Source organism: Humulus lupulus, chromosome 7 (genome assembly GCF_963169125.1).
Source record: "Humulus lupulus chromosome 7, drHumLupu1.1, whole genome shotgun sequence".
Classification (NCBI taxonomy): domain Eukaryota; kingdom Viridiplantae; phylum Streptophyta; class Magnoliopsida; order Rosales; family Cannabaceae; genus Humulus; species Humulus lupulus.
This window is the reverse complement of record NC_084799.1, coordinates 22,943,232-23,015,320: the sequence shown is the minus strand read 5'-3', so window position 1 is coordinate 23,015,320 and position 72,089 is coordinate 22,943,232. Positions and strand designations below refer to the sequence as shown.

Below are 72,089 nucleotides of genomic sequence, written 5' to 3'. Positions count from 1 at the left end.
CTCTGACTGAGAATAAACCAGAATATCATCGATGAAGACGATCACAAACTGGTCCAAATAATCCTTGAACACTCTATTCATTAAATCCAGAAAAGCATCTGGGGAATTAGTCAATCCAAAAGACATGACTGAGAACTCATAATGTCCATATCTAGTGTGAAAAAGCAGTCTTCAGTATATCTCCCTTCTTGACCCTCAGCTAATGATAACCAGATCGAAGGTCTATCTTTGAGAATACCCTTTTACCTTGCAACTGATCAACCAGATCATCTATCCTTGGCAGAGGATACTTGTTCTTAATTGTTAACTTATTCAGTTCCTTGTAATCAATACACATCCTCAGAGAACCATCTTTCTTCTTCACAAACAAAACTGGTGCACCCCAAGGTGAGAAACTAAGTCTGATAAAACATAAATCTAGCAGCTCCTGTAGCTGTACTTTCAATTCTTTTAACTCTGCTGGGGCCTTTCTGTAAGGTGCTCTAGACACTGGCTCCATCCTTGGTTCCAGTTCTATCACAAATTCAATCTCTTTGTGTGGTGGCAACCCTGGTAGATCTTATGGAAACACATTCAGAAATTCACATACTAATCTGGTCTCCTCTGGTCCCACTAGCATGGCCTGAGTTGTATCAATCATACTGGCTAAGAATCCTATGCAACCTTCTTGCAATAGATCTCTAGCCCTCAAAACAGATATCATAGGTATACGAGGTCCATGCACATTGCCAACAAATACAAAAAGTCCTCACCTTTAGGTTCAAAGGTTACCATGTTCCGTCTACAATCTATGGTTACCCCATACTTCACCAACCAATCCATACCCAGAATCATGTCAAAGTCAATCATCACCAACTCTATCGAACCAACTGACAACTCTCTACCCTCTACTGTCATTGGCAGTGATCTGACCCATCTCCTGGATACTACCAACTCCCCAGAGGGTAATAAGGTCTCGAACCCCACCGCATAATAATCACATGGTCTACACAGTCTATCAATAATTATACTAGCAACAAAGGAATTGAGTGGTGTCAACCACACTGGCTAAGAATCCAATGCAACCTCCCTGCAGTAATTATCTAGCCCTTAAAACAGAAATCATAGGTATGCGAGGTCCATGCACAGTACCAACAAACACAAAAGGATCCTTACCTTCAGGCTGAAAGGTGACCATCTTCCTTCTACAATCAATGGTTGCCTCATACTTTACCAACCAATCCATACCCAATATCATGTCGAAGTCATTCATAACCAACTCTATCAAATCCACTGAAAACTCTCTGCCCTCCACTGTCACTGGCAAAGATCTGACCCATCTCCTGGATACCACTAACTTCCCAGTGGGTAATAAAGTTCCAAACCCCACAGCATAAAAATCGCAGGGTCTACACAGTCTATCAATAATTTTACTAGCAACAAAAGAACGTGTAGCACCAAAATCAATCAAAACATTATAAGGGGTTCCAGCACTAAGAATCTGACGTGTAACAACTGAGGGAGAAGCCTCAGCTTCTGCTTGTGTCAATGTGAACAATCGAGCTGGGGCCGAGCTGTCCACTTTCTTGGGTTCTTCTCTTCTTGCCTTAGGGAAGTCTTTCTTAAAATGATCTACTGCTCCACACAAATAGCAGGCCTTTGCCCTACACTCTCTCAAATGACACCTCTTACATCTAGGGCATTCAGGACGAGTCTTTCAGGCTTCACTACCACCTTGACGACCCATTGAAATACCACGGGGCCGCCTATCAGGACCTGGAACTGGGAAGGTGTCAGGAACCTTCCTCTTCTGATCATTGGGGCCTCCACTCCTACTTGAACCCACAAAAGGAGAACCTATCCTCCTAAACTTTTTTCTAGTTTCATTATCTCCCCAGATCGTATTCTCTGCACTCTTAGCTATGAGTGGCTTCTCAACCACCTGTGCATAGGTAGAAACCCCAACCACAGTGGTAATGCGAACATCACAGGCTAATCTAGGCTATAGCCCCTGGAGAAATCTCTCCCTCTTGGTCCCATAGTAGGCACCAGCTCCATGGAAAATTTTGCCAATCGATCAAACTTCAGGGCATACTCAGTCACTGACAAACTCCCATGAAGCAACTTGATGAACTCTTCAGCTTTTGCCGCCCTGATGGCATCATTATAATATTTCTCGTTGAACAGAGTCTGAAACTCTTCCCAACTTAGGGCATTGATGTTTCTGGTCTGGGTTATAACCTCCCACCAAATTCGGGCATCCTCCCGAAACATATACGTGACACAAGCCACCCTCTCATTACCAGTCACCCTCATGAAATCCAGGATGGTGGTAATCATGCTCATCCACTGCTCTTCTTTGGCAGGATTTGCACTGCCTTCAAACACTGGAGGTTGCTGCTTTCTGAACCTTTCATAGAGAGGCTCCCATTTATTACCAACCTCAAGCAGCTGCTGGCACCGATGCAGGAGGAGCCTCAGATGCACTGGCCACTACAGGAGCTTGCTGTTGTCATAGGAGGCAGAGTTCTTCTCCCTGCCTCAACACTGTAGCCTGCAGATCATTAAATAACTGCTGCCAGTTTGCAGGAGCTGGCTGTGGAATCTGTCCCTGGTCATTCTCTTGACCCTGATTATTATTATTTTGGCCTTGATCACTCTGGCCAGCTGATGTATCTGTCTGTCCAGGATTCATTCTTATCAACTTATACCTTGCTGAAACAATAGTCAATACGGCCAGTCAAGTAGTGATAACTAAACCTCTTGCCGCCTTACGGTCCAAGAACAAGCAGATAATTATCATATTCCATAGTCATACAAATATACAAATAGATACATGATTATAGCATTTAGCACTTAGCATGTATCACATAATAATTCACAATCAACAATACTAATAAGTATGTTACAACAATTTCAGTACTATTTAGCACACGGTTGCTAAAGATGCAGTATTCAGAGCACAGGTTTAACATGGTGTCTCATGTAAACAGGTAAATCATTTATAATATATTTAAGCAGTTATACATATAACTACATAAATAGTTACCAAACCATCAGTCGAGCTTGTCTTCAGTGGTGAGTGTACATGCCCAGCCAGTCTATAGGAACCCTAACCTTGGCACGCTCTGATACCAAGTTGTAATGCCCTGATTACCCCAAGACCGTTACGATGAACGTTGAACCGTGAATTTAACTCGCTACCCGAGTTCTTTGGTTAAAAACGTGCTTCTAGGTGTTGTTAACAGGTTAAGGTGGAAAACCAATCAAAAGAAATGATATATTTTATTTAAAACATAAAACTATTCATGGGCCCATAAAAACGTTTACAAGTTATTTACAATGCAAAATGGTCATTACAGTATAAAATTTACAACCTGCATATCTAAGCGACAAAAATAGGGTAAACCCCCTAGTTCCCCTGAGATCTCCTTGGCCGTGGTGGTCAAGCGGCCGCATATGTACACATCACCACCTAAGCTCTCCACTCAAGGCTGGGTGAGCTTTTCCTTCCCTTTACCTGCACCACATAGCAACCATGAGCCAAAGCCCAACAAGAAAACACAATAATGCATATAAATATTATCAAATGATTAACATTATAATCACACAGAGCTTAAAGCTTTGAACAGATGAGTGAATATCACTTTGTGGTTATGTTAACCATGAAAGAGCTTATAGCTCTAATCAGATGAGTGATTTAACACTTTAGGTTCTGGTAAACCATACTGAGTGACCGACAAGCAAGTCACTAGCTTAAACAAATGTGAGACTGATGGGTAAGTCTCTAGCTTAACAGATGAGTGACTGATGGGTAAGTCACTAGCTTAGATAGATGAGTGTATGATGGGTAAGTCTCATGGGGCTCGGCACCAATAGCCATGTGACTATACAGTCACTGAGCTCGCTGGCCCTGGCTCTAAATGGCTAGCCTTTGGCTAGAAAAACGCTTATAATATTCATCAAACTTGAGGTCGGTCCGGCATCAATGCTCATTCAAGTCATTCAATGCAGATGTCGATTAGATCTAATCTTTTATCAGCTTGCGTTAAACACGCTAAGTTCGTCCTTGACTTTTTAGTCAATACCGGGTGACCAGTGCTCAGTACTACTGCGAACTTGACAAGTAGGTCACAGCTACACAGCTAATACTGACACCATTGCCAATTCTGACTAGTTAGTCAGAGCCACGCACAAGTAAGCAATGCTACTAGGCATATATCATATGTCAAATATCCAAAAGTAGAGCATTCAGCAGGCTTACTTAACAGTTGCTAGCATAATTATGATCATGCATAAACACAGAGACTCAAGCTCTGATCAATCTCATATTCAATATTCATGGCATGCTCTAATCACATGTTTCTTGTGCATCACATGCATCACATTTAAACATCCAACATGCATCAAGAATAACCATGCATGTCACATATGGGGTGCAGTTTTCTTACCTCTGGTTCAAGCGAGAATTAGTATAAGAATGACCCTTGAGAGCGATCGACATTTTGATTCTTTAGCGGTTACCTAATCATAACTAATTATAACCTCCATTAATGAAAATCAACAATAATAGGATCTTGACCCAAACCCCACTCTCCGGACCCCGAAATGTACCCACGCAGTGAGTAGATTCAATCCCAGGCCTTAAGGATTGAAACCCCGAGTCAAAAACCCTTAAAAATGCCCAAAATAGGAATCTGATGGAACAAGGTAGCGCCCCAATGCTACCCCACTAGCACCCCAGAGCTCTACTCAGAGCCCAAAACTGCTCAAGCCTCCCTAGGAAGCGCTGTAGCGCCCTCTTGTGGGCGCTATAGCACTACACCCAGCCTGAAATGCCCCTGAACCTTTCTCCTTCGACTCCTTCATTTCCAACTTGATTCCAATGCTTCCAAACATCAAATTAAGTGACAAATGAACCCAAAAAACCACCCCCACATGTCCTAGGTGTCACGGGCTGACATTTTGACAGCGGAAATGCCCGTGCGACACCTTGACTCCTCTGAGCCAAGGTCAGCCTTCCAACCATTTGAATAACAATGGGCACATTTTTCACGCGACCGTGTGCCTCTGCACACTTCTGTCTCTCGAACAACTCTCGCTGAGTCATGCTCTCAAGCATCTATGAGTGCAACCATGCATCAAGGAAATATAGCCAAGGCACTCACACTGTCCATAGGTTCTCACTATGGCAAGGCAAATCCTAACACCGATGCTCACCCAGACATTCGCAGACCAAGGTAGCATATGTGGCCAAGAGCCAACACCAAGCTGACGTGCCAACACCTCTCATCATGCCCCATTCGATACTATCTGATTAGCTCATGTCACAGACCAAGGACTTCCATACACCCATGGTCCAATCCTCAAGGCACTATGCCTTCACGCATGTTGACAGGCCCTTGAAACTAGCTGCCAGACTAGTAGCACACACTGGACCTCTGTCCTACTCAATCATAGTGCACCATTCCAATGCTTGTATGCTAACAATTCCCATGAATGACTTCCCGTGCCATCTCGTGTCGAGACTCGTGGCCATGGTGCACCACGATGTCTCTCGAAGGTTCGGGCCACGTTCCATGCAAGCGGCATCCCGGCAAGCCAAGGGAACTGTGCCCCTAAACCTCTGGCAGCACACTTCGACGCACTACCGGGATGGCCCGGTAATGTCCATGAGTACTCATTCTCATGGAGACATATGAGTCCCTTCGTGGTCCTCATATGCCCGCCCTACTAGTCCTCCCAACTAGTAGTAGCTCACTTGACGCACCTGCGCCAGGGGGTGGTGGAGAGCTGACACCAGGTGCTCCCCCTACAAAGAGCCTTCTGAGCTTTTAGCCTTCTACCAGAAACATATATGATTTTTGCTTGGGAGACATATTTGGCTTCCATCTCGCCAATTCTCCGAATCTCCCAAATCTGATCATACCATTGCATTCATTGACCCTTCAATATGGAACCTACCAAGTCTCATCCATTTTCAGGCAATATTGAAGATATTTGCGAAAATACCACTGCCATACAAACTAAGCATCGGCATGCTCACCAGCCTGCACCCTCACGTGCGCATCTGACCGAGCATCATCCTAGCTTGTAACATGCCCTCAAGGCCATCATGTTACACTCTCCCCTACTTCAATTGTCGATGCCCTCATCGATAGACCGCTGGCCAGTCTTCTTCCTACCTTGACTCCTAAGCTCACTCCATGCTTCTTCCGAATCTTGAGTATGCACTAGTCCCTCTACAACTGTAGAATCACTGACTTGGTGATGATCTCCCACATCCACCCCTGGACCCGATCAAAGACCTTATTCCCCCGTCGCTATTCAGAATTCTCCCATGAAGTAGTGCCTCTGCACTCGAATACTCCTTGCACACATGAACTCCTCCGAGTCCATCACCACATCCCACCAATCAACCAAGCAGACCTTGCAACACTAACCCCCAAGCCAGCACATCATCTGATTGTTTCTTTCTCACCAATTTTCCAATGCCTACTTCTATTGACAAGGAAGAAATTAAGGTGCACCCCTCAGGGTGAGGTTCGCAAACCAACCGATTCGAACGACACCTACAAAACATCCTTCTGTTGAAGGCATGTTTCTCTTCATCGCGGCACTCGTGCCAACTATAGCCTTTATGCAGTATCTAGTGCACCCTTGCACACAAACTTCACGAAGTAGTCTCTCAGACTTTTGGTCCTCCGGCCTTACTGCATACCCATGGCTTGATGCAAAATGGTCATTCCTAACCATAAGCATAACTGCTCCTCTGAGCTTCTATAATGTGGTCAATGATCTGAAATCATTCAAAACCATTGCACTGCCTTCTGGCTCGTGCTCATGCTGACTCTCAGCATCGTGCCTCAAGTTCTGCCACCAAATCAACCTTGCCTAACTCTAGACGGACTGTTGAATCTTGACCAACTTGACTGCATTCTACCTCACCCTTGAGGTCTGAAGTTGTCCCAATCCGCTATCTCCCTTCGTCATATGTTCTCTGAATCATTCGACTTGTGTTCTCATAAACACGTGTCCCCATAAAACACTAAGCATGTCCCATAACATGCTACAAAACCTACCCAATCTTGGTCTCAGCCGAAGCCCATGCATATTGTCTATCTGTAGCTTTACTTGGTCACCAGACCTACTCGCATCAGTCATGCATGTCTTCACACTGTACAACCCATCTGTTGTTGTGTTTCCCCCTTAGATTCACACACCAAAACTGAACAAGTACCCTGACCCTTCGAAAATATGAATTAGTGGGCTCCTCCACTTCAACTTGGGAATAACTTCTCTTTTTAAGGAGAACCTCTCAAGGTATAGCTCACAAGCTAACTGCTTTCTCACATGAGGTTCCTCATTCAATTTATCACTTTTGAAGATGATGTTGAACTAATGCCTCGGCCATTCTGAATCTTCGCCCCTCAACATCTCTATGTTTCCTTAGTACCTAAGTCCTACTAACTGTCACCTTAGGCAAACGTTGCACTGATGTTACCTTAGTACTTGAGTCCTGACGAATTTCACCCTAGGTAACTGGCTCTGTCTTTGTCTCTGAGTCTCCTTGACTTTACATTCTGAACAACTAACGATCTCCATGATAACTTATCTCGATGCTTTTGTAATGGAACATTGGTCTGCTATTTGGATGTTTAAACCGTGAAGGTATCTTCCCCACTTCAACTGTTGGCGTCCTCGACAGCTTGCCCACACGCAAGAACGTCTGACCACCCTAACTCTACATGCACAGAACAACTCTAGAAGTGCACCCCGCAGGATGTGACTCTTGACTCAACTACTTCGTGTAGCACCACTGTCGATTCCCTTATGCGTGCACTGTCCACATAGCTATCCATCTGCTTTATACTAGCATCTCGCCCCTCCGAGTAGCTTCTCTAGGCTTCTATGGTCACTAAGTCCCAATAGTAAGGCCCTCCGGCCCACATTTAAACTCAAGCCCCATAGAAGCCTCCCTAAGCCTTCTTGTAGTACTAAGTTTCCTTGACGCGACCCTCCAGCACTCTAGAAACTCTAGTACTATTCTGACCACTGCGCGCGGTCTACTCGGTCCTACTAGCCTTTGGTGCATATATTCCACAACCATGCATCTCCTACAATGCCTTGGTGTTGCTCACACAAGCTAACATCTCTGTGAGCCAACACGTCCTACTCAATTGTCTCGACGCCTCCCTTCTTGGGCGAAACAAGATAACATGCAAACACCTCCAAGTACGACTGCCCTGTGACAACCGACGCTACTGCCACCTTGGTCTCCATGTGATGCCATTTGGCACACAAGTAGAAACTGCAGCATTTCATGTTCATCTTTATCTAGTTCCCCAAAGCTATCCACTCTTGACCTCTGTCGTGACTAATAAGCGTATGACGGCCACCATCATGCTTCCACACTCTTGTGTATAAGTTCCTTTTTCAACAACAGCGCTCCGTGCGGCTTACACTGTCACTCAGGCAAACCTGAACTAGTGAACCAAGCATACAACCTTGACCTCTCGATCACACCTTGTCTCATGTCAACGAGTTCCAACTCTAATTCAGCACCTCTCCACAATTTTCTATGGATGTTGTCATTCTAGCACCTATGAACTTTCTTATTCGAAGCAACCATAACTTGTCCCCTCTCTAGGATGTCCAGTATTCCCACAAAGAAGAGCAACCAAGTCTCATTCTGTCTCAGCCTACTGATCCTTTCTAGGTGACTAAAAGGCTCAACGACATCTGTCCAAGCATCCAGACCTTTCTGGTCCTTCTGCACGCCTACATCCCCTTTAGGATGGGCCAACCAGGTTCATCCCTCACTTGAGATGAACCTGGCTCTGATACCAACTGTCACGGGCAGACATTTTGACAGCAGAAATGCCTGTGCGGCACCTTGACTCCTCTGAGCCAAGGTCAGCCTTCCAACCATTTGAATCACAATGGGCACATTTTTCGCGCGACCGTGTGCCTCTACACACTTCCGTCTCTCGAACAACTCTCACTGAGTCATGCTCTCAAGCATCTATGAGTGCAACCATGCATCAAGGCTATCTAGCCAAGGCACTCACACTGTCCATAGGTTCTCACTATGGGAAGGAAAATCCCAACACCGATGCTCACCCAGAAATTCGCAGGCAAAGGTAGCATGTGTGGCTAAGAGCCAACACCAAGCTGACGTGCCAACACCTCTCATCATGCCCCATTCGATACTATCCGATTAGCTCACGTCACAGACCAAGGACTTCCATACACCCATGGTCCAATCCTTAAGGCACCATGCCTTCACGCATGTTGGCAAGCCCTTGAGACTAGCTGCCAGACTAGTAGCACACATTGGACCTCTGTCCTACTCAAGCATAGTGCACCCTTCCAATGCTTGTATGCTAACAAGTCCCACGAATGACTTCCCTTGCCATCTCGTGTCGAGACTCATGGCCATAGCGCACCACGATGTCTTTCAAAGTTTCGGGCCACGTTCCATGCAAGCGGCATCCCGGCAAGCCAAGGGAACCATACCCCTAAACCTCTGGCAGCACACTTCGACGCACTACCGAGACAACCCGGTAATGTCCATGAGTACTCCTACTCATGGAGACATATGATTCCCCTCGTGGTCCTCATATGCCCGCCCTACTAGTCCTCCCAACTAGTAGTAGCTCACTTGACGCACATGCGCTATGGGGTGGTGGAGAGCTGACACCAGGTGCTCCCCCTACAAAGAGCCTTCTGAGCTTTTAGCCTTCTACTAGGAACATATATGATTTTTGCTTGGGAGACATATTTTGCTTCCAGCTTGCCAATTCTTCGAATCTCCCAAATTTGATCATACCATTGCATTCATTGACCCTTCAATATGAAACCTACCAAGTCCCATCCATTTCCGGGCAATATTGAAGATATTTGCGAAAATGCCACTGCCGTACAAACTAGGCATCAGCATGCTCACCAGCCTGCACCCTCGCGTGCGCATCTAACCGAGCGTCAACCTAGCTTATAACATGCCCTCAAGGCCGGCATGTTACACTAGGCATCACAACCCCAAGAACCCTAGCCAAAAACTCCATTCAAATCCATTCAACCTACTTAGAAATCCCAGCTGAAAACCAACACAAAAACATAGCAAACCAATGATTTAATGGCTAGAATCTTACCTCAAGCTCAGATTATGATGCTCTTAATTGGTGGAACACACTCCCAAGCCCTCAAGACTTACTTCCCAAGCTTGAATCCTCAAGTTAGGCTCAAAAATCCGAAGAGAAAATGAAGAGAAATGGTGTACGAGAAAGGTATTTTCTCTTCTCTGTTTTCTTCAAACTTCCATAGCCTTCATGGCTTAAATCAATCCTAGGGGTGAAAAGACTAAAATACCACTAGGTCAAATAAAGGTTTCTAAAGACTCCCAAGGACAAAACCATCATTTCCCGCCTATTTCGTTAATCATAATTAACACTCTCCAATTCCCGTTATTCTCGATACTCTCAAATATCAATAATTCATATCTTGTTACCCTTTAATTCCCAGCAATGCTCTAATCATTAAAATCACCTCGAGACTCACCCTAAGCCCCGAACTTAATCCTGTTATGACTAAACCGCTAATTTGCACTCAAGATCGTCTCATGCCGAATGGCTCGAACAAATCCACATTATAATGTGGCCTCAACAATAGATCACCGACATGCATACAAATATACAATTACGCCCTCAACGGGCCAAATTACCAAAACACACATGTAATGAAATGTGGACCCACATGCATGCATTTAACATCATATTATAATATAATTCACATAAACATGCATATAATCATTTAATGGCATAATAAAACAATTATGGTCCTCCCGGCTTACTAATCCAACCATTAAACCGCATTAGGGATTTTAGGGCATTACAATGAACCCGATAAGGGGGGAGGCCTTGAAGGCAGAGGTTGACATGCTTCTCGTGAATGGCTTCATCCAAGAAACACAATATCCTAAGTGGTTGTCAAACCTAGTGCTGGTGCCAAAGCCTAACGACACTTGGAGAATGTGTATCGACTTCTCTGACCTAAACAAGGCATGCCCAAAAGATTTCTTTCCTTTTTGATAGATCGATCAGATGGTCGACGCTACCTCTAAGCATGAGCTCCTATCATTTAGGAGCGCGTATTCAGGGTACAACCAATTATCCATGCATGTTGCGGATCAAGAACACACCAGCTTCCGAACAGACAATAAGGTGATGTATTTTGGTCTCAAGAACACTGGTACCATGTACCAAAGGCTGGTGAAAAAGATGTTCAATGACACCGAAACATGGAGGTATAAGTGGACGACATGCTGGTGAAATCCAGAACAGTCCCCGACCACGTGAAAGATTTGGTAGAAGCATTAGTCATCCACAAGTTCGGGATGAAGTTGAATCCCCAGAAGTGCATTTTTGGGTTAGCCTCCAAGAATTTCTTGGGACTTATTGCAAGCACCTGAGGAATAGAGGCAAATCCCAAGATCAAAGCCTTGATCGAGATTCCATCCCCCAGAAAGCACAAGGATATGCAAAGCTAAACTAGTTGGATAGTAGCTCTCAGTCTCTTTGTCTCCAAGGCAACTAATAAATGCATTCCCTTCTTTAACACCCTTCGAGGAGGCCAGAGGTTTGAATGGATGGAGGAGTGCGAACAAGCATTCCAATATTTGAAGGGTCACATGGTGAATCCTCTGATATTGTCGAAGCCCATAGACGGAGGAAGGTTGTGTCCAACACCTCGTCTATTATGTAAGTAAGAGACTAATCAGAGGGAGTCTAGATATCCAATGATGGAGAAGCTAACTTTTTGCCTGATGATGGCTTCTCGGAAGCTCAGGCCCTACTTCTAGGCACATCCTATCGAGGTCTTTACCAACCATCCTTTGAGGCAAGTCTTCCAGAAGCCAGAGTCCTCCGGGAGACTTCTTAAGTGGGCGGACAAATTGAGCCAGTTCGACATCACCTACCATCCAAGGACTGCCATAAAATGGCAAGCATTGGCAGACTTCATTATCGAGTGCACAGAAACACATAAGACACCTGAGGATGCCCAGGTTGCGTGCCCATATAGAGGTTGTTTGGAGATGAGACCTCCAATGAGAATGGAGCTAGGGCAAGCCTTATCTTGGTGTCCCCTGAGGGGCATAGGGTTCATAGTGCCTTAAGGTTTGGCTTTGATGCCTCAAACAAAAAATTCTAGTATGAGGCTTTAATTTCTGATCTTAGAGTTGCCATATAACTCAAAGTTAAAAGCCTCAAGATATACATCGATTCTCAGCTTGTCGTGAACCAAGTCCTTGGAGAGTACCAGGAACGAGGAACCAAGATGGCCACTTATCTAGCCAAGACCTAGGAAATGCTACACAGCTTCAAAAGATTCACCATTTGACAAGTGCTACGGGAGAAAAATTCAAACATTGATGCCCTGGCCAAGCTTACTACCACCAAAGACACAAAGTTTCTCAATGTGGTACCGATTGATTACTTGTCTTCTCTGAACATCACAGCTCCCAAGGAAGTAGAGGTGGTCCAGCCCCAAGACAGTTGGATTGGACTCATTGTGAAGTATCTTGTCTCCGGAGAGTTACCGCAGGACAAAAAAATGGCTCGGAAGTTACTTTACCAGGCATCTCGGTACGTAATCATGGACAACAAGTTGTACATGCGAGGATATTCATTTCCACTACTCTGATGTGTGTTAGAGCAGGAAGCCAGACTCATCCTCTGTGAAGTACATGATGGATTTTATGGTGACCGCACTAAGGGGCAGAGCCTCACAAAGAAAATTATGAGACAAGGGTACTTTTGGCCTACGATGAATGACAATTTGATAGATTATGTCAAGAAATGCAACAAATGCTAGGTTTATGCCAACATCCCTCGAGTCCTCCAAAAGAGCTCACTCAGATGACAAGTCCTTGGCCCTTTGCCGTTTGGCCCACGTAAAAGGAAGGATTAAAGTACGCTATAGTGGCAGTCGACTACTTCACGAATTGGGTCGAGGTCGTACCTCTCACTACAACCAACTCCAAGACGGCGCTGGACTTTGTCATCAAAATCATCGTTTGCCATTACGGGCTCCCGAGGAAGATATTCTCCAACAACGGCCTGCAATTTGACAGTGAATTATTTACTTAATTTTGTGAAAGGCATGGGTTCATGAAGAGTTTCTCCTCTGTAGCTCATCCTCAGGAAAATGGACAAGTGGAAGCGGTCAACTAGACGCTTAAAGCCACTTTGAAGAAAAGGCTGGAGCAGGAGAAATGCACTTAGCCCGAGAAGCTGCCTAAGGCATTGTGGAGCTACCGCACCACTGCTAGGATCTCCATTGGCCATTCACCATTCTCCATGGCCTACGGGTATTGAATCCACTCTCCTAAATGAGGCAACAATCTCCACGCACTGAAGAGATACTTACGACCACGAATCATGCTTTACTTCAGGAGTCACTGGACCTTGTTAAGGAGCTCTGAGAAGCTTCACAGCTATGTGTAGTGTCCTACCAATAGAAGGTGGCCATATACATTAATTCCAAAGTAAAAGACAGAAAATTTGAGGTCGGGGACTTGGTGTTGCGAAGAGTTTTCATGGCAACCCGAGATCCAAGGGCTGGAGTGTTGGGCTCTAACTGGTATTGCCCATACCAAGTCGAGAGCATCGTGTGTCTCGGGATATAAAAACTAGCCCAACTGAACAGGGAGCTAGTGCCCCACGCCTGGAATGAGGAACATATCCGCCGGTATTACCAGTGGGGCGCAATTTTATTTTCTAAATTTTGTAATTATTTGTAGCCTCCGGGCACATTAATGAAAATTGTGTGTACAAAATGGGAGAGATGAAATTAAGAGAAATTGCTAGTATTTTTAATTTTTATTTATTTATGTTTCTCTACCCGAGTACCCGCTCGCTGGCCTGGACAAGTGAACGAAGACTAGTCTCCGATCACTTGGGGGGCATAGAGAGCATGACCTAGGGAACTAAGCTTATTATGAGCGGAGTAAGCCTAGTGCCATAAAAACCTAAGTAGTCTAAGGGCAAAGAACTCAACTTGTCTCCCAAGGAATGTGTGCCCGCAGAGCAGTACAAGTTCTCGACTTCTAGAAAGGACGTATAACCCGAGTCGCCTATACTCGGGTCCAAGCCTTAAGCCTAAGCCTTAAGCCTTAACTTAAGCAGTCTCGAGTAGCCAATGCACGAAGGCAAGTCCAAAGTTACCATAACTTTAGCAAAAAGACCCAAGTCTTCTAGAATGAGCACACAAACTAATGAACTCAATGTGACTTCTCGAGGAACAGGTGCCTTTGAAACAGCACTAAGTTCCCAACATCCTAAGTGTAATGTCCCAAATTACCTAATAAGGCTTAGGGGCTTGATTAGGGGGCCAGGATGGAAAATTATGGAAACTATGTGTTTATGTGATACATATGTGTATCGTTGCATGATTATGTGAATTATTTTATGATATGACTTGATATGCATGTGTTAGGTGTATTAAATATGAATGTGGGTCTGTTTCTTATTAAAAGGGCAATTTTCGTAATTTGGCCCGTTATGGGTATATTTGGCATATATGTGATATATGTGTGAGACCACATTATTATGTGGATATATTTGGGTTACTCGGCACGAAGTGATCCTAGAGAGCAAGTTAGCGGGAAAGTCGCAAAGGGATTAATACTTGACTCGGGGTGAGTCAAGGGGTATTTTGGGTATTTAGTACATTACTGGGATATTAGGTAATGGGAATGATTATTTGATGATATATTGGGAGTTAGTGAGATCAGGAAGAAATTCTGGGTTTTTTGACTATTTTACCGTCAGGGGCGTTTTTGGGTCCCCAAGCCTTGGGTTTTACTTAAGGTTACTTAAGTTCGAAGTAACCTATCAAAAACAAAAAAATACGTTCAAACACTTTTCTCTCTCTCCCATTATCCTTTTCACAGCTCGTTGCATTTCCGAAGGAAGCTCGAGTTCTAGGGCTCAGATTCAAGCAAGGTTAAAGTCAAAACGATTCTAGGGAAGATTAGAAGCTTGATAGCCGGAGGATTTAGCGGGAAACGAAATAATTGGAGGTAAATTAAGCATTAAATTTCCGAGTTTCTGTTTTCTTAAGTTTTGAATTGGATCTTTACGGTTTAGTGAGTTTTAATCCAAAGGAAAGTCAGGATTTGATGCTTGTGATGTAGCATTGATGTTGTGTGGTTGATTGTTGAGTTTGGTATGGATTTGGGGAGAGTTTTGAGTGCATTTCTGGCTGATAAAATTGAGTTTGCGAGGTCGCACCACGGCCCTGTTCTTGGGCGCCGCAGCTCTCAAGAATTCAGATGTCAGGTCGGTTTCAGGAAGCAAGGTCGTGCCGCGGCCCGTGTCCAGTGTATTTGGGGGGCTGGGCTCTCTGGTTGGGAGAGCCACAACTCTTAGCGTGGGGCGCTGCGGACTTAATAGGGTGAATCAGGGCACAAATGGAATATTTTGGCCAATGGAGGTTTTGAGCGCAGGAACTCAAACCTTAGGGCTCGGGATCGATCCTACTACCCAGTTTAGTATAATTCAATGTCCCAGGGACTAGGACTTGGTCCGGAAGCCTGTGTTTGCTCTTTTTTGATGGGATTCTATACTTGGTTGTGGCTAGGTTATCGTTAGGGGCTCAGGATCAGGACCGTGCTCGAGGGTCGTTCTTATTTTACATTCCAGTCGAATCTGAGGTAAGAAAACTGTACTCATTATGTAATGTACATGATTAGGGCTTGACCTGAATATTGAATATAGTCTTGGTTAGGAGTTGGCTCATGTAATGCGCATGGTTATGATTATGTCTGTGAATGATTGATTAAGCACGTTGAATGCTCTATAACTGAATATTTATTATGTGATAAATGCATGTTAGCATTATGTAACTAAGAAAAGCATTGACTTATTAGTCAAGGTTGGCAATAGCGTTGAGCGCTGGTCGAAAAGCATTGACTTATTAGTCAAGATCGACAATAGCGTCGAGCGCTGGTCAAAAAGCATTGACTTATGAGTCAAGGTTGACAATAGCGCGTTGAGCGCTGGTCATATTGGTTAGGCCTAATCAGGAGTGCATAATACGCTTGTCTGACCCAATGGTAGTGGAAAATACAGCGTCAGGTACGCTGGACCAGCTCTAAGGCTGGTTATACAGAGGATAGGGCAATGGGCCCCGGGGTGACTTATTAGTCCCATATCCTAGGCACTGGGCCTCAGACTGACTTATGAGTCAATTAATTATGGAAACCGACCTTGTATGATACTGTAGTCATTTATATGAATGTATGCATGCATGAGTAGGGTTATTACCACTGGGCATGCTTATTATGTTTGGGTAATGTATTGATAACTGCTTATGAGCATGTATAAGTTTTCTTGCTGGGCCTTGGCTAACAGGTGCTATGTGGTACAGGTAAAGAGAAAGGAAAGTTAGACCAGCCATGAGTTCGAGAGCTTAGGTGACGACGTGTATATATGCGGCCGCTTGACCACCACGGCCAAGATCTCTCAGAGGAACTAGGGTTAAACACTATTTTTTCCACTTAGGTCGAGGGGTTGTAACTTTGGAGTTGTAATGACCCTTTTGGAACTGTAAACATCTTGTAAACGTTTATTATGGGATCCCATGTATAGTTTAATGTTATAATGAAATAGCCATTCCTTTTTACCAAAAATTTAACCCTAGACCATTAATCACATTTAGATGCATGTTTATGGCCTAATGACTCATTTAGCGAGTTAAGCACTATTTAAAAAACACAATGTAGCGGTCTTGGCTAACCAAGGTGTTACACTAAGTTGTTTGGTCTTCCAAGTTTCGAGTCTCCAAGACTCAGGCACAAGCATCAAGTTTCCCAAACTTGGTAATGACCTAAAGTTATTTCCTGAGTACTAAGTGCCTGTGAAACAACACTAAGCGTTAGGAAGCCAAAAACTTATGGAATGTGCAAGACCTGAGTCGCCTAGACTCAAGCATAAGTCCCAAGTTGTGCCAACTAGGGCACCCAAGACCTGAGTCTTGTGAGACTAAGGCCCATGTAGGCGAACAAAACAAGGTTAAACAAATCAATCTTTTTTGTGATATCGCGTTACGATTAAAAGTTGGAAGGATAATCTTCTAAACTCTTATGTCCAATTTGCAGTATTACTAAACGTTGTTTAAAAATGTGTTAAGTGAAAAAGCAAAGAAGGCAAGTAAATAGAGGAAACAAAAGCCATTATACAAAATTATATATACACATTTGTGCTCGGGGGCTCACAAATTAAATTTTTTATAAACCAGAAAAAAGGGAGAGATGGCACGCAAGCCTAAAAGAAAACAAAATTAAAAAGAGGTGGCTTAGATCTCACAAGGGGGGGGGGGGGGGGGGGGGGACCTCATCGATAACATTTATGATGGGATCAGCCTCAGGTATTTGGCCTGCCTCTGTGGCAGCCCGAGCAGCAGCGGTGGCAGCGTCATCTGCACGAAGGCGCTCTTCAAGGAGTAACCTTATGCTGAGGTCCTCAGTAAAGGCTAAATCCATCTCCTTTTTGTTCATCCATGCAACATGAAAGGTGTCTCGGTGAGTACATCGACCTCTTTGTTGAGCTTGGTGACCACCTCATTGAGCTCATCAAACATGCGTCTTAGGTATTCTGCCTTGGATGCAACCACTTGTGCTCTCTCCACCGCTTGCAAGGCTTCCACTTGGGCCCTAGCGGCCTCATCCATGGAATTGGAGGCTTTTCCCAAAGCCTTGACAACCTACCTCCGAGCAGCCTTGGTGTCCTTCAATGCCTTAGCCGCAACCTTCGACAGCTTCACAATGGCTAATTATCTCCTCGGGAAGCTTAGATGTAGTGTCATCTGCAGCTTGAAGGAGGCGCTCATCCCTTGCAGATTATCCACCGCCAACAAAGCAGTGTAGCTCCCAAGCTTCCCTATGAAGAGGGACTCTAGCTTAGCCCGACCAATGGGAAGTTGGGGAGATTGGCTTCGGGAATGCTTCTCTTAGCGAAGATACTTTGCCAGTACTTTAAAGTCTACACCCCCTTCCTCCAAGCGAGTATTGAAGTACTCCACCACCGCCGTGTATCTTTCTAGCTCTTCCCCCTTGTAATGCTCGGGGAAGATCACCAGGCGAGGAGACTTAGTCGGAGGGCTGCTTGGCACCCCGAGAGATGGCTGGTTCATCTCCACTCCAAACGTCCCTTCTCTTGGGGTGGGAGATCCACCACTGAGGTCAATCACTGGCGGACCCACCACCATTGGGACTTGTTCTCTGACCACGGGACCCGGAGCAGGAACCGTGGGAACAACCACCAGAGTGCGTGGGACTCTGCCGAGGCTGCAGAAGCCGCTGCCGGAGCAGCTACCGAAGTTGTGGGCACCACCGCTGGTGCAGTAAGGACATGAATCTGGGCTAGTCCCTGCATCCTTTGTGTTTTGATGCAAATGGAGTCGTCCAAGCCCATTTGATCTTCAAAAGGAAAAAATAGTTAGTGTCTGTAAAACCATATGAAAGATAAGTATTAACAGGCACAAAACTAAAAAGATATGTTAAGAGCACATGACCTCCTCAGGATTCCCACCACTAAATGGCTCCTCCAAGTGAAGATAGAGTGGGAAAATTCTCTCATTATCCTACCCATCTCTTAGGTAGTGTTCGTTTCATATTGGAAAAACCACCTCGAGTGGAAAGACGTCACGTCATCCAATGGCACGAAGCCTCTTGGGGGAAACTTTCTCTTCGGATGGTAGAGGTAAACATCAATCAAGTCTTGATAGTCTTGGAACTCCTCTGTGGTCCAGTGGTGGTCAAATGTGAGCCCACACCAGAGAAGTGACGGAGAAGCCCACACGTGCTCGGGACTTACCCCATCTCCTACTTGTCTAGCATTATACCCCATGATTGGGGATTTACCTTGATCAATGGACAAAAACCTTATCCATGTTTGGAGCTCATCTTCAAGCTCCTGGTCATCCCAAGTTTCTTCAGTATCTCGGACAGCTTGAGAATTTTTTAAATGCTCCTCCTGCATCCACTGATTATACTGGAAGTGGGCCAGTCCATCTATATACTTTATGTGGTGAGATGCTGTTTCTCGAGATTTCTTGGAGTTCCAGAATTGGATCAAGTCGACATTGCCGATGGTTTAGCCCTTTTGAAGAAGTCCGACAGCCCACAAATTTGCCTATGTCACTAGGAAGCTAAGCTCAATCTCCTCCTTCGGAAGGCTCTTCATCTCTTGTAAGTAGTTATCGTATGTTTCGGCGTATAATGTTCAGCAAAAATGACCTAACAAGACAAAATTCCTAAGTACAGATTGATAATTGGTGCAGGAGGACAAATCAAAAGAAAACAAAGATACTTACCAACCCTGGAGAACTTGAGGAGAAGGTTGGGTTTGTCCGCGTTGGGAAACCATTCATGAAGAATTAATGGTCTTTGTATTCTCGCGCTTGGCTCTCATTGTGGCAGGGAGCCTTGTACACAAAGTTTGTGTAACGCCCCAAATTTGCTAATAAGGCTTAGTGCCTTGATTATTGGGCCAAGAAGGCATAATTGGATGTTTATGTGTTAATATAATATAATTGTGATTATATGTATAAATCATATGAGTTATATCATGATATGATTGTTTATGCATGTTTAAGTGTATTAAATGTGCTTATAAGCCTATTTCTATTAAAAATACATTTTCGTAATTTTGACCCATTGAGGGTATATCTAGAATTATATGTTCTTTGTGAGTGGGACCCCATTATTATTTGGATATATTTGAGATGTGTGGCACGAGGCGATCTTAGTGATCAATTTGACGGAAAAGTTACATTGGGGATTAATACTCGGCTCGGGGTGAGACAAAGGGTATTTTAGTAATTTGGTGAATTACCGAGGGGTATTGTAGTATGAGTAATAACTGAGGGAAATATTAGTGTTTGGAAGATTAGTGGGATTAATTGGGAATTTTAAATGAAATTTAAGGTTTAGCGAGAAATTGGTGTAAATGACCTTTTTGCCCTTGGGGGCCTAAATGAGAGATTTTTTTTAGGTAGGGACATTATGGTCTTTTCCCTAGCCTTGTAATATTTTAATCACTTAGAAGCTCTCATAAGGGAATTAGATAAACTCACGTTCTCTCCCTTTTTCTTTCTTTCTCTCACCATACTTTGCTCCAAGAAGAAGAAAATTGAAGAATTGATCCTAGAGGCAACCCTTAGTGGAATTGAAGCTTTTAGAGAGGGACTTAAGCTTGTTCTTAAGGATTTGAAACTACTAAGCTTGGGAATTCAGCTGGGGGATTCGTTTCCTGAGAGGTAAAAATTCTAAACTTGTAGTTTTTGGGTTAGTTTTGATGTCCTTAATCAATTGTGGTTATTTGAGGTTTCTAGAGGATTACGGGTGGTGTTGTGGTGTGTTTAAGTTGTTAGAGGTGCTATTATGGTAAAAAACTGATGAGATTATGTTTTGGGATTGGTTTTGTGAGTTTTGGGTCGATTTGCGATTTCTAGAATCGCTGAAATTTCTTGGTTTGCGGGGTTGTGCTGCGGCGCTGTTCTTGGAGTGTCGTGGCCCTCATGAACTCAGAGGCGGTGGGGGTTCCTCTGAACCGCCTTGGCACCACGACACGTTACCTGTGCTTTTGAGGTTTGAGGCTCTCTGCCTAGAGGTGCGTCGCAGCCCTTCAGGGGTGAGTCGCAGCTCTAATTGGGGAAAGTGGCCAAATGAGGTTTTGAGTTGCAGGGACTCAAACCTAAGGGCTCGGGAAGGATTCTACTACCCGGTTTAGTAGAATTCGAGGTCCTGAAGGCTAGGACTCAATCTTGAAGCTCTTAATTGGTTTAGTTCTTGATGGATATCCATTAATATGTTGTGACTAAGGGTATCACAAGGCTAGGAGGAAAGGATCGTGCTCGTTGTCGCTTTACCTTATCACCCAGGACTTGAGGTAAGAAAACTGACACATGCACCGAGTGTAAAGCTTGAGCCCTTGATTATCGAACATGGGTATGACATGTTGTGAATTTGTTTAGAGTAAATGTTTGCTCTATATTAACATTTTTTGTGATAAATGTGGGTGAAAATTGATTGTTGTTTGTAATTGATTAGTCGGGAGACCGTATCAGCCTTGAGGTCGTTATCGGCACTACATGCGTAATGTAGGTCGCTGTGGTGGAGCCAGGCCGTAGTAGTGGGACCATTACATGGATGTGATGTGCATCTATTCGGCATGAGTCGTTATACTTGTTGAATTATCCACATATATATGCTTATGATTTATAAAGCATGTATTTGATAGGGATGCTTATCTTCATATCTGTCTTACTTGATTAAGTTTTCTTGTTGGGTCTTGGCTCACGGGTGCTTTGTGGTGCAGGTAAGGGCAAATGATAATTGACCAGCCATGATTTTGAGAGCTCTAGGGGTGGCGCATACATACTCGGCCTGCTCGGCCACCATGGTTGAGATACTTTTGAGGAACATGGGATATCAACTTGATTTTTTCACTTAGGTCGGCTAATTCTATAATTATGATAAATTTGTATTATTGATTTAAGAACTTTGGAATCCCATATATTTACTCAAACACTTTTTAAATGAGAAGTTTGAGTTTATTGACCAAAAATTTTAGTACCTATACCATAGTTTAGTTTTAATTACACTTGTGAGTTCAAATGACTCGCTTACCGAGTTAAGCACTATTTCAAACACACGGTGTAACGGTCCTGGATTAGTAGTGCATTACAGTTTGGGTTAGTGTACTTCATCAGGGTATAGTACTCGTCACCATTTTTCTTCCTCGAGCAGGCTCGAAAACTATACACATACAAAATTTTGACTGGAAAGGCACGAGCCAGTTCATCATTGGGTATAGGATGTACAAGCCTGCAACAACCCGATACCCGTTCGGGGACAGTTGGAACAAGGAAATTCCCACGAAATTCAAGAAGTCCACAAAATATTGGTGCAGGGGCAGCGCTACCCCTACTTGGAGGTGAGACTGGCTCTAGGTCCCGAGGTTGTTCACGCTCCGATGTGCTCGCTTCGCATTCCTGGGCAGGCGAATAAGGATGTCCCTGCCAATCCCATAGTGGGTTATGATTTGGTCCAAGGCTTCACAGAGCTTCAGCTTGCTCGAAAGCTACTCCACCTCAAATCCATTAGCCTCATAACGATGGGGGCGTTGATGGGGCCCTTGTTCACGTCCTCCTCCTAGGCACCTCGAAGGGTTGACCTCTCCACCGCTGGAGGCTCTTCCCTTATCACTATTGCCTAGTTCTACTCCGAGGCTCCGAGGCTGGTGTTCTACTCCCCTCCAGCTTACGCTCACCTTCACCGGCCATTGTTAACATCTCCTGGTCAAATGCGTAAAATCCTTGTTGGTGAAGTTGATGGAGCTCCTCAGACATCTAAAACAAAACCAAGCAGTTAGCATTTTGACCGAAAGGAAGTGGGCCAAAACACAAGAACCCCTATGACAACTGCTCGGGGAGTGGAGGAGAAAAGAAATTCTAAGGGACAAGGGTGTCCTCGGAACCCTAGATTGGCTCTCGGAGAACACCACTAGAACTCAAGAACCTCACCGGAATCTGGAAATTTTCCAAATTCTGATCGAATGCCCAAAATGCAAAAAAATGCCAAAGAGCCTAAATGGTCCATTTCGGTCTGTTTTGACACTAGCATGGTGTTAGAAATACATATTATAGGATCTTTGTTTATTTTCATGCAATTTACATATTATCAACAAACATGCAAATTCCTAGAACATGCTCCTATGAAATTGATACAAAACAGAGTAAAGTGTAGAAACTTACATGAACGCATCGGAACTGGAACAAATCCTTCTCTCTAACCCTTGATTCCTTCTGTAGCAAAGTATTATCAAGAGATTGAACTAGATCAGCAACACAGTCTTCCTCACCAAGCCTTTGATCAACCTAGAACTAGTGTGGGCTGGTTCTCAGCACATGAAGTAGAGATTTAGAAGAGAAGAAGAGAGTAAGTGGCCAAGAAAGGATTAGACTGTCTAGGTTTTTACTTACCCAATGAATCAACTAAGACTCACTTCTGAAAACCCTAAATATCATATTCTTTAAATAGGAAACATAACGGGCTTTATTTAAACTTAAATTCAAATTTAAATTAATAAACAAAAAATAAAATCCTTGGGCTCCCACAATTGGACTTTGGCTCAATCTCTTTGTTTTGAATTTAAATCCCAATTGGACCTAAATCAAAACCTTTTTTATTTATTTATCTTTTAATTAATTAATTAAATCCTTATTCAAATTGACTAATTATAATTTGAAACTTGATTTAATATTATTTATTTATATTGACACCAATTTATCAATTATAATAAATTTGCCCAAATATTATCTTTTATTCTCTAAATCTCATATCTCTATAAAATTTTCTAAAATTGACCTAGTCAACTTTAAAAATCCTAATTGATAATTACATCGATTAATTGAGACATTCTAGATGATTTACTCAAAAGTGGTGTGGGGACCATGGATCCATGAAATCAAGCTCTAATAAGTTACCGTCAATTTATTTACAAATAATTTAACTACCTTATTAATTTCTCATGACTCAAAAATAGACTCAGAATTGAACTCTTGAATTCATAGAATGTATTTTCCAAATCATAAATATGTTATCCATTGTTATAACCATTACAGTCAATCAATCATCTATCGATGACTTACTAACGAGCTGGGTGCAAATTACCGTCTTACCCCACATCAGTATTTTAAGCTTAACTCCCACTAAGTTCCTTATAAATGATATTTTCGTGAACTTAATCACAGAAATGAGATCTCAATCATTTAACCTTTTGAATAAAACAATTAAGGAAATCATATTTTCACTTCTCATACAAAAGTTATAGATTTCATATCTATGAATAATACTCCCGCTCAATTACACTAGTAAATCTCCAAGATGTAAGTATGGGCTAGACCGTAGGGTAAGCTGGTAACAAATAAGTCAAAAGATTTAAATAATATAATTAGCAGAATATTATCACTCAGAATCAAGATCAACTTAACCTATGGTCAACGTTGTGACATTGATTAGATTCAATAACAACGATACTTATTTATTTATCAATAATCAACATCGGTCCTATTCCGATGTATCCAAATACATCCGATCATATCTACTTGGTTAATGCATTGGAAAAGACATCACACCCTGAATGTGTAAGTAGATCATATCGTAGATTTCCCAATCAGTGAAAATCCAATGCACTAATCTAATCTTAGGACTCATTCTTTTGAACATATAATTATAACTATAATCCACTATGACTTAGTCACTATAATTGTAACTATTTATATGTTCAGGATTTTATAAATGTTTGTATTATTCCAATAATCATGTAATAAACACAAGCAAGCAACACGGTTGTCAAACTAAATGATTTCTACTAATTTTATTGACAATATAAAATCGCATTACATGTCCGACATGATTTTATAAGGGCATAAAACCCAACACATGGACCTATGAGGACAGCAAAAGAGGTCAAAATGACCTCTAAATCCTAAAATCCTAAGAGCCTAAAAGAAACCCACAAAACCTCAAAGAACATCCAAATAGGAAAGATAAAGTAAAAAACTTACCCGAGATGAATCATCAGTAGGTGTTGTATCGTGTACGAAGGTACTTTGTGCAATTAACCCAGAATAACTCGATTCTCTCCAACCTTCTAGGGTCACAGAATTTCTGGGTTTTAGGGTTTGTTCTTGACGAGAGTTTTTTAAAGCTCTAGTTTGCGAGAATTTCAAATGATAGTGTGAATGGAAAAAAGAGGCAAATTTCAACTTTTATACTCGAAAACTTGGAGTAGAAGCTATTCCTCCTCAACCGTTGATCACCTACGGAGTAGGCACTTGAGCATGATCCAACTGTCACAAATATCAAGGCGCGGATCGTGATCATAGCATGGGAAAATGACGCCTATAGTACAGAGCGAAATGGCGTCTTAGGTACGGATTAGACTTCTTGGGCACAGAAAAGACTCCTCATTAAATGACAACGAATGATGGGCTCAACAATAAGAATTCAACACGTGGAATTGTCTTTTTGTAGGTGGCATGCCTCGAAAAGCCCAAACGTCTCCTCCCAAACACGTCCTTCAAAATTACTCCTCTCAGTTTAAGTCTCCACTATCCGAGGACGAGTGAGGACTTAGGGGGAAAATGTTGTCCGTGTTTTCTCTAAGTGACATGTGGCAGTCATTAAGGAGTAATTGAGCTTCGCGGAAGGTAATGAAGCCCTTTGAGTTCTCCTAGAGCTCCTCGAAAGGAAGGTCTTACCCATGTTAATCGTGCATCGCCTTTGGAGAAGTATGTCCTCGAGGAGGACTATGTCCCGAGGACTATGATTACGATGTCCTCCAAGTCCTTTTCCATTCAAGTCGTCCGAGGCTGCGAGGACCATCCTCGGGGCTTGAAATGTAGTGCCAGGTGTCAAGCACAGTGACCCTGGACCACAAACAACTATCTGACATGTTACTGTTACCCAAATTGTAGTGTCGAGTCTGTACAGGCGACAAGTAGGATGTCTCACGACATCGCCTGACATTAGAAAACGTGCAGCTACCCCCTAACACTGTCAAGGATGTGCTACTACAAAAAGTTGTGGGTTGTAACCTCGTAAATGTGCCCCGTGCAATACGTCTGGGCCCACCATATCCTTAACTATGAGAATGTGTATTTATTAGTTGTTAAGACCCCATAAAGGGAGAATGTTTGTATGAAATCCTCATTAAGGGAATTAATTGTCCTCATCCATCTATAAATAGGACTAGGGCATACTTTGTAAATGATCATTGATTGATTCCAGACTATTGTATTCAGAGCATTGCTAAAACGTTGTCTGACCTCCATAGAAGCTTGAAACCCTCAAGTTTCATAAATCCTAATACAAGTGACTCGTGGACTAGGGTTGGTTAATAACCTGAATCACCTAAAATTCATGTGTTCTTCTTGCATTTTCTTTAAGTTTTTATTTAATTAGTTGATCGATAAAAGGACAGTCAACAATATTTGTTACAGTTTTCTTTTTAAAATATCTTATGTACTTTTTTTATTTTTACATTTACTATTACATATTCTGTATATATTTTGTATATGATTAATATATATTTAATATAATAAAAAATGTATTTCGAAATGAAAGTCACTAATTATTTTTTAAAAATTCAAAATATTATTTATTGAAAAAAAACGTTAAAAGATGGTAAAATTATATAAAAGTTAGGTATTTTTTAAAATCCTAAAAAAACGAGAGTTGCTCTGAGAAACAGATTCTAAAGGCGAATTTTTAAAAAAAATATAGCTTTTATACCATTACTATATAAAAAATATGGGAATTATACGTTTTTTTAATTTGTATGGAAAAATTTATTAAAAAAAATAAAAGTATTGGAAACCCAATTAGTAGCTAAATAAAATATGGAAATACTACATTTTTTATCATAATTATGTTTTCATTGATTTTGAAGATTATTTTATTTTATTTTTTTCAATTTTTTATTTTTTCCTTTATTTTTTAATTATTTTTTCAGTTATTCTTTCTTTCTTTTTTTCATTACTTATTTTTCTTCCATTTTTGCCTTTTTCTTTTTTTTTTTTCTATCAATTTTTACCTTCATCTTTTTTTTGCTTTCTATTTTTCTATTCTTCTCCTTATTCTTATTCTTCTTTTCATTTTTATTTATTTATCTACTTTTTTTCTTTCATTTGTATTGTTTTATTTTTTTTTTTGTTCATATTTTTTCAGTTTTCTTTCTTTTTTTTTTCTTCATTTTTTCCTTCTATGTTTTCTTCATTTTTGCATTTATTATTTCTCCTTCCATTTTTTTTTCTTTTTTCACACATATGAGCTTTTTTTTTCTTTCCTTTTTTCTTTTTTCATTTTTTTCTACCAATTTTTTCGTTCATATTTTTTTTCTTTCCATTTTTCCATTATTTTTTCTTCTTTTCATTTTTTTTCCTTCATCATTTCGTTTGTTTTGTTTTTTTTTTCATATTTTTTTAGTTTTCTTTCCTAATATTTTTTCCTTCTTTTTTCTTCATTTTTTGTACTTATTCTTCTCTCATTCCATTTTTTTCCTTTTTTTTCACACATATCATAACATTACATAATTATTTTACTATTTTTTTATTTATTATCTTTTATTATTGTAATTTTTTTATAGTTTTTTCCACTATATGTAAACAAATTCAAATCAAATTTTTCAGCATTTTCTTTTTATTGTAACCCTTATAGGAACACCAAAATTTGGAAAGAAAACTAATAAAAATATGAAAACGTGAATGGGTAATCACTTACCCCGATGAGAACATTCAAATTTAGAAAAAAATATATATATATGAGGAAGATGGGAGAGAGGGAAAGGGGGTGGGTCTGATTTTTTTTTTCTATCTTCAGATATGTGGTAACTAGTTACCTTCCCGCTCTTTGTGTGTATATTTCTGGGAGTAACTGGTTACCTTCACGTTCTGATGTGTGTGTATTTTTGGGTTCTTTATGGTAACTGATTACCTATGTTACTAAAATCAAAGTTACTTCTTCTTCCTTTTTTAATGAAGTGTTCTTCCTCTTTTTCCTTCAAATTTGATGTTTCGTTTCATATTTAATATGAGTAACTCGTCACCCCTCTTATGGCAGAAAGTTACTCCTTCCAGGATAACTGGTTATCCCTCCTGGTACATGTTATTTAGCCTAGCCCTAGGATTTTTTTTTTACATAACTGTCAAAGATCAATAAAGTAACTAGTTACCTTACCCAGAATTTGAAAAAAGAAACAAACAATCTTTAAAAAAAGGAAAAAAATGTTTATAATAAATAAAAATAATTTTAAACACAATTCATATTACAAAAAAAAAAAAAAATTTGCAAAACAACCAAAGAAATATTTAATATAAATTATTAATATAAAAAAACAAATAAGCTAAAAAAAATAATAATCAAATTACAAACATACCCTTCCAAATTAATAAAAATTGATTAAAAGTAAAACTATAGCATAAACCAACTTTTATACAAAAATATGGGAAAATAAATCCATAAAAGTGAAAATTCTTAAAAAAAAAAAAAAGTCATTGATTAACTTTTTTTGAAAGAAAAAAAAGTCATATTTTTGCACAATATTAAAATCTCATATAAAATATAATTTCGTATTCTAAACACTCTTTCAGCCCAATACACTCCCAATCAAGGTCCATCACCCCATGCTTAGAATAGTTCAGGCCCAACATAGCCCACCTGCCCCCTTGAGTTTTTTCATATTTGAAAATTTAGCCTCTGAATTTAATTTTTTTGCAATTAAGTCTTTGAGTTTCAAAATTAGTAGTAATCAAGTTTTTCTAGTTTTTTTAATATAAAATTCTAAGTTTTATATGAATAATTTGACATTTTTTATATATTATACACCTCTAAATATTTTTACACGTCATAAATATAAAAAATCATTCAAAATTAAGAATTTTATGAAAAAATTAAATAACAAAGACTTACTTGCTCCAATTTATAGAACTCGAGAACTTGATTGCCAAAAAAAATTCTCTTGGATTAAATTGCCAAACAAAGTGAAACTTAGGGGCATTTATGCTAAAACCCCTTCTTCAAAAATTAGTGTGTGTGTACCATGAGTTCAAGAATTGAGGTAGCGAGGCTTGCCAATAATTATTAGGGCATGAAATAAAGATCATTGAAAACACAAATGGTAACCCAATGAGATAAGAGACAGAAACCAAGAGTCCAGTTAAAGATTAACAAATCTAAATATCACCAAAAGAATTAAGTAATTGGATTAACAAAAGCTTCTACATATCCCCAGCCATCATCAAAATCAGGCCCCACCCAATAACCAGATATTATGATCATTTGGGTACATGAATCTACATTCAAATGACAAGATACTAATTCCAAATGACGTCTAAAGAGTGTCAAAGGATGATGCCTAAGACTCCAATTCATAGATGATATCCCTTCGATTATGCTGCTGAAGGTAGAATCAGAACGTTTTGTGGCTGCAAATGCAATTCACAATGTCAGATAAGGGTAATATAAGGTTGCTTGAGAGTTCAATGTTAACAATGCACAATGGATTGTATGTTATACATGTAGTTGGGAGAAACTTCATTTTGCTAACTTTGCAATATAAGGTAACATTTACAGGAGATAAGAAAGAAAATATGTTATGCTAATTCCCCTTTGTGAGACTTTTTATGATAGGAGTTTTCAGTTTTGACATTTTCCTTCATGTCAACTTACATGTTTGGAAGACATTCATGAACCATGAAGAAAGCTAACTTAAGAGCACTCCATAGCTCAATCTAGAACTTTAGCCAATTAGGAAGTTCAACTTAAACCTTAACCTGATGTAATTAGTCATGTGAGTGGATCACTTAGATGCACTAAACTATGTATATGTTCCTAGCTATACAAATAGCTAATCTAGAGGAGAATTTATAAAGAGAAAAAATGAAAATTCAAGACTAAACTATTTGATTAAAGTTTGGTCTATTAATAATTAGTCTATCAGCTCAGCTGAATGTGTCAACCTTTTGCCAATAAAACATCAGTACTGTTTTCAAAAGTCCGGTGTTCGATCTCTTCCAGAGAACTAAAGGTTAATTTACACTTCAACTTGTCTCTCTGTTCTTTCTTCTATCATTATACCAAAGGAACCTGCATACGTCAGTTAAGTGTGCTACTTAAGGCCACATGTCAGCAAGAAAGTTTAAAACACAAAATCCAAAAACCAAACTTCATAATGTTATGAAAGTTCAAAGAAAATTAAACTTGACACTTGAAATTTCAAGTAAACATTTAACATGTACAAGTGACAAGAGTAAAACTAGTAAGTGAGCATGAGAATTGAAGAAAAAAAGGCTTCTCGTTTTTTACCAGAAAAGAAAATTGAAGAAGAAACTAAAAACCTGTTCCATAAGTTGGTTGGCCTAAAACTCTAACTCTGCTCAGAACTGAATTCTTTGAATGTATCTCCTGTAATCAAGTCCAAACAAACTGTAAACAGAGAGTATACATTACAGTTATTACACACACTGCTTAGTCCAAAAAATTATATAAATAGCAAGACATAACCTTTTAGCATATAAAATGTGTAACCCAGTTTAACTTGACAGACAAAACCATAATTATGATATCAGAAAAAGTATTTCGGGAGCAAGAAAATGCAGAAGGGTCAAATAAAACCAACCACTTTCTAGATCCCCATCGCAACCAATTCAAAACTCCATCACAAGGCATAGAAAGTTGCTTAACATTTATAGAAAAAGAATGACCAGAGAGAGAGAGAGAGAATAAAGATGTGATATTTCTGTCCTTTTATTGTCAATTAGCAAATTCTTTGTTTTGATAACATTTCCTCGGAAACCAAACAGGTCATACAGAAGATAACTGAGGGTGAAAAAGGGTTTCTTTTTCTTTTCATTTTACTATTAAGAGGAAAACTAACCTTGAAGAAAGCATTTGAAGTCGAGAAAGGAAGAAGAAAGGTGAAGGAGACTAAGCACGCCATTGAAGCTTTTGCATTTGCTTCAATTCAATCAAAGCTCACTGCTCACTCGGTACACAGAGGAAAGGTTTAGTTTTACGGTTAGCTGAAAGGATGATTCCAGGAGCCAAGTCGCGGGGACAAAGAAAAAGAACAAACTATTACGACATCGTTTTGGACAATTCCGGATTTTTTATTTATTTAAAAGATTACACACACATATTTTTATTTAGCTATTTAGTATTTTTGCCCCTAATATATATTATCATGCCTTGATTTTTTTTTCCATGCCATTAAAAATTCTCCTAAACTATTCACAATATTATAAAATGGGATTTCTGTCTAATGTAGCTAATGGCATGTTGACAACATGACTCTTTGCTGGCTGATGTGTCTTTGTCACGTTAGTGTCATATATGTATTTTTAAAAAATTAATTTAAAATTTTTTTAAATGTATTTTTTGATTAAAAATAAATTATTGTTTATAAAAAAATTAATTTTGTAAGATTTGATTTAATTTAAATTATTTTGAGTTTAATGATTTATTTTAAATTTATTAATTTTCAATTTTTAAAAAAAAAAAAATTTAAATTACACATGTGGTACTGATATGACACATCAGCAAGCTAAGAGTCATGTCGGCATGTCGTTAGCCACAATGGACGAAAGTCCCACTTTACAATATTGTGAATAGTTTTGGTAAAAATTTTAATGGCCCGAAAAAATTAGGGACACAATAATGTATAAGTCATAGTTCGGGGGACAAAAATCATAAATAACCTTTTTATTTTGTATTAATGGTGACTGTTTAAAAGCATTATAATTATAGTGAAATTCACCGCACCAAAAACTTTTCCACCCCATTAGCTATGAACTAATTGCAAAATTTAGTTTAATATTATTAGAAAATATTAGTCAAATTTTATATGAAAAAAAAAAAAGAAGTTTGTGTAATTATTTTGAAATTTCAAGGATGTTAATATTTTATGATAGTTCCTATAAAAAAACAAATCAAAATACATATCAACTTTCTATTTTGTTGGTTGCTTTTCTTTTAAGCTAGCTAATGAATTAGTTGCCAGTTGGTAATTCTTTTGGATAGACAATAAGTTGGATAGAAGAGATTCCACACTTATTTCTGATATCCTTATTATTTCAGTCTCAATGATGATTCCTATACCTTTTCGAAAAAAAAAACACATGTCAACTCAACTGCGGAATAATTGTGTTCATTCTTGTTTGGTTGGGGACTCAATTGAGTCTTTGTTCAATCTTCTCGAAATGCTAATTTTTTTTTTTTATATAATGTTCATGTCAATTCCTCAAATTTGTTCCACTACCATTATTCCAGTTTAGGTTTTTAATTTTAAATTTAGATATTAAACTACTTGGAAAAAAATAAACCACAACATTTTGGAGCTGGCGATTTCAGATATTGAAAGCAGCAAGCTGTTAAAATACATGTCGGTTTTCTAACTTGAGCAACAGTGAGTTTGAAAGTAAAGTTATCGCACTACATAGTTTGAGATTTGTCGTTTTGATATTATGCTAACGAAGTAGACCATACTGGTTCAACTAGCAAAACCAAAGAGCTGGAGAGTAAAAATAGCACAAACAAGAGATTATAATAAATAGATAACTGAATATGAGAATGATTCTCAAAACTCGGCAAAATTTCTCATGGTAAGTTAGATATGGCATGACATGTAGAGAACATATATGTAAAGATCAAAAGTAATAACAAGGTGAGAGCGAGAGATAGACAACAGAAGAGAAAAAGCACAGAACTCTCACATCTTTCATGCATAAAATAACATTTTCTTTCTTGAAAATATTTCCGGGTCAGCGGAACCACTTCTGGGTGAGATCAAGTGCCAGTTAACCTGTAATCAGATTAAAAATGTCAAAAGATAACCAAATTGTGTTTCTTTGGACTAAGACACCAAATGATGACCGCTATCCCAATACATAAGAAGTACAACATACTATTCGTTTAGAGAAGGTAAAGTTTGCTCAATTGAACTCTTCTTTGACTTGTGCTTTGATTTCTTCTCACGTTTTTTGCTACTGCAAAAAAAAAGATTCTATTAGTAGGATTAATGGCCAAAGAAAATTATGTAAGCATAAAGATTATGCGTAGACAGTACTCGTCATGTGAGCTGAGACCCCAACAAGACTTCAGTTTCCGATTGATGTGCTTCAGATCCTTCTCTGAAGGAAACTTGTATTTCTTTACCTATTTATGCACACAGCCAACAAGAAAGATTGAAACTTTTCTGTAACTAGGCATACTCTACTCTAGATATGCTTCAGTGCGTCAACCATAGAAAATCTAAAGTTTCCACCAAAGTAGTTATACCCAAGAGTCTATCGCGTTTAGAGATTCAATGAGCTCTGAAATAGTGTGTTCAGTGTTCTGACGGCTGAGAATTCTCGTTAGATATCTGCAAATTAGAAAGAAAAATCACCGACAGTCTAAATTTATTTCCCTGCTCCATCTTTCAAGCCATATGTTTTACAACTTCATATTGGAAGTTTGGCACCTTCCATAAACAGATTACAAAGAAAAATGTACAGTAGGGTTCAAACCTCTCAAAGTCTACAATTTTATGCACCCCATTTGAACTACGCAAAGCAGCCAATGCCAGCTGCGTCATGTTAAAAGAGGACAAATCAATGACAAATGGAATGACAATTAATCATCATAGGAAAGTCAGAAATTCACATGAAGTTGGTCATTATCTTACAAGGTCAAGTTCATCAAGGATTGAATTTTATTATACTCTGAATATCTCTGAGCCTTTGCACTCTCTAATTAATGCAAACAATCTCCTAGTTCCTACAATTCAAATCAATTTTAGACAGCTTCTGATGTGTAATCTAACTTGCTTTAGCCATCTTCTTAACCCTCCAATCTAATAGACTAGATTATATTGTATGTTAATCAAATGCACCATTTTAGATTTTTGGGTATTTTAATGTTGATAAAAAAGTTATAGAGTTAGGGGGAAATAGGGAGTTGGGGGAAACGACCAAAATGCTGAAAACATTTACAGATTTCTACAAACTATGATTCCTCTTAGTTCTGTTGTTATTACAATGAGAAAAAAAAAGACAATCTTTCGGAGAAGAAATTTGGAGTACACAGTATACCTGTCCAGGAGGGAATAGAAGTGGTGCATCTGTGAGCATGATCTTATCAACATCCATTTTTGCAGATTCATACAAATTCTAATAAAACAACAAAGAAAACAATTATTGGCCTATTGAAAAAAAGGCAGATAAAAAGCATTAAACATTTCAATAGTGCCTCACACAATTTTCAACACATTAGAAGTAGAACAGCTTCATGCACAAACACTCCCATGCGACAGGCAAGTAACAACTAATAAAGACATTAAAAAAGATTAAACAGCATCTATAGAAAGACTAGCGAAACATTATAAAGCATAAATGATCTAAGAAATATTCTTATCAAGTTCCCAAGAATCAGAGTGCGGTATAATCAACATAGACATATAACAGTCGAAGCAATTATAGCGCTCACCTTTAACCCTTGAAGCTGATCATCCACTGATCCACAAAATTCCTATCAAACCAAAGTAAGTGTCATCATAAAAATGCACACCGAGAAATAAATTTATGGCTCTATACTGGGATCAACTTAATTTTTGTAAATTTCCGATAAAAGGAATTAAAATTCTGAGCTATTTACAGATATTAACTAAAAGAGTGGTAAACTCACCTCCATATCATTAATGAAGCCTTCAACTGATCGATATGGTGCGTAAACAATAAGATCAAAATCCAGACTCTGCAATGCAGATGTTTATTATCTTCAATAAACAAGTAAAAAAAGTAATATAATAAGAGAAATTAATTGTGAGGCACATTCCATGCCTGATAAATTATCATCTCATTATTGAGTATCATTTGATGATCCTGTGAGATCCCCTTACCAAGCTCCTCTGCTGATACATGATTTTCTTCTATCTTACATGCTGCATATATACAGGTCAGCCTGTGCAAAAGTCAGTCATTATAAAACCAAAAATTGCATAAATGAATAAAAGGCCTACTAGTTATGCCTATCCCATATTAAGAACAGATGTCAAATAGTACATTCCACTTGGAGAAGAGATGTGAACTAGGAATTCTCATAAAAAGAATATGACCAATTTTCATGCCATGTACGGAACCTTTTGGCAATAGATCTAAGAAAGCTCTAACTTATTTTGATTCAAGTCAAATTAAATTTTTATAGCAGATTGTTTTTGCACTCGCAACAGTAAGAGTTTTGAGAAAGAAAAAAGAAAGATATACTTTAACCTTACATTATGTTTTTTGGATGATGTTGCATAACTGACCATTGCAGAAAAAACCTTTTGAAATATATGAGAGCTGTTGCCTGCAAAAAGAAAACCAATTTTATATATAAATAAATAACACAAAGCCAACCATTGTATATTTTGCATATATGCTAAACCACATACCTGAATTTTATGAGGAAAATGAAAGTTGTTACAAACTTCTTGGAGTTTATTCTCATAGAACACTCGAATAAAGTGCTCTTCTTCAATATTAAGGGGTTTTGAACGAGAATGCTTGTCTGCTGACACAAATATATATATTTATATAGTTACATACTTAAAACCAGAATAGTAAAGGAACTGAAAATATATATATTTTTTTTATTCAAAGGGAATACCATTTTCTTTAACTTGAGGCTCAGGGTAAGACAGTGATCCATCAACATCTACTTCCATTAGTGTAGCTCCATACTTCACAAAAATATTACAGTTTAGAATCAAAATGTAGCAACACTAGAAACATTTCAACGGTGTACATTTTAGATAAATGAAAAGAAGACTTTATAACCACCTGATTGTTTTACTGTTACAATACAACTAAGAAGGACCAACAAGAGTGTAACCTTACGTCCTTACCTTCTCCAAAGTTTGAATAGCTCTCTGGTTAGCAGCTTTGTATTTGTCAACCTACAACATAGAACAAATGTCGAATTACAACAGAAACTAAAATCCTATCTTTTACACCAATAAACCAAGCCAGGGGACTAAAAGCACCACTCAGATTAGGCAATTATCTTTCTTTCTTTCTTCTCGATCTTTCCCTTTTCAATTCTTATCTGTAGCAAACCACTGACGTGACCACTTACTTTAATCACTTGCCCCTTGAACAAAGCATCAATTCATATATTTAATTATTAAAGTGAAAGATTCATTAAGCTAGTTTTTACCAAAACTTGATAGCTCAAAGAAAAGATATTAATAATATAATAAAAAGCTCAAATTTTGTTTTGTTTCTTTTCCTCCTGCTACTTCATCAAAACAACAATCACAATCACAGATAACCTTCAAATTAACCTAAGCAGAAAACTGAGGATTGATAAAAACAAAAATAAAGAATAAGAAATAAAAAGGGGAAGAAATTACCAGCTCTTGGGGAGAGAAGATCCACCTGGCTCGGTGAGTCGAGGTATAGAAATCGGCCATGGCGACTCGGAAGCTCCTACGAACCAAGTCTGATACGGCTCAGAACCTTTAACAGAGAGAGAGAGAAGTTGAAGCTTAGAGAAGAGTTGTACCCAAAACAAAATAAGAAGCTTATGCGCGGAACAGGAAGGGTCTTAACCGATCAGAGCGAGAGGGTGGCGCGTGTTTTGGGGGTTTTAGAGGTTTTCTTCTCCTTGAAAGAAATAAATAATATTATAGGATAATTTTAAAAAATACAATAGATTTCATTTATTTTAAAACGATTACCATAATTTTTACAAAAATACATCTTCACATTACAATTATATTGCAGACATACTAAAATGATATTTAATTGTAGTAAAACTATCAAACTATATACCATAAAAATATAGGGATATTTACAGCATAAGTATTCAATATTTGGGTAAAATAACTGACATGGACATAATCTTTTTTTTAGTAGGTATAGTAGGGCTGAGCATAAAATCCGAAAAATTGAAAAAACCGTGTACACCGACCTACCGAACACCGAAAAAACCAAAACCGTTTAAACCGAAAACCGAAAAAACCGCCGACGGTGCAAACCGCCATTGTTCGGTCGGTTTTGAAATTTTGGGTGAACCGACTAATAAAACCGAAACCGACCGAACATAATAAAATAATATTATATAATTATTAATTATTAAAATTTTTAAAATTTGTACTTTTAATTATGGACTTTTAATTATGTTTCAAACTTTAAAATTTGTAAATGTAATTATGTTCTATATATTTATGTTTTAAAAATGCACAAAAATGAATTCCAACAATCCAAATTTTTTAACTAAAACTTTCAAAAAAAAAACAATAATCAATTCGGTTTGGTCGATTTAACCAAACCGCGGTCCAAAACGGTCGGTTTTTTTTAAACTGGTTTGGTTCGGTCGGTTTTTGGATTGCACCAATCTGGACCGAAAACCGAATTCTGGATTTTTTGTTGTGAAAAAACTGTCCAATTCTGTTGTAAAGTACCCAAACATTCTAAAACTGTAATTACATCCAATTCTGTTACTTATGGGTGTTTGTTTTGAGGGTTTGCTTAGGGAGATGGGAAAGTTGTTTGCTTCAGTAATTAAGGAGGAAAACTTTAATATTCTGTGGGACCCATAGGAATATTTGTGAGTAATCTTAATCATTTTCTCCACTTGAGTTTCACTTTACTGCAATCTCCACTCCTAGACCACATTCCAATGCTAGCTTACACCCCAAAACAAGCGGCCCCTTAGGGTTCCATTAGTGTGTTTCTAAGTACACGTGTAAGGCCGAGATTAATACAAGTTATATTTATTTTTAAAACCTTTTAATAAGTTGGTTTTTAAAACTAATTTCATAAATTAATTTTATTTATTTTTAAAATCCTAAAACTGATTTACTAATCAAAATAATAAAAAAATGTAATTAAAATAAACCAAAAATTTATCCTTAAAGCAAAATAAAATCTTTTACTTCTAAAATGTTTCAAAAGCTAAAAAAAATAAATTAATAAAACTAAAACTAAATTTAAAATCCAAACCCTAAACTAAAATCCTCCAATCTTTTTCTTCCCCTTCATCATTTGAATAAACACTGTCAAATAATTTCTAGATTCCAACAAAATCACATTTCTCATTTAACAGACAAAGCCCACATATGTTAATTCCAGTAGCATCTTTGCTGTCAAAACCCACCCAAATACAACAAGTTTCACAAACTGCCCACATTCAACAATTAAACAAACAAAAAAAGGAGGAGGAGGAGTTGCACCTCGTCCCTGTCGCACCACAGATTTGGGGTGTCGACTACAGAGAGAAGCTCCGGCAGGCGTTGGACACCTGAAATCCTTTGAAGCGACACTAGGTCGATGTCGGGGGAGGTTGGGGAGGGCACGACGGACCTGGGTAGCGAAGGACTCCGGCAAGAGAGACCGGCAAAGGCGCGGTGGACCTGGGCAGCTAAGAACATCGGCAGGGAAGGTCGAGGAGGGCACGACAATGGAAGAAGAAGAAAGAAGGGGATGAAGAACTTTTTTTCTCTTTCTAATCGGCTTTAGTTTTTAGTTTAGGGTTTTAGACCTTTAGTGGCGATAAAGCATGTTTGCTGATGATATCAAAAAAAAAATTAATTTACAAAATTATTAGCGGCGACTTTTTTTATATTAGCGGCCACAAAAAATAAACAAAAAACGAGAGAATTTCCTCGCCATAATTTTTTAGACGATTATTAGCGGCGACACATGTCGCCGCTAATAATTGCCACGTGTTTAAAAAAATATTAGCAGCGACATGTGTCGCCGCTAATAATCCCCATGATAACCCCCCTTCTCAGCCATTCTTCTTCATTTCTCCCCAGCCTCTTCTCTCAGCCGCCACTTCCCCAGCCCCCGACCCACCCGCAACGACTCCCCAGCCCCCAACCCCGTCGCCACGCCACCCACCTCCTCGAAGCCGCCCCGTCCCCCCTCTCTTTTCCACTCGCATCACGTCCCCGAAGCCACCCCGAGGAGCCCCGTCCCCCCTCTCTCTCTCGCAATGCCTCCCAGCCCCTCACCCACCCGCCACTCAGTCCCTAGCCCCCCAACCGCAGTGCCTCCCTACCCCGTCACCAAGTCGCGTGCCACCCTGGAGATAAATATATATATATTTTTTTCAATTTATATAGATACATATATATGTTTTTATAAATTATATATGGCCAACGATTCCAAACCGCTTGGCATATAAGCGGAATGGCTCCCGCTCCTCCACTTTATTATATAAATATTATGTATCAAGTAGTTGTTGTCCACACGTACATTTCTATGTACTATTCTATGTACTATCCTGACAATTGATTTATAGGGTGGATGTCCATTTTTTATTTTAATATACAATTTCAACTCATGATAACCGGTTATATTTTTTTATATCAAAAAAACTAATTGAATAGGGATATAAATGTCTTTCCATATAATAGTAGTATGTTGAAATTGTTAGTATACATACAATGTAATAGCCAATTGCACATTAGATTTAATAAAAGTTACACAGCTGTTGCTCTAGGATTCACATTTATATTTTATTTAATTTTTTTTGCTAGAACTCATGGCCTTCAACATTTGTATTAATTTTTTTGACTTGAAAGATGACTAACAACTATTTATTTAGCTTTTTATAATTTTTGAAATACATGGTTAAATAGATTTTGATTGTAAGCTTGTTATTTTAAAATTTAAAATTCTAGTTTTTTAAAATACAATGTTTAAAATCATATAGGAATTTGGGTTATTTAAAAAAAAAAAAGTTTATATTGTATGCAATATATTTACGAAACAAAGAGTGCTTAAATTTGACAAATCATTACAGGCGACCGAGGCACTCATTAGGGTGATTACACAAGATCTGGACTCGTTTCGATTCACCGAGACACGAGTTCGGGTCAGAAGTATGACGTTGGACTCGTTCGGATGCACCGAGTCACGCATTAGTGTGATTAACAGCTTTTTGGCGCTCTTTCGGGTGCACCGACTTCCATGCAAATCATTACGGGTGACTGAGGCACTCGTTAGGGTGATTACACAAGATATGGACTCGTTTTGATTCACCGAGACACGCTTTTGGGTCAGGAGTACCGAGCTAGACTCATTCGGATGCACCGAGTCACGAATTAGTGTGATTAACACCTTTTCAGCGCTCTTTCAGGTGCACCGACTTCCATGCAAATCATTACGGGTGACCGAGGCACTCGTTAGGGTGGTTACACAAGATTTGGACTCATTTCGATTCACCGAGACACGGGTGTGGGTCAGAAGTCCGGCGCTGTACTCGTTCGGATGCACCAAGTCACGCATTAGTGTGATTAACACCATTTTAGCGCTCTTTCGGGTGCATCGACTTCCATCCAAATCATTACGGTAGATCGAGGCACTCGTTAGGGTGATTACACAAGATTTGGACTCATTTCAATTGACCGAGACATGCGTTTGGGTCAGGAGTACCGAGCTAGACTTGTTCAGATGCACCGAGTCTAGCATTCGTGTGATTAACCCCATCTCGACGCTCTTTCGGGTACACCGACTTCCATGCAAATCATTACGGGTGACCGAGGCACTCGTTAGGGTGATTACACAATATTTAGATTCGTTTCGATTCACCGAGACACGGGTTCGAGTCAGAAGTCTGGCGCTGGACTCGTTCGGATGCACCGAGTCATGCATTAGTGTGATTATCACCCTTTCGGCGCTCTTTTGGGTGCACTGACTTCCATGCAAATCATTACGGGTGACCAAGGCACTCGTTAGGGTGATTACACAAGAGTTGGACTCATTTTGATTCATTGAGACACGTGTTCGAGTCAAGAGTTCGGCACTGGACTAGCTCAGATGCTAATCTCTCATAAATTGAGAACTAGTTTGGTAACCATTTAGTAATTATGTTACTAGGTGTTGACTGCGTTTTTAGCCAACGACGTGAGAACGTCAAATACGATATAGCCTTCAAGAGAATGTAAACGACAACAGACGATTTAAACAAGAAAAGTAAATAACACACAAGATTTTTATAGTGGTTCAGCCCCGATTGTCGGTAATAGCCTAATCCACTTAGAGTTGTGATTTATAGATCTGTACTCAAGATCAGATGGACTGAGCCAACTGAGTTTCTTTAGTACAGATTGCAAAAATACAAGAATTCTCTCTTATTTCAGCACTTTCTCTCTCTAGAATACCCAGACCCAAATTTCTCTCTCTAGAAAGAAGAAGCAGAAGAACCCCTTCTCTAATCCCATAAGCTCTCTATTTATAAGCTTAGGGTCATACATACGGTATCCCTTAGGACCGGGATATTTTATTATATTTATTACATTTAAATTACAAAGAAACATTCAAAATTCAAAATGTAACAAACCCCCCATTTGTGGGAAGAATGAGAGATTCCCGCATATCTTGTTGAAGTTGTTCCTGGGAATCTTGACTTAGTCTCCTCTAGCTAGTTGATCCACCTCCTACTGACCACTCATGCAAGTGTTGGTCGGACGTGCATGGTGGTAGGACATGTTTTTGTGGGTCGAACGTGCATGGTGGTAGGACATGCACTTCTCTCCTCTAACATGGCACTCTCCTCTAGCATGCCATGTTTCTCCTTGAACCAATCTCCTTGGCTTCTCACCTCGGATAGGTCCGAGGCAACCTCCTTGGCATCTCACCCCGGATAGGTCCGAGGCAACCTCCTTCTCATCCTTGGGGTCTCCTAGGATCACCCTCTTGGGGTCTCCTAGGACCATATCCTCCTTGGGGTCTCCTAGGACCACTTTCTTGAGTTCTCCTCTGACCTCATTCTTGGGGTCTCCTAGGATCACTCTCTTGGGGTCTCCTAGGACCACATCCTCCTTGAGGTCTCCTAGGACCACTTTCTTGAGTTCTCCTCGATGCACCCTCCTTAGCTCTCCTAGGATGCACTCCCCTTAGCTCTCCTAGGATGCACTCTCCTTATCTCTCCTAGGATGCACTCTCCTTAGCCTCCTAGGATGCACTTTCCTTAGCTTTCCTCGGACCAAGGTGCACTTGGCTTGGTTATGACATCTTTCAAGCAGTCCAAATTCTTCGTCAGTCTACAGGGTCACTTTATCACAACTCTGAGGAGTCAACGTATTTATTGACTATTAACGTGTCCTTTACTAACCATGCACTGCCACTTGTCACATTTATTGCCACGTCCTTGATCTCCAATTTTTGGGTATAACACTAGGTTTGATATATATGGAATATTTTGATCGTGTTTAGTGTTACTTATGGTACTAACATCCTTAATACCCCATTTACTCGCCCAACAACCCTACTAATGAAGTGAACCACATCATTTGTACTACAATTTGCAACCTTTGAGCTAACCTACCATAATTTGAGAACTAATTTAGTAACCATTCACTAATAAGGTTACTAGCTATGACATTTGAAACAATTTGAATATGTCTGGTATCACTAAAAGTACAAATTACCCATTTAATTAGTCGACAGCCCTACTAACATGGAAACCACGTCATTTTTACTTACAATTTGCAACTTCCAAGCAAATGTCTCACAATTAGATAGTTAATTTGGTAATCATTCACTAATTAGGTTACTAGGTGTGATATTTGAAAGATTTTGACTGTGTCTAGTGTTACTTATATCTCCAATATCTCATTTACTCACTCAACATCACTTCTAATGAAGAGAAATACATCATTTATACTCACAATTTGCAACCTCTGAGCTAATAGATCATAACTTGAGAACTAACTTGGTAACGATCCACTAATTAGGTTACTAGTTATGATATTTAGAGCATTTGACTATGCATAGTTCCACTAATTGTACTAACATCCCCTAATATCCCACGTTGTTACTCAGGAGCCCTAATAATGAGGTAACCACATCATTTGTATCCACAAATTTCAACCTCCAAGCTAATCTCTCATAATTTGAGAACGAATTTGGTAACCATTAACTAATTAAATTACTAGGTGTGATATTTGACATTTGACTATGCCTAACGCCACTAATAGTACTAATATCCTATAATATCATATTTAGTTACTTGAGAGCCCTAATAATACAGAAACTAAATGTAAATTGCAAAATTAAACTAACAAAAAGAACACGAGCTTAAGATGCACATTTATATTTTAATTTTTTTATTGTTGCTAGAACTCTTGGCCTTCAACATTTATATTAATTTTTTTAACCTGAAAGATGATTATCAACTATTTATTTATCTTTTATAATTTTTGGAAATACATGATTAAATTATTTTCTTAATAATGAGATTTTGATTGTAAACTTGTTATTTTAAATTTTAAAATTCTAGTTATTTAAAATACAATGTTCCAAATCATATAGGAATTGGGGTTATTTTAAAAAAAATAAAATTTAGTTTATATTGTATGCAATATATTTATGAAACACAGAGTGCTTAAATTTGCTTGTAGATAAATAATCGACATGTTCCGTCATCATATGTTAACAAAGCTTGGTTTGGCCTTGATCTTAAAATTGTTCTCATAAGTTGCCTGTGTACTGCCAAAGTACCGTTGATCACAGGTCTGCCTTTCATGACGGTTGGTATTTGGATCTAGACCACCTCGAAGGAAGAAGTCTTCATTATAACCTATCTGCTGGTATTGTATTGTTACAGGCTCTCGAAGACGTGATCTGATTGGGAACATGTGTTCCATAATCAACTGAAGATAAGATAATTATTATTCATGCAATGATAGTGTTAAATATTAATAAATATATTTAATTTCATTGAATTTAACATATAAAAAAAAAATATATATCAATATGTCAGTCGGTTTGATTTTGAAAATATGATCAATACATAAACGTAGTAATAACTATTACAAAATGATTCCATGATTTAACTATTAAAAGATAGTGATCTTATAAATAATATACAGTACACAATAACATTGTGTCCAGTAGGTTCCGCATTACACATGATTATCATAATCATTCCCAAAAGACTCCTGCGTTGAATAAGACATGTCACTTTCACCTCCCGCGTTTTCATTCCCCGATTCTGTGTACCGATCGATACTAACACTGTTTGTGCTTGCCCCTCTTCCTCTTCTAGTTGTGCGGCCACGATTGGAACATGTTCGACTATTGTGACCAAGGGCACCTCATGCTCCACATGCCCTTTGTCTGAAACCCGATCCGTCTGTTGGAATCTTATGCCCGTTGTCCTTTCACTGCCCTGGATTTCCCTGACCTTTTGTCCTGACTCTAACTGGGTCTTGCATTATGTTGGGATTTTCTCGGTACGATCTCCTCGTGGATGCGCCCTGTGATACTCCTTGGATGTCCATACCTTCCTTGAAAATGGCAGTGAGACGAGCAATTTCCTCCTTTGTTGTGTTATAATATTGTGGTGACTTAGACGCGTAGAAGTTCATCATGGTAGCATATGAATTAAGTGCACCGAATCTTGACATTTCGCAATGCACAGACTCTTCTTGAATAGGTTGGCTTATCTCCATGTTTTCCGGATGGGATTTTGCATGCAAGCTCCACCGTTTGAGGAGCAGTAAATTCAGGATTATTCTTACGCAACAGGACTTCATCATTGCCCAAATATGTCTACATGGGTAATCGTTAGTCTCATAGAATAAGCAACTGCATTCGAAATGGTTTGTTCCAAGAGTGCGAGTGACCTTATATCTTGTTTGACCGTCTCGAAAATTTCCAACATTGAAGATAGTGTGATTTGCATGATCTTCATAGTTATTGATGAAATACGCATTTTCTCTTTTGATTTCCGACTCCACTTTGTAGTACATTTCTCGGGTGTAGAATTTTGCACACTGATCATAATAAATACTTAAAGCATCCGAGGATGGGAGATTGGGGAGCGTGTGCTTCGTTGTAAAGTCATTTTCTCTTTCGATGTGCCGTATTTTTGTCACCGTGATGTCAATGGCCGTAACGAACTCACGTAGGGTGTATCTCTTCAAAAGGAATTTTTTTAGGCAGAAATTCATTGACTCGCAGCGTTGTGTTGTTCTCATTCCAGCAACAAACTGCCCATAGAGGTAGGTTTCTGCCCACATTCTCTTTCTTCTGTATTGGAGATGGCACCATTCGTTGTCTTCCATCTGATATGTCTCCATCAACTCTTTCCATTTGTTCTCAAACACCTCCTAGTTGTAGTATGAGTACATCAAATTGTTGAATGCTTTCGTGAATCCAGGATCATTACCAGCCCTAGATGCATTTGTGCTTAGATGCCAAGCACATAATCGATGTGTGCATTCCAGAAGTATTTCTTTTATTGCCTCATGCATTGCATTATCCCCATCTGTGACCACGGCTGAAGGTTTTTTTTTTTTATGGTGACATTTTAAGAATTCTCTTAGCATCCATGCGTAAGTCTCCATTTTTTCATTTACGAGCAACGCAAACCCAAAAACACAAGTCGAGAAATGGTGGTTGACACCCATCAAAATGCACAATGGCTTGTTGTACGTGTTGGTCATGTACGTTGTGTCAAATGCTATCACATCCCCGAATGCCCGGTAGTCAATTTTTGCAGTCCCACCGGCCCATAATACGTTGGCGAGTCTGTTTTCTGTGTCAGCTTGGTGGTACACAAAAAAATTTGGATCTCGTGCAGAAAGACAATCCAAGAATCCTAATGCACCTTCCGCATCAGTTTCCAGTTTTTCTTCCCTAATTGTTCCTATGACTCTATTGTACACATCTCTGACTTGACATGGCATTCTCTCATAACCTCCCGACTGCATAGCAATATGGGACATAATCTGGGAAGTTTTTATCCCGACTGAGTTCATCAAACGAACTTGTGCAAGCAAATCGTCGCACACCACACGATTATTCTTGAGGTATTGCAACTCGGGGACCGATACCATTTCATGATTATGTTCGTGGCTAAATTCTTTTGCCAACCATAAGTCGTTATCTTTCATATGAACCACTCTGAGAGCTGCCTGACATCCAGATCTTGTGATTGGTCTTGATCGTTTTTTGCGATTGGGCATATTCACATATTTGCTCCGTCTATAACCTTCTCTTGTACAAACCCACCTTCTCATTGATACTACCCCATTTCTTCTCTTCACATCATCTGAGCTTTTGCCAAACCCCATCCACTTTGCATATATTTCGTAGAACGACTCCCACTTATCAACTGAATCTAGATACTTACTAACAATGTCCATTTTTTCTAGTTCGTTAACTGTTTTAATTATATTTAACTCCTGTATTATCGAAGCTCACTCAGGATTTGACTTCTTATCAACGTCCACCATCTGTAAAGAAATTGTAAAATTTCTTAAATTTACCATGTTATATTTTGTTCAGTTTAAATTATATATGGATTTTGGAATAAGCCCATTTATTATTGGGCATTTTGACATGCGATTGTGATTGGGCTACATCTTTAAATGAAAATGGGCCCAAAGTATGTGTGTTGTACTTTTAGTAATACCCATATTTGCTAGGCCATGATTAGTTGGCAAAAAATGATATTCAAATGTACTTTCAAGCCTTGGTATTAATATAAAAAATTATATTTTTTGACAATGGTTTTGTGTAAGTAATAATGTGGAATTTTATCAAATCCTTAAACATTATTTAAAAAAGAGAACTAAAAAAATAGACAAATGAGATTTTATTGATTTATCATAAGTTGTGATTTAGCAACTTATTTGAACACTATCATTAAAAAATTTATTTAAAAAAAAAATTATTGTCTCATTCAAGATTCTTTTAATAAAATGCATAATCCTTATTTAAAAAAAATAAAAAATAAGTATTTGTGACTAGACTGCATATATTACATATGTATAACTTAAAAATATTGTGATTTCATAAAGCCACACGTATGACTACATAGATTTAACTACGGATAATATCATCATTATACCACCAACATATATATACGTTTATGGAGCACTAAGATCTAACTAACATGTACATATTGTTTTTTGTTAATTAAGACTTAGATTGAAATAAATAAGAATGTATCCACATGCATGATTCACAAGTGAGAATACATTTCCAATTAAAAAATTCGTGTATTTAAAAAATAAATGCATGATACATACCTTCATAGCTGATGAAGTGTTACATGTAGTGGTGCCCTAGTTTGACTACGTATCATGTAAGATGGCTGTTTTATTAAACCAAACATTGCATTAAGAAGGATAAATAGATAGATTGCTCAACAATTTAATTGAAAATAAAGAATGTATTAGGGTGAAGAAAAATTAATAGATATTAAACAGACCTTGAGATCCTAATTTTGCTTAACATACGTGCATTGCCATATCTATTTGATAGATACGAAACTCTAGAGCATCATCATCAAAGAGAGTTGGAAATATGTCTTCCAATTTTATTAATTTTTATTTTTTGTAATGAAAGTGTTTTGGTGGACTTATGCTAAACTCATGCATCGTAGCTACCACCTTATAAATTGACTTGTGCGGGGAGGTTAGATTATGCAATTAAATGCATATCTTTAATAGAATAACTAATGACCATATAATACATTAAATTTGATAGTTGAATCATGGATGTAACTACACTAATATTTTCCTGCAGTTTGCTTCCCTAATCCTATTTTATAGTATGTGACGGAATTCCCTTTATATATGAAATCATCATTTAATGCATGAAAGTGCACCTGAGACCAATCACCTGAATGGATACACACATAAAGTAGATGTGACAATTCTTAAAGAGAAAAGTCAGCCAGTTTCTTGAATAAGTAAAAACAATTTTCTATGTTATAAAGCTTACCCAGTCCATGCCTCATGACTCAATGTTTTGTAATAAGTAGAAGAATAAAAGGTCAATTGTAATAGTTGACTAACATTAAAAAAAATACTTCAATCAATTATTTTAGTTCCAATTAAATTTCCAACGTTTATCTTAAAAAAAACATAGAGTAACCATTTCTACCATTTGAATATAAGTACATAATGCCATGATTCGTTTGTGCCATTCCTAGAGTATTTAAATTTGAGAAAATCTCTAGGATTGGTTATTTGCTCCAGTATAAGATTCTTAGTTGCATATGGAGGGAGTGACCATGTTCTATGTCTTATTCAAAGGGCCAAGATTTGGTGTGTTCACCAACTGGAAAGTTGCCCATGAAGAGTTCTTGAAGACTGATGACAACATTTTAATCCCTTATCATTGTTTGGTTCAGGCAGTCGGAGCTTACAACTCATTCCAGATGGGCTCATTTAACCCTCTGAAACAACATTTTGTGGGCTGTGGATGCATTATCGACACACACGTTTTCAAGAATAACATTGGTGAAGAAGACGACGAAGGAGTTGAAGAAGAGGGTGATGAGAAGAAAGAGACCAACTTCAACGTGGAGGATGTCAAAGATAGTGCAGGAGGAGACGGGAAAAATTAGAGTCATTCTATTTGTAGTGTATTTCTTTTATAGTAGTTGGAAGTTATTAATATGTATGAATTGAGTGTTCTCTTGTCGTGTTAATTTTTAGGATGGTCTACTTGAATGTCTTTTGATAGTAGTTGGAAGTTATTTGTATGGATTTGAAAGTTCTTATTTATGTTTTGTTGTATTTTGCCGTTTATGGTGATGTTTTGGATGACTTCTCCTGACTAAATCTTTAATGTTATTTATTGACTACTTATCATGGCTCTTCCTAACAACTTGTTTAAAAACTCAAGAACACTTTTAAAAAAATGAACAAAAAGTTACTTGTAGAGAAATATAAAGGAACTTTAATACATTTAATACTCATAAAAAAGTTACAATCAAGATCATTTACTCCTCATCATTTTAAACCATACGTGGTAACAAATAAAAAAGGACATCTAATGATGCCAAATTAGTTATCCTAATGCCAAGGTATTTCCAAATGCATGATATGCATGGATCACCAATAATGGCTTCATACACCATATGAAATGAGTCTATGAATCTTTATTCTAATGCTAATAATTAGAAGTAGTACAAAGGAGGAAAGTTTTCCATCATATCTCAGTCAATTTGAACGACATCTGGATCGTCAAGGTCCAAGTCGCCTAAGTCAGCAGCCCTCTCAATGTGCTCCTCAACTTCCCTCAGTTTCTCAATGCAAGCTTGTGCAACCTCCACTATGGCATACAACATGCCAGCTAGCTCCAGAGATGCAAGATGTCCCTTCTTTGCATGCAAACCACCAACACCACGCAGACGTCGGTCTCGAGCTCGGAGTGACTTTTGAATGACGCAATTTGTACATCCACTTGTACTAGCCGAATGGAGATGCCTACTACGGACTGAAGCAAGAGTTGAACGACGAACACTTTTCGACCCAGATGGGCTGTTCATCGTCACAGTTTGGGTGGGGGTTGTGAAGTCTTTAGACGACATCTGTAGTGAGTTACCACACGGTTCAGAGATACTTTACAACAAGAGTGAAATCTGCCTAGTTTTATATTATGGTAGAGCTGCAATAATCACTTGTTGGTCCATTTTATATCACCACTAGATTTTTTATAATGTATTTTTATTTTAGTAACGTATCAGGTAAAGCCATGTTTGATTGAATAGAAAGATAGGGTTCATTTAATAAACATGAGTTAATGGAATGTATTTGAGTTTATTGCTCTGAGTTCAGAGAAAGGTTAACTCTTTTTTACCTTTAAAAATACGTACTCCATTTTGCTATCATGTTGTCTTTTATGTTCAACATAGGTAAGACTAAGTATTTATTTTAGTCTCAGTCTGAAGTGTTTTATTTTCTATCCAGCAGAAATTAAACATTGTATTATCATAAAAGAGGAAACCCTTGCACTACACGAAGCATGCATGAAAAAAGGAAACAAAATGGGATAACGTGTTAAAAGTAAATTTATAAAGTAGATAACTACTGTAAAGAATATTATATTCAACATATATGATTTCAAAAAATTTCTTGTCTTATGCGTACAGGAAGGACCATTATGTACAAAAAATTTCAAAAATTCTATTGCAAGAGAGATTCGAGGTTTGCCACCCGAGATCCTAGCCTTCAGATCCTTATCACGGACCCTTTCATCAACTTTAATGGGCAAGTTTCCATTCGGAATGTCCATTACACGTTGTAAAATCCTACTCGATAATAAAATCTTCTGGCCATACAGATTGAGACAGTTACTACCCACATCAACCCCCTGAACAAGCCACTGAACTAGTGGACTGTACACATGTGGAGAATCTACATTTAAATAAGAACCAAATCCTATCGCTACTACCATTGCTTTTGTATATTAGATAAGCAACTCACTATCCTAACTACCCGTTCAAAGGAACATCTTGTGACTATTTCACATGAATCAACCTCTATACAAACCTTATCTTCTCTAGACTTGCTAGAAGAAGCTATATTAATTGCTTTTTTTTTTTTTTCCAGACTTGCTTAGGGAGGCTGTATTGAAAGCAGCCCTCCACTTTCCAACCAGAACCTTTTGCATCTACACGAAACCAAATAATAGCATTAATCATTACTAATAAATAACACATGAAAAATAAAAAGTGTGATTATATTCCAAGTACAGTATCATACCCCTGCGAGATGAATTCGATTCTGCTATCTTATAGTGGCCTCCATTTTTCGGGATGTTTCTGCTGCCATTTTCTCAATTGTAACACTCCTAAGATAATAGAACATAGTAAACATTAAATACAAAATAATGTGGCCAGTTAATCAATACTCAACAGACTAATTGAAAAAGACATTGGTAACAAATACCCACATTAAATCAGTCGCATTGTCCTTCTTAGCAGCGACCCTTTCGCTCTTAACCACACCCTTCTTAGCCACCTTATCATTAATAGCCACAGCACCGCGCTTCCGTTTAATCGTCATTTGAAAATAATTAATCAGTTATGACTAGCACAGGGATTCAGGCAACAACTAAACAATTTAGCCTGCAAAAATTCGAGAATTAGCTCCAAAATTAAGGACAATTCTACTTGTAAACTTATACAACCTCTAGTTCATATAATAAATTAATCCTCACTGTTTTATTGGAGTTGCCAGCATTTTAAAAAATATATATATTAGTTTTTTTTTAATAATTTGTCCCCAATAAATTGCTACTTACAAAAGATACATTTACAAGTACATATTACAATTTAACAACAAAGAGAGGACAGTACTACAGTAATGAATATTTGCTAACATTTTAGTGGATATCTTTTATAGTTTTTAAGCCTTGCATCAGCATCAAGTTGTGAATGTGGAAGTTGTGAGTTGATTAGCTAAGAAAATGAGCCGAGGCACGAATATTGGGCAGCCAAAACAAGTTGCAATGGGAGCATTTATGAAGCATTAAGATAAATAAATAGGCTTTCTCTGTTTTTAGACATGATTTGGAGATTATTTGTTATTTTTAGTCTTGAAAAATGGAAACTAAGATATTACGTGATGGGTTAGTTAAAGTTTTGATTATGATTATGAAAAGAGGTTGTGGAGATTAAATAATTTACGAGAAATTAGGGTGTTACATATATAATGAATTTAAAGAATGTGGTAATATGGGAGTGGTTCATGCATAGACTTAGTTATCTTCAAATGATATACTACTGGTTCACTCTTGAGAATGTAAACTCAATTCCAATTAGTACTTGTAATAAGAACTTTTCAAATCACCTACTGCATAACTATAGATATACATATAAATAGTAAACTCTAACATGCTCTCATAATTTTCTTGGGTCTAATAATAGATTAGGAGACCATAGCCATTCTTCCATAGTTTCTTCTTCATAACAATTATCATATGCATAATAATGAGTAACATAAAATTTTGCTTCTGGGACCTTTTTTATCATTAAGACCAACCACAACTTTCAAGCAATGTCAAGACACAGTATGGTGCACTCAGGCATCATGTTAAACAATAGAAAATACTCTCTGTTTTTCTCTGTAATTGGCTCTTTTATTTTGCTATTGTATTGACAAGTGTCCTAGTCTCTCTCTCACGTGTACTATAAATAGTCATTGTACTGTGTACCACTCTTTCACTCAAGGAATATACAATACCCATTTTGTTCCTTCTGTCATGGTATCAGGCCTACCAAATGGCATCCGAAGGCAGTACTAGTTCTACCCCACCAATGGAAGATGAAAATACCAAAAACCCCCCTCAAAACCCTACCATCATTAACTTTGAAAACCCTTCTCATGCCGCCGCCACCCCTGCTTTCTCACCCGCCCCTTACTCATCTTCTTCCCCAACCCTTCCCTCTTTTAACCATTCTATTTCTATCAAACTTGATGATTCTAATTACTTAGTGTGGAGAATGCAGATGCAGAACATCATCATTGCAAATGGTCTTGAAGGATACATTGATGGCACTGTGGTATGTCCATCTCAGTTCGTCGGCCCCGGCTCCTCTCAACCGAATCCAGAGTTTCAAGCGTGGCATCGATGCAATAGACTCCTCATGAGCTGGTTGTATGCCTCCCTCTCCGACTCCTTGCTTGGGCAGATCGTGAGCTTCACCACTGCAGCTGAAATATGGGTCTCTCTTGAACGAACTTACACTGCTGCCTCTTTTGCTCGCAGCTCAGATTTTCGCACAGCATTACAAACTCTACGGAAAGATGGTCTTACTACTTTGGTATACTTGCAGAAATTGAAATCTCTGTGTAACACTCTGGCTTCTGTTGGTGAACCCATCTCCCCTCAAGATCATCTCTCTTACCTCCTAAACGGCCTTGGCCCTGAGTACAACGCTTTTGTTACACCTATTTTAGCTCAGCCTATTCCACCAACAATTGAAGAAGTGCATGCTCTGCTCCTCAGTTATGAAGCCCGTCTTGAATGCCAAACAGCCATGGCCTCCCTTAGCTCCCTTCAAGCCAATTTCGCCAAACTCCCCTTTCCTAAACCGAAACCAAAACCGCCTACTTCATCTCCACCACCACGTTATCCCTCCCCCTCTTCCCTTACTGCCTCTTCATTTTCACCCCAATATAACTCACCCCGGCCCCCATCCCGACCCTCCTCTTCCTAGATTTCTCCTAATTCTCGTTTGCCCTCCCGACCACCTAAATGTCAAATTTGTTTCAAAATGGGTCACACTGCCCTAACGTGTTACCACCGTGCCAACTTCAACTTCCAACCCTCCTCATCCCTGAGACCGTTCAATGCATACTTTACCCAACAAAGACCACAGTCATATGCCCCGTCCCCTACCTCATCCCCCGCTCCTCCTCTGCTGCCAACTCCCTCACTCCCCAACACGCTCACTAACTCTGCTTGGTACATGGACTCGGGTGCTTCCCATCATTTCACCCCTGACCTTAACTTACTGGAATCAGCCGCACCATACACTGGTGCTGATCAAATTACTAAGGGCAATGGTAAGTCTGATCCTATTTCTCATGTGGGCTCTGCACATCTACCTTCCTCACTCTCTAAATCCCTTAAACTCTGTCGTCTATACTATTCTCCTACTCTGTCCAAAAATCTTATTAGCGTTTCTCAGCTTTGTCAAGATAATAATGCATATGTTGAATTTCACCCAACTCATTTTCTTGTCAAACACCAGGTCAGTCATCAAATCCTTCTCAAAGGTCTTCTTGATCAAGGGATCTACCGTGTCACCTCTTCGCCCAAGTCCTCTACCTCGGCCCCTCCTCATCTTCTCTATTCCACCAAGACGTCTATCGATCTCTGGCATTCTCGGCTGGGTCACCCATCTTCCGATGTTATTTCACATGTTTCCTCTACTTGTAATTTTTCGCTTCCAAGAAAAGATAGTTTATCCTTTTGTACCTCTTGTCAATTGGGAAAATCTCATAGGCTGAGTTTTCCTAACTCTGTATCTCAGGCTTCCAAGCCTTTTGAACTAATACATTTAGATATTTGGGGACCAGCCCCAGTTTCATCAATTACTGGTGTTAAATATTTTCTCTTGCTTATTGATGATTTCACTCGATTTACATGGTTTTACTTGCTTCCTACCCGAGATGAAGCTTTTAATACCTTTCTTACTTTTCGAAATTTAATTTCCACACAATTTCATTCAAATATACAAACTGTTCGTACTGATTGGGGAGGTGAATATCGACCCCTTTCTCAATTTTTCACCACTCATGGCATAACACATGAAATCTCTTGTCCCCATACTCCGCAACAAAATGGTCGAGTGGAACGCAAAAATCATCATATTGTTGAAACCGGGTTAACAATGCTTGCTCATGCTCATTTACCACTCTCATATTGGCCGTATGCCTTTTCCACGGCCACTTACTTAATCAATTGCCTCCCAACTCGTGTCCTTCGTTACTCCAGCCCATACCAACTTCTTTATCACAAAGTTCCCAATTATTCTCTCCTTCGTGTCTTCGGGTGTCAATGCTTTCCTTTCCCCCGTCCCTATAATCACCACAAACTTGAATTTCGATCTCATCCTTGCACCTTTCTCGGTTACAGTAGCAAACACAAAGGCTACTTGTGTCTCCACCCCACTTCCGTTCGCATCTTTGTCACTCGTCACGTTATTTTCAATGAATCCTGTTTCCCCTTTTCTTCGGTCTCGGCCTCCACTCCTCCTGCCCAACAACCTCATTCCATTGTCGCTTCTCTCCCCTTTTCCATCCTGACAACCACTCATGTTCCCCCCCTTAACCCGTCTCCTACCCCCCTGCCCCATTGTCCCCTCTTCCACCCCCCACGGCCTCTATTACATCCCCCACACCCTCACGCGCAACTCCTCAGTTTCTTTCTTCCTCTCCTTCCTCTCACAGTCCTTCTACAATCAGCTCCTCGCCTACCTCACCCCCAACAATTCCCATTGTGGTTGATATGCACGGTCCACATGAACTTCCCATTGCCCCTACTAATTTGCACCCCATGGTTACTAGAGCTAAATCGGGCATTCACAAGCCCCGTTTATTTTTCAGTGTGGCTGTAGGTACCCCGGTTGAACCATCCACTTTTCGTGAAGCTAGTGCCGATCCCCGCTGGAATGCCGCTATGAGTACCGAGATTAATGCCTTAAAGTCACAAGGCACTTGGGTTCTTGTTCCTCTGCCTACATGAGCTCGTATAATTGGTTGCAAATGGGTCTATCGCATCAAACTTTGTGCTGATGGCTCGGTGGAGAGGTATAAAGCCCGTTTGGTGGCCAAGGGGTTTCACCAAACACCTGGCCTAGATTATCACGAAACCTTTAGCCCCGTGATTAAGCCGAACTCTATTCGGCTAGTTCTTTCTCTTGCCGTTTCACTCAATTGGCCTGTAAAACAGATCGACATTCAAAATGCCTTCCTTCATGGTGATCTTACTGAAACGGTGTACATGACGCAACCCCAAGGCTTTGTAGATTCAGCTTAACCTAATCATGTCTGTAAGCTGTCCAAGTCTCTTTATGGATTGAAACAGTCTCCGCGAGCCTGGTTTCTCAAGTTAAGCACGACTATTCTTGACTTGGGTTTTGTTGCTTCACAGGCCGATGCTTCTCTTTTCATTTACAGGTCCAAAACTGTCGTGGTTCTACTTCTCATCTACGTTGATGACATTATACTTACTGGTTCATCTGATTCTGTTATTGCTGAGTTATTGTCCTTTCTAAACACAAAGTTTGCAGTTAAGGACCTCGGGCCTCTCCACTTTTTCCTCGGTATTCAGGTACATCGTTCCACTGCTGGCCTTCATTTATCACAGACTAAATATATTCGGGACCTCCTCACAAAAACCCAGCTACTTGATTCCAAACCCGTGGCAACCCCGATGGCTCTGTCCTCTTTGTCTCTGTATGATGGGGAGTTACTCACGGACCCAACACCGTATCATAGTCTTGTTGGTGCTTTGCAGTATTGCACTATAACCCGCCCAGATATATCTTTCACAGTGAACAAGCTTTGTCAGTTTCTACATGCTCCCACAAGTGTCCATTATCAAGCGGCAAAGCGGGTTCTTCGCTATCTCAAAGGTACGGCACACCTCGGTACACTCATTCAACCCGATACAACTCATGAACTTCACTGTTTTACCGATGCTGATTGGGCCTCTTGCCCCGATGATCATCGAAGTACAAGCGCCTACTGTGTTTTCTTAGGTCTTAATCTCATCTCGTGGTCATCCGCAAAACAGAAAGTAGTCTCCCGTTCGAGTACCGAGTCGGAATACCGTGCCTTAGCCAATGGAGCATCTGAAATATCTTGGCTTCAATCTTTACTTGCCGAACTTGGTTTTCCTCTTTGGGTTCCCCCTATGCTTCACTGTGATAATATGAGAACCCTCCATCTTGCTTCGAATCCTGTTCTCCACGCTCGAACCAAACATGTCGAAATCGACTATCACTTTGTTCGCGAGAGAGTCAAAAGCGGTCATCTTCAGCTCTGTTTCACACCATCAGATAACCAAGTTGCTGACTGCCTCACGAAGCCTCTAGTTGCTTCTCGATTTCAAGAGTTACGCACCAAACTCACGGTTCTTCCCAGCCCCGTGTGTTTGCGGGGGGTTGTTAAACAATAGAAAATACTCTCTGTTTTTCTCTGTAATTGGCTCTTTTATTTTGCTATTGTATTGACAAGTGTCCTAGTCTCTCTCTCACGTGTACTATAAATAGTCATTGTACTGTGTTCCACTCTTTCACTCAAGGAATATACAATACACATTTTGTTCCTTCTGTCACATCAAAACCCAATTATCAAAATGTTTAAAATATTTTACTATTTTTGACTTTGTTAAATAGTAACATAATAACAACACACTTTAGTTTTATACTTTTATAAAACAACAAGAAAATACACTAGTAATAATAAGGAACTTAACTAACCATGATATACATACATATCCTTTTCATTTGTTTTTTGTAATTGATATTATCACATAGCCAATTTAGTTGTGTTAAGCTATTCATTTTTTCCCTGTTCTAAGTTCTTTTTGTCTTCAAGTTTTTAACATTTTTCAAAACTTTTTTCCATTATCAATTTTATCACATGCAATGATGAGAAAGTGGAGGAGCCAAATACTTTTGAAGACACACCCGACCCAGATCACACACCACACATAGATAGTATAGTTGCTAGTGCTTATGAACTAATGAATTGCACAAACAAGTTTCAAGACCATGGAATCAAACACAACACCACACCCAACAGAGGGAGCAATTATGCATTATTAGCACTAAATATTTTCAGCCAAAACATTAAACCAGTACTCCATTATCAGAAATTTTGAACATAAAAAATGAATAGAAAGCACAAACAATTTTTCACCCAAAAACTATTCAAAATAATCACCTTTACACTAAAGATCATTGGCAAAATATCATACAAAGAAACAAACACAAGTTTCGTACCTCAAGAACAAAAAATGCTACTTTCTACACTGTGGGTTTAATGACAGAACACCCTGCCAATAAATGTATCTGTTTCACAAACAACAACAAGAGAATGTTGAAAAAAAACAGAGTGTTAGTTTTCTATCAGAAGAGGTTAGTGAAAATTTTCAAAGAGATTAGAGGGTTTTAAAACAACTAACCTAGAATACGTACCTCAATATACTTAAAATCTTAGTTCAGTTCCCTTTTCTCCGTCGGAGGACCCGATCAAGCCATGCACCATAGTCGTTTCCGAGCAACGGAAGAAATTTTGGAAAGAATGATGAATTCTGGTTTTGTTTCAAAAGGTTAAAATGAGAGTAATGGTAAAGAGAGAAAATGGAGTTGATTTAAACAGTGGAGAAGTAACCGGTTGCCTCACTCCATCAATACCCCTACTAAAACTAGACTGTAACTGGAAGAAACTGACAGGGGAACAATCTCTTTTGAAGAGCACGCCCCAGCCGTTGATTACTTCAACGACTCAGATTAAAAAAACCATTACCAATCTATCACCGTTGGATCAATTAAAACCAGATCAACGATCCATATCATAAAACGAAACTTGTTCCGTCTCCGTACAAGGCGGGACGGAATCGGGGTCCATTATATATATGTGCATATATATGTTTACATGTGTTTATATATATATTTGTATATGTTTATAGGACCCCGATTTAGTCCCGCTCGGTACGGTAGTGGGACACATTTCGCAATTAAATTACAACCGTTTACTACAATCTCCTTAATCAGGAAATTTTATGTAGTTACATGTGTTGTATTCATGGCCATTGATTGAATCAACAGCTAAAGAGCTGTCTGGCAAAGAAAAGTATCAAGTGTCAGTGATTTGACAGTCACAGGCTACTTAGTAGGGGTATGACAAAAGTTTTGAGCTTTCTTGAATAGTGGAGAGAACCGGTTACAGTTCTCTATGCCTAAGCTCCATAAACTCTCCTTTTTTTTTTTTTAAGAATACACATACGCACATCTCAAAGCAAAATTGTTTTTTTTTTTATAAAAAACTTTGTCGTTTTATAGGTCCTTCTTCTGCCATTTTTGTTTCATGCAAGTGCTATTCTCAGGGTTTAGTTTAGGCAAGCGATACTAAAAGTTTGGATGAGAAAGTTTGAAAAATAGCGTGAAGTGAGGTATGAATTTCGGTAACTTTGATTTTTTTTTTAATCTTTTTATTCTTATTTTTTATAGTATTTTTTTTCCATTCCAGTGGTTGTCCTTGAGAGATTTTTGTGTTTTATTTTTTGGACAAAGTTACTATGTTTTCGGTTGAGTAAGGGTTTATTAGGTTTTCGGTTTTTATGTATTTGTTGGTTAGAGCATTCCTTGGAGCACCATTGAATCCTCTGCAACGCGTGATTCCATAGTTGATAGCATAGAAATTACATAAAAGCTAGCCCAAAGAGTTTCCGCTTCGTTACGAATGCAACACTAACATGAAACTGAACATTAACATGAACCATTCTATTATTACTTGCATGTTGTATGCTGTTTATGATGGTATAAAATAAAAAAAATAAATTTTAAACATTTTTTGTATATGGCCAGAGGGTTTTGTATTTGACTGTTTAAATCTACATCTATCGAATCAAAGGTTACTTTAGGTACTAGATTAAAAATATAACCAGAAATAAAAGCTGGGTTTGTCTAACAATTAAGTTTTTTGAGAAGTTAATTAATTATGCTCAATGTTAGTAAATTGTGATTGTAACCTTTTATTTGCTCAAATACTTGTTTTCTAAGAAGTTAATTATAATTATGCAAATTATATACTTAATTTTGTAATTTGGTTATTTGGGAATAAATATGTTATGATCATAATATCAATTGGTGGTCTGTTTACTTGGTTTGAAGTTGAGTAGGTTATTTGGGTCGTGGAGGCATATATGTATCTAGAACACTGACGATGAGGAAGAAGCATGGTGGAGTGATAAAAAAGGTCGAAGAAGTAGACAGTAATGAGAAGATGGCCCCATGATACAAAAGTCTCCTAGTTAATTTCTAACCAGTTTTCTATATTACAAGGACATGATCCATATGGTTACCTTAGCCAATATTTAAAGAATTTAACATTTTCATCGACAAATAAATGACTGAGATAATCTACATCACAAGGTCCACAACTCGAGATATAGCATACCACAAAGGAATAAAAACAAAACAAATATGCTTATAAACATCTTCAAAGAACGAAACCAAAGAATATTTTATGTAACATCTTCAAAGCGCGGAACCAAAGAATATTTTATGTAACTATCATACATATTTAGTTTGATAAAATGCTAAAAAAGTCACCAAATTTATAAGAATTGTTCTGTACATCAACATGTTGCATAGGGTTATCTCTTATTCGAAGTTCAAACAAATCAGTGTTCACATTTTCATCAAACACAATAAAAAAAACACTTACAAATAATTACATACCTCAAAACCAAAGACAAAAATCAGGAATAAAATAATGTGTATCCTAGTTCAACTATTGTGTAAATTAACTAGAATCATTGTGTTTTTACGTGCATTTACTGTGCCAAACATATTTACGTGACAATTATATCGTCTATCATAAATTACACAAAACACCTTGTGCCCACAATAAAATATTATTTAATAAATGCAATTACAACTATATCCCAATGACCCACAAATTTTTTAAACCAAACAAATCAAACATGTACACAAAACTAGCTACCACAAGTATTACTCATATTTTTTAACATTGGGTGGGCCAGTGGCCTATGCAACTTTTTCAAAAATTGTCAGTCAATGGTACCATTTATTAGAAGCAAAACATTTTATATATATTAATTTAATAAGAAACACAAGCGGGAGCCGTTCTGCAGCCGTACTTGACGGGCTGGAATCGGTGGCCATGTTTATATGTGTGTATAAATAAATATATATATATGTGTGGTCGTGTGTTTATATGTGTATATATGTTTGTATAAATATATATATATATGTATATGTTTATATGTGTGTTAATAAATGTATATTTGTTTATATATAAATATTTATGTATAGATATATATTTATATGTTTGTGTATATGTGTATATATATGTGTGTGCTTGTTTATATAAGTATATAAATATATATATGTTATAATTTTTTTTTGTTTTATTAACTTTGTTTTCTTTTTTGGAGAAAATAAATAGGAGTAAATTTTGGAGTATTTTCATTTGGAACGTTTTCTTTTGGATCATTTATTAATTGGTATATGTCTCTTATTTATTATTATTATTATTTACTATTGTTAAAGGAGTTTGAATATCCTAAATATTCATCCATAGTGAAGTAGGTTTTGTGAAATTTTTGTGTGTTGTGCAGATATAAGGAAGAAACTTATTGTGTGTTGTTTGAATTGTGTTTTCTTAACTGTTTACAAATGGCTAGGTCATTAGTATAAGAGAGATGCTGCCCAATATTTTTTTATAGATTTATAGGGTCAGGATAGGGTCGGAGTCGAGGTAAGGTCTTTTATAGGGTCGGGGTCAGGATAGAGTCTTTATAAGGTTAGGGGTCGGGATAAAGTCTTTATAGGGTCGGGATAGAGTCTTTTGGGCACCCAAGTCACATCAGCAGTTCTAGGATATTACAAGGATTGGACTAATGTCCCAAAATAGTATAAGGACAATGTCATTAGTAAAGTGAAGATAAATTTTTTAGAATTTACTTTAATGATAATTTTATTATAATTCCAGCATGATTAGCATGTTTTCTCTTTATTGTAGCACATCTATCAAATAGATGGGCAGCCAAATTATACCACCCTCATTGACAGTATCGATGCTAAGATGACTGAGAGATACCGAGATAGGAAAACTAAGTGGCATACCCACTTCAAAAAGTTCTACAAAGGACTAGATGATTAGGGCGAGGTCCTAAAGAATTCACCCAAAGATGTCAACATCGATGAGTGGAAACAAATTTGTGAGTTTCCAGGAGTCCAGAGTTTATTGTGCGCTTCGTTAAGAACAAAATAAACTGAGACCAAATGAGTACTCTACAACACAAGGCACGAAATCATTAGCGACCACTCGTCACGAAAAAGTAAGTGAAAATATTAACTTAATTAAGTTGTACGAATTTATAAGTTCTCTAACATTCTCATTTTCTTTAATAGTTGAACCCGAACCTAATTGAGGAATGAGAGGAGTATCACTGGACAAAAAAGAACAAGAAATTTATTAACGAGGATGCTGAACGAGATTATGTAAGTTTAACTTTATTATCAATTCAAATAATTATATTTTTCTTTTGTATTATATTTAAAAAAAAAAAAAAAGGTTAAGTTGAAGTCAACTCTTGAAGCTGACACTCAACAGACAGTTGAATCTGGTACCGATGATTCTTCCTCGGTCGATCAAATGAAGATAATAAGTCAGGTTCTTGGTGAAAGGCGGGGGCCACCAGTGAGGAGTTGGCCGCAAATTAATGGGAAAAGTGTTAAACCATCCATCTCAAAACACTCAGTCTCAGGCACCACCTCAACAGTCGACTGAGGAAATTCGTGAATTGGTTGACATTGTGAAGGTCATGAATGAACAGCTTCAGTACGTGTATCAGCAGCTTCCACCTGAAAAACGTCCGACAAAAAACGTGGAGATGCAGAATACATATTAGCGATTTTTCGAGAAGTATGTAGGCTCGTCTTCTGAAACTCAAACACAACACACGTCTCAAGCTTCAGTTTCTCAGCCTTCATCAGGCCATCCCAACACACCTGCACCAACTTTGCCATCTCAACCTTCGGCCTAGTCATATATGTATCAATGGTCGATGCTTCCGTACCCCCAGGCTTGTCATTCTCATATGAGCGGACCTTCGTCCCAACCCTTGCCTCCTCTTACGAGTGGGTCGTTGTCTCAACCTCCGCTCTATCCGTATCCATACATGTATGGACCTGGAGGATCATCGTTACCTCCACAGTATCCATGGGCGATGTCTCTGCACACACCACATGCACCGCAGGCACCAGAAGAAGGGAACAATACGGAGGACGTTGAAGGTTGAGATATTTTATATATTATTGTATTAAACAATAGCTTTTAATTAATAAATTATTGAATGGATATTTAATTTGGATAATATTGTATTATTAGATTATTTTTTAAATAAATTATTAATTTTATACATATTTAATTTTGATATTATAAATTAAAAAATATTATTTTAATATTTTTTTTATTATATAAAAGTATTAGGGATGACTTTTTATTATTAGGGCGAAATATGATATGAGAATCATGATTATTAGGGGTGACATTCAACTTATTAGGGGCAAAATGGTCACTGCTAATACTAATTATTAGGGGCGACTGTTTTGTCGCCACTAATAATCCACATTAGCGTCGAAATATTAGTGGTGACATGTCACTGCTGATGACCATCAACTGTGACTTCGGGTATTATTAGGGGCGACATAGCCTTTTTGTTGTAGTGAGAGTACTTTTTAATTAATTTTCTAACTTGAAATTAATTTTTTAGTATTTTAAAATTAAACTTAGGTATAATCCAGCTTGTCTAGTATGGCCCACTAACAGAGACCCTATTAACGGAATTGGATGTAATTACAATTTTTGGATGCTTGAGTACTTTACTCGTTGAAAAATAGTTTGGATCCATGTCGGGTATTTTATCCAAACATTGGGTACTTATGTCGTAAATAGCACAATATATATAACTAATAATAATAATAATAATAATAATAATAATAAGCAGGATCGTATTTTATACTAAAATACAATAAATTACGCATTTTTAAAAAACAATAAATTATTTAATCTATTCCTTTTTTTCTCTTTATTTGTCAATTTTTTTATCTGCAAAATAGAGATTAAATAAAAGGAAAAAATGATTTTTTTTACGGTTCCTATTTTTTTTCTTCAAAAATTTGCACTTAAGTTTTCAAAATATGATTTTCAAAGTTTCATAACTATAAAAATACTATTTTTTTTAGGAAAAACAACTTGAAAACAACTCACTGAATAAAAAAAAAAACAATATACATATATCTCACAACAATTAAACATAAAAAAAAAACTAAAAACAACTTGAAAGCGATACAAGAAAAAAAAAAGACAAAACCATCAAAATATAAAAAAAAATTCTTAAAACCGTAAAATTGAAGAAAAAAATATTTGACCGTAAAAACGTAATATTTTTTTTAGCAAATATGAGTATTTTATGTAAAAATCTTTTTTTAAAAAGTGCAAATTAGATCATACCCAATTTTAGAGTAGAGTAAGTAACATTTAAAATACTCAATGCTTTTTTATACCTCATATTGTATTATAATGTATTAAGTTTGACTTTGTATTAAAATGTTTATTAAATTATATTGTGTTTGGTATGCAATAATATTGTATTGTCTTACATATACTCCAAGGCTTAATCCCCTCCTACTTAATATACAATTATAACCTTTTAGTTTAATTTTTTATGAGGAATTTTTAGTATTTTTCTTTTGTAAAACAATAAATCGTTTTATAGTATTCACCAAATCTTTATTTTAATAATCTGTAGTCGTCTTTATATAAATTTTGTTTTATGACTTCCTAAAACAAAAATTTGCATGATTGAATATAGTGCTGAGCATGGTCAAGAAAGACTAGAGTTGAATGTTGTATGAAGTTCTTTGCCTAAATAGGTTATCGTTGCAAGTGGACGTTTATGTGATTTTCTTTTTCTTACACTTGCTTCGACACCATATACATATTCGAGTTGAAAACAGGATATTGACTTTCTTATTTCAAATAACTTGTGTTGTTGTTGTTTTCAATTTTAGAAGTTTTATGATATTTCTGCTACATTTATAATGATAGTAACAATATTATAATGTCCCTTAACAAAATAATGTTCAATCCCATACAATTGGTCTTGGTGAAAGAAAACAAGCGTGAAGATTATTTGCTTTCTATTACATTTGGGATTTAAGTTTAAATAATTATTGTTTGATTATAAGATGTAGAAGATTTATGTTTAAGTTTGTGTCTTTGCCTATTGATTCAGTGGAGGAAAAAGATTTGACTGTGTGAAAACACACTCATGACTCCTTGAGGATTAGGTCGAGTGGTAAAAAACGATCAAAGGGAGGTCTTCCATAAGATATGCGATTTGGTTTCTCGGCCTACAGTTTACTGTCTCCAAAGATTCAATTAGAAGGCACCTTATGAGAATCTTGATTGAGATTGAGACCCTATTTGGTCCTACCTTTTTAAGTTGTTGTCATTTAGAAGGTAACTCTTATAATATTGCTAAATCAACTTTGTCTCGTTAAAGACTTTTTGTAATGACCTTCAGTTGAGTGGTCACCTTTAATTATTTTTTACTCATTTTTCAGTAAGTGTATAGGAGGCACGTGCCCTATCACTAGTATTTATATATATGTATTTCTAAGCCCTATCATGTGTGATATTAACTCCGACCTCAACTCTAAGCTCGACCGTACTCCAATACTTACCCATTCTCATTCCAACCCAAACTTCTAAAAAGTAAATTTGTATATCATGAAATATCATCATTCTGACCCAAATATAATTTCAACAAAACCCAAATTAGTACATGCTATATCATTAAAATTAACATTGAAATTACCTCTCGCAACTAAGGCTGAGTATGCACAAACATCTCAAAGTAGAATAATACTCACAATACCCAATATACAAGAGAATGAGAACAACTCAAAGCTTGTAGTCATGTTCTCATAAGGCTATGTCTCGCAACTAAGGCAGAGTACACACAAGCCTTTCTCTACATACATACAAAGCACCAGGTACATTTGCTTATAAAACAAGATCACTACTGTTGTAAAAAAGGGTTTAAAACTAATGCGGTGTAATGCATCATTCAGTTGAATGGCTACTACATCTATATCCTGATTATAGAGACACTATGCACACAAATGAGTGGAGAAATCCATCATAAAACTTTGTTTTCTGCTGCAGCGAGTGGAGATTTTTATGAACAAATCCACTCAAAAGGTTTTATTCTATTTAGTTATGAATGAAAAGAGCAAGAGAACTGGTTTTCTATTGCCATGCTTCACGAGAACATGAGAGAAATAGTTATATGTTTCCCGGAAGATTTGAGACTAGTGGCTCCAAATGACTTATCTGAAATGAGTTGCCAAAATATTATAAGCTATTAAGATTTGAGGTATACAAACACATATATATTTTCTATTTCTTTCGAATCGCTAAACACAAAAAGAAGCTTCAAACTCAACACTTGAGTTATATTATGAGCTGGACAAATGTACACCATAACCCAAGCCTTCCCCTACATAGTACATACATTCAAAGCAAGAAAGGTGACGCAAACCCAAGCTGAGAAAGGGACCCAACTAGAGTCTACAAGGAGCCATCTCTCAGATAGTTTGTTTGTTCTATAATCATAATCTAAACGCATATAGCATGAACTTCCCAATTTTTTTTCCTACAATCGTCTAAGCAAATTCCCAATAAACTTTAGACATTGCAGAAATTTATCCATACAGATTAATCTAGCATAATCCAAGTATAAAGTAGGACAAGCAATCTTAAAACCCAACATTTTTCAAACACCCTTTACTTTAAACAAGTAAAGAACAAAAAAAGGTAATGGAAAACATCAAGAAAAGATCATCCATAAAAACGTAAACATTCTTCTAGCAACTTTTGATGATCAAAGATTCACTAATTTCTTTAAATCTTTACCGAATTTATTCAAGTGTGAACTATGTTGGGCATTTGATCAAACATATGGTGGGTGTATTTTAAAAGCAAAAAATCAAACACAATACATGTATAAAACACATCAATTTTGCACGGAAAAAGAACACATAGCAAACACATCCACAACAATATTCTTATAAAAACATTCAGTCACTGACACACAGACCTATCATAACACCACCGACTCGAAGTCATACGTCTTGGCAGGGGGAAACAGGCAATAATGTGACCAATGTCAAACTCATTAGTGACCTAGAAGCAGTAGCTGAACGAGTACTAAATGCAAAACATATGTGGATCGTTCTTTAGCCATACAGTCACCACCAAGTAACAACGGTAACCTTCCGCGAGGCTTTTTCTAAGATATGAATTCGATCTTCAAGTAGACTAACCTTTTATCTTTAATATAGTATTGCTTATTCAAGAAGAGAAGAGTAGATCAAACGATGAGACTTGCAGTTTGCTCCCATTTCTTCTATACTTGCATAATATGATCAGTTCAATTACAGAAAAGGGTTCATTCAATCGCTTAGTTAGAAAGTTACATTCCATGAAGCAAATCAAAATATATTCATACACTCCAAACCCATAACAAGAAATTAAAACCTACGTACCAAATCCAGCAGAGACAACACAAGCTTAGGACGAGAAAACGTGAAAAAGTGGCGGCCTGCGTCTGGAAGTTTCCACAGAACTCCGCCCACCTCAGAGATCTGCCGGAACAGATGACCGGCGCCGGAAGATAGGGCCGGCACGGAGAAAATCGTAGAGTTTAGGTGAGAGAGATTAATGGATAATATAATACAGCCTTAGGAGAAAAAATAATAGAATACATCCTAGCCTATTACAGTCGCGTTTTTTTAAAATATAATATAATACACTGTATATCGTATTAATAATTTATACAGCACAAAATTCCACCAAAATGTTGTATTAGTTTAGAGCATTGTTATTTTGCTTTCTTCAATATCACATAAAACACACCATTGTATTTTTGTTTCTTGATATCATATTAGTATATGTTAATTTTAGTTCTGCTTTAGTAGTTTTCTCTACAAATGCAGATCATTCACACGTGCACAATATTACATAAATACATAACAAGAATCACACGTGCGTGCAATGATCAGCTTCAAACATACGTGTATATATAAATATTCTTCTCTGCTATAAACACATTCATCCAACTTCTTCTCACCCGGCCATTAGCAATTAAACAGTAATCTTCTTCTTCTTTAACATTAAACGATATATGCTACTATTGTTCTTGATTCTTCTTCGTCTTCTTATTCTTCTTTAAAAATCTTATTTTATATTTATACTACTAACTACTGTTCTTGCTCTCTCTAGCTATGCGATATGTAGTCTTGATTATATACCTACGCATATAAAAGGTCAATATATATAGATATATTATACATATACTTTCATCGTGTTAAATCTCTTAGATCATTTTTATTAATTCTTTGTGATTATCAGGAATAATTATAGTATATATATATCGAAGTATATATTTGTTGGATATTTGAATGGAAAAACCAAATTGGGTTTTGTAAATAAGAGTTTATGCCTCTCCTTTGTTACCTATATATAGAGTCTTGAGTCTCTTAATTTTAAACACACCAAAAACTTATACTTATATATATTTGTCTTTCTTTAAAGATTGTGATATATATATTTGTCTACTGTTCTAGTGTGATAGAGTTCGGGAATATTTGGTTCGGCGAAGTAATACTTGTCGTTCATCGTTGTAAATTAATTATAATTGCTATTTATATTATTTATATATTGGTATTTATAATTATAATATTGTTATATATATATTATAAGTTATTTATAATTATAATATTATATTGTTATATATATTATAAGTTATTTATAATTATAATATTATATTGTTATATATATATTATAAGTTATTTATATTATATTATTTATAATTATAATATTGTTATATATATTATAAGTTATTTATATTGTATTATTTATAATTATAATATTTATGTATCTTTAATTTAGTAGATATAAATATTGTATTTATCATATTGGGTTAATTCAAGTATTATATAAGTTATGTTTTTCTTACAATCTTAAAACAGATTATTGTTTAAATATAATATTTGAATATATCTATTAGTGATATTTCTATATCTATATATTGAAAGATATTGTTATTGCGAAAAGTTCGTTTGAACTTAAATCTCACTAGAGAAGTTCTGGGAATTGAATATTTTCAAAGAAACTAGACTGCTGAGGCAGGGGCTAGACCCTTCTTCTAGTGTTCTACGAGAGGCTAGACTACGAATGGTTGGGTTTTTTTTTACCCTTCCAGGCTAACCTAAGAATTTTCTTTAAGTTTGATCTAATAAATCTATCAGCCATGGTGTTTGAGATAAACCTACTCAATTCCAACCCAATGGAGTGGTGGATTGATACTGGTGCCACTCGGCATGTATGCTCAAACAAGAGTCTGTTCAAATCTTTTGAACAGGTAGATAATGGCGAGAAGATTTTCATGGGAAATTCTGCCACATCTAAAATTGCGGGTCAAGGAAGTGTGATCCTAAAAATGACTTCTGGAAAGGAGCTGACTCTGAACAACCAGAGATCCGGAAAAACCTAGTGTCTGGTTCACTGTTGAACAAACACGGATTCCGAATTGTATTTGAGTCAGACAAAGTTGTTCTGTCCAAAAGTGGAATGTATGTAGGAAGTGGTTATGTAACTGATGGGTTGTTTAAACTCAGTATAATGGTTGTTAAACCAATTATCAATAAAGTTAATAACTCTTCTACTTACTTGCTTGAGTCTTCCAATGTTTGGCATGGTAGACTAGGACATGTTAATTATGATACTCTACGGAGATTAATTAGCTTGAATCACATACCAAAATTCCACATTGATTCAAATCATAAGTGTGAAACCTGTGTTGAGGCAAAACTAACAAGGTCTTCTTTCAAAACGATTGAAAGGAATAATGAACCCCTAAATTTAATCCATAGCGATGTATGTGATTTAAAATTTGTTCAAACAAGGGGAGGCAATAAGTATTTTATTACTTTTGTCGATGATAGCATGAAATATTGCTATGTGTATTTGCTGAAAAGCAAAGACGAGGCTATAGAGAAATTTGTTCTCTATAAGACCGAAGTTGAGAATCAACTTAACAAAAAGATTAAGGTGTTGAGAAGTGATCGAGGTGGTGAGTATGAATCACCATTTCGTGAATTCTGTGCAAAAAATGGAATCATCCATGAAACCACTGCACCTTATTCACCTCAGCAAAATGGTGTTGCTGAACGGAAAAATCGTACATTGAAAGATATGATGAATGCGATGTTGATTAGTTCTGGATTGTCGCAGAACATGTGGGGAGAAGCTATCTTATCAGCTAATTGTCTTTTAAATAAGATACCCAAAAAGAAAGAAGATAAGACCCCTTATGAGTTATGGAAAGGAACGAAACCTTCCTTCAAATACTTAAGAGTGTGGGGGTGTCTTGCCAAAGTTGCTGTACCTTTACCAAAAATGGTAAAAATAGGTCCAAAAACTATTGATTGCATTTTCATTGGTTATGCACATAATAGTAGTGCGTATCGGTTTTTGGTGTATGAGTCTAAAATATCTGACATACACAAAAACACGAGAATGGAATCCAGAAATGCGTCATTCTTTGAACACGTATTTCCTCTTAGATCAAAAGAGGATTCAAGTTCATTGAAATGAACACATGAGACTATTGCTGAAAATAGTCAGGATCAAAGTCAAGAATGTGAGGATGAACCTAGACGTAGCAAAAGGATTAGAACAGAAAAATCTTTTGGTCCAGATTTTCTGACCTATTTGCTAGAAGGTGAACCTCAAAGCTTTGATGAAGCTGTGAACTCCACTGAAGGCTCTTTATGGAAAGATGCTATTAATAGTGAGATTGAATCCATACTTCAAAATCACACCTGGGAGTTAGTAGATCTTCCTCCAGGATGTAAGCCTTTAGGGGCTAAATGGATTTTCAAAAGGAAAATGAAATCTGATGGTTCAATTGGTAAGTATAAGGCACGTCTTGTAATTAAATGTTATAAGCAGCGTGAAGGCCTTGATTACTTTGACACTTATTCTCATGTGACGAGAATAAATTCCATTAGGATGATACTTGCTATTGCTGCGTTACGCAATCTTGAAGTACATCAAATGGATGTGAAAACTGCTTTTCTAAATGGGGATTTAAATGAAGAAATTTATATGGAACAACCCGAGGGTTTTTCCTCCCCAGGAAAAGAAAGAAAAGTATGTAAATTGGTGAAATCTTTATATGGTTTAAAGCAAGCACCAAAACAATGGCATGAGAAATTTGACCAAACTATGTTGGCAAATGGCTTCAAAATCAATGAATGTATTTATGTTAAAGAAACAGATAATGACTATGTCATTTTGTGTCTTTACGTAGATGACATACTCATTGTTAGAAGCAGTGATAAGATGATCAAATCTATCAAGAGTATGTTGAACTCGAAATTTGACATGAAAGATATGGGTCTAGCAGATGTCATTTTGGGGATTCAAATCTCAAGGACATCTGATAAGATCATTCTAAGTCAGTCACATTATGTGGACAAAATTCTTGAGAAATTCAACAAAGAAGATTCTGGTGTATCCAGAACCCCTATAGACTCAAGTCTACATTTGTTCAAGAACAAAGGGGAGAGTGTCTCTCAGGTAGAGTACTCTAGAATTATTGGAAGTCTAATGTACTTAATGAGTCGTACAAGACCTGATATAGCCTACGCAGTTAGTAAACTGAGTAGATACACGAGTAATCCAGGGTCTGACCACTGGAAAGGAATAACAAGAGTACTTAGGTACTTACGATTTACTCGTAGCTATGGGCTGCACTATACTAAATATCCAGCAGTACTTGAAGGGTATTATGATGCTAATTGGATATCTGATATGAAAGATTCAAAATCTACGAGTGGATATGTGTTCACACTCGGTGGTGCAGCTGTATCATGGTGTTGCGAAATTTATAGCTATGCAAGTGCACACAGTCGCAGTTCGTAATAAAATGGTAAAAATCAAGTATCGTCCTCAATGACTGATTTATCAATTACCAATCAATTAATCTTTTAATTCTATTTGATTAAACAATTTTCAGAGATTTTAAACTAAGAAAAATACTAACGAAGCACAATGAAGATTAAACAAATTAACAGAGAAAATACAATTAGGACAATTATGATCCTCTATTTTCCACCCTCTTATTTCCTAATGCAAGCATCTATATCCCCTTCTCCCTATTCAAGAATAAGTTGCAAAAACAATTCATAATCTGGTCAAGACTTATGAAATTCAATCTAAATGACAACTTCCTATATTTCTATGGTAAGTTGAATCATGTAGAAGACATTAGCCACGCAACTCAGAAAATAGGCAAATAATCTAGATACTTTCGTTCTAAATTAAATTTGCATCCAAACAATCAAAGCATATCAAATTTCACTTTTCAGATTTCAATTTGATTCATAAAATAGCAATTAGAGGTGATCAATCAATAATCGCACAATTAACATAGATTGCAAGGAATTGAAAGAAATGAAGAAGAACATCAATTTTGCATTAAACCATAAAAAGGGTTTCCAAAAGATTCACATAAAAGCCCTAAAAAAGAATTTAGCCCATGATATTCATTCTAGCAATAAGATAATTCAATTACAAACATAAAAATTTAAAGAAAAAGATAAAAAAAACTCAGGGATGAATCCTCCAAGATGGTCTTCTCACTCCCAGCCGTCGAACCCCTCTCCGCCCTCTTTCAGTCGCACATATGTTTCTCCAAAAATCCCTACCAAAATCCCCAAGTGAATAGACCAAATTGCCCTTCAAAAAGTGGTCAAAAATGTGAAAATCGCGTCACTAGCGCTGTAGCGCTACTTCTGGAGCGCTATAGCGCTATTAACAGTGGCAAAATACCTCAAAATCTGGTGCACTAGCGCTGTAGCGCTAAAGTCAGAATCGACAAAACTCGCTTCGAACAGCCTGCAGCGTCAGCTCATCGTATTTTGATCATAACTCCTTCTATATAACTCTGAATTGAATGATTCAAAAAGCTATGGAAAGGAGAAATATCTACAACTTCTATTTAAAGAAGTGTTTCCAGAACGTGAATAAATCATGGTCAAAATTCGGCTTGAAGTCTCAGACTTGCGTTATAGAGCATAAACGACGTGTGTTGTGCATCTTCAATATAGTATTTTCCACACATAATGTCTTGAAACTCCACAATCAACACGAAATCCATCTTATTTATCATATTTAACATGTTTCTTCTCATTTCACTCCATATTATGTACTTGACCATTAAAGCCTGAAACAAGAAGAAACCAAGCATAAATCTGCACTAAACAATCCTAAATAACTAAAAACATAACATAAAACAATCTCTAAAACAAACCTAAAATAAACCTAACACATGGAAATCTTCTAAACAAACGGTAA

General features: G+C 37.7%; 5 protein-coding genes and 1 long non-coding RNA gene across 8 annotated transcripts; 1 reads left to right on the top strand and 5 right to left on the bottom strand.

Moving 5' to 3' along the window:
- Positions 1–28,717: 28,717 nt before the first annotated feature.
- On the bottom strand, positions 28,718–30,694 carry LOC133790942 (uncharacterized). Its single transcript, XM_062228792.1, has 3 exons — positions 30,486–30,694; positions 29,947–30,013; positions 28,718–29,034 (listed from the first exon to the last, which is right to left on the bottom strand). The coding sequence occupies exons 1-3, from the start codon at positions 30,546–30,548 to the stop codon at positions 28,802–28,804; spliced, it is 363 nt and encodes a 120-aa protein (XP_062084776.1). The 5' UTR covers positions 30,549–30,694; the 3' UTR covers positions 28,718–28,801.
- A 1,437-nt stretch (positions 30,695–32,131) lies between these two features.
- Positions 32,132–36,239, bottom strand: LOC133790941 (cyclin-H1-1). 3 transcript variants are annotated; one of them, XM_062228790.1, is made up of 14 exons: positions 35,979–36,239; positions 35,472–35,522; positions 35,234–35,306; positions 35,019–35,137; positions 34,860–34,933; positions 34,426–34,546; positions 34,271–34,339; positions 34,073–34,114; positions 33,679–33,756; positions 33,115–33,173; positions 32,885–32,969; positions 32,673–32,761; positions 32,512–32,589; positions 32,132–32,408 (listed from the first exon to the last, which is right to left on the bottom strand). In XM_062228790.1, coding segments are annotated over exons 1-14 (999 nt in total). In that variant the 5' UTR covers positions 36,039–36,239; the 3' UTR covers positions 32,132–32,407. The 3 variants fall into 3 exon arrangements, with proteins under 3 accessions (XP_062084774.1, XP_062084773.1, XP_062084775.1); XM_062228789.1 differs by having other exon boundaries at positions 32,512–32,592; positions 35,979–36,237; XM_062228791.1 differs by having other exon boundaries at positions 32,512–32,592; positions 35,019–35,134; positions 35,979–36,236.
- A 7,503-nt stretch (positions 36,240–43,742) lies between these two features.
- On the bottom strand, positions 43,743–44,663 carry LOC133791491 (protein FAR1-RELATED SEQUENCE 1-like). The gene has a single exon (XM_062229417.1). It carries the CDS (start codon positions 44,661–44,663, stop codon positions 43,743–43,745), a length of 921 nt encoding a protein of 306 aa, XP_062085401.1.
- Positions 44,664–44,693: 30 nt separating this feature from the next.
- Positions 44,694–45,731, bottom strand: LOC133791490 (protein FAR1-RELATED SEQUENCE 5-like). The gene has a single exon (XM_062229416.1). The coding sequence runs from the start codon at positions 45,729–45,731 to the stop codon at positions 44,694–44,696; it is 1,038 nt and encodes a 345-aa protein (XP_062085400.1).
- Positions 45,732–54,342: 8,611 nt separating this feature from the next.
- Positions 54,343–56,016, top strand: LOC133791489 (uncharacterized mitochondrial protein AtMg00810-like). The gene is made up of 2 exons (XM_062229415.1): positions 54,343–54,555; positions 54,922–56,016. The coding sequence occupies exons 1-2, from the start codon at positions 54,343–54,345 to the stop codon at positions 56,014–56,016; spliced, it is 1,308 nt and encodes a 435-aa protein (XP_062085399.1).
- An 8,438-nt stretch (positions 56,017–64,454) lies between these two features.
- LOC133789504 (uncharacterized) lies at positions 64,455–66,555 on the bottom strand. The gene is made up of 2 exons (XR_009873585.1): positions 66,212–66,555; positions 64,455–64,997 (listed from the first exon to the last, which is right to left on the bottom strand). It is a non-coding gene; the product is annotated as an uncharacterized LOC133789504 (long non-coding RNA).
- Between the last annotated feature and the right edge of the window lie 5,534 nt (positions 66,556–72,089).

Coding starts and splice junctions, on each gene's coding strand:
- LOC133790942 (XM_062228792.1), bottom strand. CDS start 30,548: ATGGCGTGCTTAGTCTCCTTCACCTTTCTTCTTCCTTTCTCGACTTCA. Junction 30,014..30,485: donor CTTCAAATGCTTTCTTCAAG/GTTAGTTTTCCT, acceptor ACTTGATTACAG/GAGATACATTCAAAGAATTC. Junction 29,035..29,946: donor CCAACCAACTTATGGAACAG/GTTTTTAGTTTC, acceptor TTGCATTTGCAG/CCACAAAACGTTCTGATTCT.
- LOC133790941 (XM_062228789.1), bottom strand. CDS start 36,038: ATGGCCGATTTCTATACCTCGACTCACCGAGCCAGGTGGATCTTCTCT. Junction 34,934..35,018: donor ATTTTCCTCATAAAATTCAG/GTATGTGGTTTA, acceptor TTCTTTTTGCAG/GCAACAGCTCTCATATATTT. Junction 32,762..32,884: donor TAAACGCGATAGACTCTTGG/GTATAACTACTT, acceptor GTGCATAAATAG/GTAAAGAAATACAAGTTTCC.
- LOC133791491 (XM_062229417.1), bottom strand. CDS start 44,663: ATGGAGACATATCAGATGGAAGACAACGAATGGTGCCATCTCCAATAC.
- LOC133791490 (XM_062229416.1), bottom strand. CDS start 45,731: ATGGACATTGTTAGTAAGTATCTAGATTCAGTTGATAAGTGGGAGTCG.
- LOC133791489 (XM_062229415.1), top strand. CDS start 54,343: ATGCACGGTCCACATGAACTTCCCATTGCCCCTACTAATTTGCACCCC. Junction 54,556..54,921: donor TAAAGTCACAAGGCACTTGG/GTTCTTGTTCCT, acceptor GGATTGAAACAG/TCTCCGCGAGCCTGGTTTCT.